The sequence below is a fragment of the Nicotiana tabacum genome, chromosome 23 (genome assembly GCF_000715075.1).
Source record: "Nicotiana tabacum cultivar K326 chromosome 23, ASM71507v2, whole genome shotgun sequence".
NCBI lineage: Eukaryota > Viridiplantae > Streptophyta > Magnoliopsida > Solanales > Solanaceae > Nicotiana > Nicotiana tabacum.
In genome coordinates this window covers 112,940,381-113,012,469 of record NC_134102.1, presented here as the reverse complement: position 1 = coordinate 113,012,469, position 72,089 = coordinate 112,940,381, and the positions used below count along the sequence as shown (strand labels likewise).

General features: G+C 38.5%; 3 protein-coding genes and 1 non-coding gene across 6 annotated transcripts in view; 2 read left to right on the top strand and 2 right to left on the bottom strand.

The window, feature by feature from the left end:
* Positions 1-1,706, top strand: part of LOC107816677 (endoplasmin homolog) — a 5,781-nt gene extending 4,075 nt beyond the window's left edge. Inside the window, exons 11-15 of the mRNA XM_016642409.2 lie at positions 1-83; positions 168-309; positions 406-556; positions 750-1,154; positions 1,246-1,706. The exon at positions 1-83 is cut by the window's left edge and continues 83 nt beyond it. Of these exons, the coding sequence (XP_016497895.1) occupies positions 1-83; positions 168-309; positions 406-556; positions 750-1,154; positions 1,246-1,485 (1,021 nt within the window). The 3' untranslated portion in view covers positions 1,486-1,706. The remainder of the gene's footprint in view (positions 84-167; positions 310-405; positions 557-749; positions 1,155-1,245) is intronic.
* Positions 1,707-3,622: 1,916 nt separating this feature from the next.
* LOC142177334 (uncharacterized) lies at positions 3,623-5,643 on the bottom strand. The gene is made up of 4 exons (XM_075245809.1): positions 5,360-5,643; positions 4,661-5,270; positions 4,008-4,270; positions 3,623-3,917 (listed from the first exon to the last, which is right to left on the bottom strand). Exons 1-4 carry the CDS (start codon positions 5,641-5,643, stop codon positions 3,623-3,625), a joined length of 1,452 nt encoding a protein of 483 aa, XP_075101910.1.
* Positions 5,644-22,589: 16,946 nt separating this feature from the next.
* Positions 22,590-22,695, top strand: LOC142177862 (small nucleolar RNA Z279/snoR105/snoR108). The gene has a single exon (XR_012706407.1). It is a non-coding gene; the product is annotated as a small nucleolar RNA Z279/snoR105/snoR108 (small nucleolar RNA).
* A 1,276-nt stretch (positions 22,696-23,971) lies between these two features.
* Positions 23,972-32,473, bottom strand: LOC107816675 (protein PSK SIMULATOR 2). 3 transcript variants are annotated; one of them, XM_016642404.2, is made up of 13 exons: positions 32,141-32,473; positions 31,223-31,549; positions 29,024-29,340; positions 28,559-28,651; positions 28,377-28,467; positions 27,856-27,949; positions 26,970-27,067; positions 26,605-26,674; positions 25,298-25,401; positions 25,103-25,216; positions 24,850-24,926; positions 24,680-24,724; positions 23,972-24,566 (listed from the first exon to the last, which is right to left on the bottom strand). In XM_016642404.2, exons 2-13 carry the CDS (start codon positions 31,484-31,486, stop codon positions 24,110-24,112), a joined length of 1,824 nt encoding a protein of 607 aa, XP_016497890.1. In that variant the 5' UTR covers positions 31,487-31,549; positions 32,141-32,473; the 3' UTR covers positions 23,972-24,109. The 3 variants fall into 3 exon arrangements, with proteins under 3 accessions (XP_016497890.1, XP_016497892.1, XP_016497891.1); XM_016642406.2 differs by having other exon boundaries at positions 23,972-24,563; XM_016642405.2 differs by having other exon boundaries at positions 31,223-31,501; positions 32,141-32,360.
* Positions 32,474-72,089: the final 39,616 nt, after the last annotated feature.

Sequence of the window (72,089 nt, the reverse complement as noted above, 5' to 3'; positions counted from 1 at the left end):
GAAACTCATCCGCAAGGCCCTTGACATGATACGCAAGATTGCTGATGAGGATCCTGATGAATCTAACGACAAGGATAAGAAAGGTTAGTTTATATCTCTGAACAATCCATTGCCTAAGAGATTGAATTTCTCATTTCCTCTTTTCTGAGTTTCTCATGACGTTACAGATGTTGAAGAATCCAGTGCAGACAACGAGAAGAAAGGTCAATACACAAAGTTTTGGAATGAATTTGGAAAGTCAGTAAAACTTGGTATCATAGAAGATGCAACTAACAGAAATCGCTTGGCTAAGCTCCTCCGATTTGAGACGTATGCCCTGTGTCTTAAGAGTAATTCTTTGATGAGATTGTTAAGTCAAATCAGGGTGACTGATCCCTTGTCGTCTTAATATTTTCTCGTTTACAGCTCAAAATCAGATGGTAAACTAACTTCCCTAGATCAGTACATCTCAAGGATGAAGGCTGGACAGAAGGATATCTTCTATATAACTGGAGCTAGCAAAGAGCAGTTGGAGAAATCACCATTCCTTGAGAGGCTAACTAAGAAAAATTATGAGGTATGAGTCTTTCTTAAGATTGCATGGGAAAGCTGCATAACAAAATAGTAGTTTATTTTAACAGAAAGTATTAGTCATCTTTTCTTGCATTGTGAGTTTGACTATGTTCCTTGTCTTTGATATTTAAATTCTCTTATAAATGCATTTATCATGTCTGCTCTAAAGATTCATTTGCTAAGTTTCCCTTGTTTAGGTAATTTTCTTCACGGATCCCGTAGATGAATACCTGATGCAGTACCTTATGGACTATGAAGACAATAAGTTCCAAAATGTATCCAAAGAGGGCCTGAAACTGGGCAAGGATTCAAAAGCCAAAGAGCTCAAGGAGTCATTTAAGGAGCTAACCAAATGGTGGAAGGGTGCTCTTGCTAGTGACAATGTAGACGATGTCAAGATTAGCAACCGTTTGGCCGACACCCCTTGTGTAGTTGTGACATCGAAATATGGTTGGAGTGCCAATATGGAAAGAATCATGCAGTCACAAACTCTGTCGGATGCAAGCAAGCAGGCGTATATGCGGGGTAAAAGGGTGCTTGAGATCAACCCTAGGCACCCAATTATCAAGGAGCTTCGGGATAGAGTAATCAAGGACCCTGAGGTACACTTGATTTTATCTCTACACATGTGATCAAACGATAAATGTTATAGAAATGGCTAACTGTTACTAATTTCATTAACTTGGTTCACAGGATGAGAGCGTGAAGCAAACGGCTCAGCTGATGTACCAGACAGCATTACTGGAGAGTGGTTTCCTGCTCAATGACCCAAAGGATTTTGCCTCCCGCATCTACAGCTCAGTTAAGAGCAGTTTAAATGTCAGCCCTGATGCAACAGTCGAGGAAGAAGAGGATATTGAGGAACCTGAAGCTGAAACTGATGACAAGGAAGCTGCTGCCAAAGATGATTCTGATGCGAAGGACGAATTATAGATTAGTCTTGACGAATGCCCTTTCTCTGGAGAAAACTACGTAGAAGTCACATGCTATATACAAAGCGCATGTGGATAATTTAGGTTTCAGATTGTTAGTCCATAGGTTAATGTTAAAAGTACCAGGATTTTTGTCTGTCTTGCATTTTCACGGATTTGTGTATGAGAACGTTGCTGTGTTTTCTGCAACATAATATAATTTGCGATCCTCTTTTTTTCTTCCTTTTTACCTCAAATCTCCAATATGCACCATCTAGGTTTCAAGCCTAGTCCACGGAGGAGCTCTTTGTTGGTTTTTAGCTTTGAATGCTACCTAAAATCACAATTATTGTAGGTCTACTAAAAGTTTCATAGCGTATTAGTTTTTTTTTTTTTGATAAGAGGGGAAACTCGCGGTCGCTACAATCTTTGACACAGCTTCTGCTTTTCGGGTGAGCACTCTGTGGTGAGCATACTTTGTGCGCACTGGGTAAACCTCCCCCTGTGTAATAGCCTACAAACCACACAGGGGATGTAAACTGCACTAGGCAAGCCCTGTGCGACAGGTTCAACTCAGAAGATATTGAGGGGGGATTAGATCCCAAGTCATCTGTATGGATAACCACCCTCCAAACCAACTGGGCAAACCCGAAGAGTTGCGTATTAGTTATTTTGAACTGCAATAAAAAAGTATTTTTGAATCCCTCGAAATCATCAGTGAGTTTTATCTTAGAAGTGTCATATTATACAATTATTATGACCAAAGTTAATATATTTAACGTTAAGCGCGATGATTGGCAATATGACAATTGAATATTGTTAAAAGGGGAAATGGAGCTGGGTTAGAGAGTGAGAGCTTGAGTCGGTTACAAAGAGAAAGAGAGAGAAAATCTCAATTTCATTTCTTCAATCTTAATTACAATGTGTATATATATGCCTATTTATACAACTCACTAGCTAGCTAACTTAACTATCTTCTAACATAGTCCTTAGCTAACTAATTATGTAACTAACTAAGTACTACTCTATATCCATTAAGTACAACTATCACAACTACTAATATTTTCTACACTCCCCCTCAAGTGGGGTGATGAAATACATTGATCATCCCCAACTTGCATAACATTTCACTGTGCAGTTGTTTCCCAAAACCTTAGATAGAATGTCTGTAACTTGCTCTTTGCTGGCAACATGTTCTGTCTTGACCCCTGATGCAGTTTTTCCCGAATGAAATGACAGTCTATCTCTATGTGTTTGATACGCTCATGGTACATGGGATGCGATGTTATTTGAAGAGTTGCCTTGTTATCACAAAATAACTCCATTGGTAGATCAATCTCCATTCCCAGTTCCTCCAACAGCCCATGCAACCAAACCAGCTCTACTACTGTGGTTGCCATACTCCTATACTCAGCCTCACCTGAGCTTCTTGATACTGTGCTCTGCTTCTTGGACCTCCAGGAAATTAGTGATTCTCCCAGCTTTATGCAAAACCCAGTGACAGACTTTCTAGACACCATACAAGATACCCAATCAACATCACAAAAGGCAGTGATCTTCCTGGACTTGTTATTGCTCATCAGAAGTCCTAGGCCTGGCTGGCTTTTCACATATTTAACCACCCTTAATGCAGCTTCATAGTGTGACTCTTTTAGAGCATGCACAAACTGACTCAATGTTTGGACTGCAAAGGATATGTCTGGTCGTGTGATTGCCAGGTAGAGTAGTCTTCCCATCAACCTCTGATAAGGTCTTCTATCTTCCATCTCTTTATCAGTGTCAAGTTCAAACAATTTGTTATACTCCAAACTAGTGAACTTCTGATTCTGCTCCAAAGGGGTTATAGCTGGCTTTCCTCCCCCTAAGCCATATTCTGATATCAACTCTAGAGCATATTTTCTCTGGTTCATGAGTATGCCTTTGGATGACTTGGCAAACTCTTCCCAAGAAATACTTCAACTCACCCGAGTCTTTCATTTTGAAGTTGTTATTAAGGATGTGCTTGGCCTCTTGTATCAGCTTGATGTCACTACCAGTAATAAGCAAGTCATCAACATACACTAATATTATGACAATGTGTGTATCCTACCTTTTAGTAAATAGGGAATAATCTAACTTGCTTTGAGTAAAATCTGAATTGATAAGAGCAGTGGTAAGCTTCAAATTCCATTGCCTACTTGCTTGTTTGAGGCCATATAGTGATTTGAGGAGCTTGCAAACCTTATTCTCCCCTGGCTACCAAATCCCTGTGGCAAGGACATGTAGACTTCCTCAAACAAGTATCCCTGAAGGAAGGCATTGTAGACATCCATCTGGTAGAGTGGCCAATTATGCTGAGCAGCCAAAGACACAACACATCTGACAGTCACAATCTTCACTACAGGAGAGAAGGTGCTATGGTAATCCAGACCCTCATGTTGGGTAAGGTCTTTGGCCACTAATCTGGCCTTATACCTTTCAACACTACCATTTGCCTTATACTTCACCTTATACACCCACTTACATCCAATGGGTATTTTACCTGTAGGCAAATCGACCACTTACCATGTATGATTGTCAGTGAGGGCCTCAATCTCAAGCTTCATAGCCTGAATCCAGAACTTTAGAGGTGCATTAGCTTGAAACCTGAGTGCCATTGCCATCTCAAGCAAGTGCCTGTATTTCCTCTCAGCTACCCCATTCTGTTGAGGGGTATGAACATATGAACTTTGATGCACCACTCCAAGAGAAGTAAAAAGAGTGTTACATTGAGAATTGCAAAGTTCAAGTCTATTGTCTGATCTAATGGTCTTGATAGAAGCAGAAAACTGAATTTTAATCAAGGCAAAGAAATTTCTGAGTAAAACAATGACATCACTTTTCATTCTCATCAAATAAACCCAAGTCATTCTAGAATAGTCATCAACAATAGTAAGAAAATATCTATAACCGTTGTAAGTATATTGTCTATATGGACCCCACACATCCATATGTACAAGTTCAAAAGGAGAGACAACTTTAGAAGTACTAGTAGGAAATGGAAACCTAGTTTGTCTTACCAAAGGACAAATTGTACAAGACAAAGACTCTTTATTGAACAAATGACTTTGTAAGAAAGGAAGTTTTTGAAGAACAGCAGCTGGTGCATGACCAAATCTCTAGTGCCACACTGAGAATTGATGAGATTGAGCAGAAGAGAAGCAATGTTGTGAAGATACAGGGAAGACTGAAGTACATGGAACATGTGCTTTGACAGGTGATAGCTTCTTGGTAGGTTGAAGTAAGTATAGACCATCCTTCTCCTTACCAATCCCCTTCACCTTGCTAGTGCAAAGATCTTGGAAGATGCAGAAATCAGGATAAAAACCCACACAACATTGCAGTTGTTTGGTCAGTTTTGAGATAGACAAAAGATTATATTTGAAAAGAGGAACATAGAGGACATTTGTTAGTTCATCATTAAACAGTGAAACTGAACCAACATGTGTAACAGAGGTCACATGACCATTTGGTAAATGAATTTTGTTGGCATTAGGTGTAATTAGTTCAAGATTTAGCAAAATATTCAAGCTAGAAACCATATGATTTGTTGCCCCTGTGTCAACCACCCATGGAATGAATTCAGTGCCTTCAGATAAACTAACATTAGAGCAATTAGATATATCTGCCATATTAGCAACTTCTTCCTGTGAGGGTACTGTCTTGTTGATCAGCTGTAGGATCTGTTGATGTTGTTCAGGAGTGAAAGTAGGCATTGGCATGTAATGAGTAGATGGATGAGCAGGACTATTGGAGCATGATGTATCTGAGTGCCCCAAGTAATTGGCACTGTTGACTGAGATCCTTTGTTATTAGTTCCAAACTGTTATGGCCTCTCAAAACTTTTCTTCCTGTTAGCCTTAAAATTAGGTGGATACCCAACCAATTTGTAGCAATTCTCCCTTTTATGTCCTTTCATATTGCAATAATCACAGTATAATCCGTTTGGTTTCTTAAACATGTTGTTCTGCATAGCAGCAAGAGCTGTAGGATCATTCAAATCCAGGTTTGGTAATGGCTGAGCACACGGTGTTATCATATTTGACTTCATTCGTTGGCTTTCATCTTGCATGAGCATATTGTAGGCTTTGTTCAATGATGGACTTGGAACTGTCATCAAAATCTGGCTGCGTGACTGTGCATAGGTCTCATTTAAGCCCATTAAAAATTGCATTAACTTCTGTTATTCCATATGATTTCATAAGCCTTGTCACTCCCAAGCAGTGGAACTAATGAAAGGTATTTATCCCAAATGTTACGCATCTTAGAGAAGTACTCAGATATAATAGAAGTTCCCTGTGTCATTGTGTAGATTTCCATATGTAGCTGATAAACTCGTGTAAGATTTCTTTTATCAAAACGCTCTTTCAAGTCCATCCAAACCTTATGAGCATTAGATGAATACATCAATCCATTTCCTAGTTCCCTTGATACTGAATTGGTGATCCATGATAGGACAAAAGTATTGCACCTATCCCATTCATGTACTAGGTCTCCTCTATAATGTTCCTTACGACAGCTACCATCAATAAACCCTAGTTTATTTTTTGCTAACAATGCAACCTTCGTAGAATTACTCCATGCAGTGTAATTTTCTATACCAGTTAACTGTTGAGGGATTAGGATACAACCTAGAGTATCAGATGGATGTAGATACAGAGGATTACTTGGGTGAATGTCGGTGAATCGTTCGATCGAATCTCCAGCTGTAGGTGCTGAATCTTCAGTGTTAGTCGAAATTTGTGCAAAGCGATTTGCAATTGCAGCTACAAAGAGCTTAAGATTCCATAAATTGAACTAACTTTTGGGTCAGAAAAGAAAAAAACACCAAAAAAAAATTGTGAAGAAAGAAAAAACTTTGAACAACACAACAATGGCAGAAATTAGGGTTTGCTGTGCTCCGAAAATCATTCTCTGCTCACCGATTGTTCTCAATTGCTCATTCTTCAGCTCAAAATTCCACCGATCGGTGGCTCTGATACCATGTTAAAAGGGAAAATAGAGTTGGGTTAGAGAGTGAGAGTTTGAGTCGGTTACAGAGAGAAGGAGAGAAAAAATCTCAATTTCATTTCTTCAATCTTAATTACAATGTGTATATACATGCCTATTTATACAACTCACTAACTAGCTAACTTAACTATCTTCTAACATAGTCCTTAGCTAATTAATTATGTAACTAACTAAGTACTACTCTATATCTATTAAGTAATCTGTAGCTTTTTACAGATTTGTTTGTAGTTTTATGTCCTTTTTACATGCGATTGTATTTTACACATAAGAGACCCGAAAATAACATATAAAACATCTTTGCATGGTAATTTTTATTTTTTTAAATTGTAAGTAGGCACAAGAGACAATTTCCTCAACTGATTCTTTTAATGTTTACAATGATATTTCAAAAGAAAAAACCAAGACACTATTCTTTCTTCTTGATTATGTGAGCACTGCGATAAACTCTTAATTACACACAATATAATTGTATACGGTTAAAATCGAGCCCACCCAATTTTTTTATTTGACCGGGACCAGGGAGCTGCATCGAAGGTCGGCCCCGTAGTGGATCAGACCAAGGTACGAGGAAAAAGTACCAAGTTCGGGATTCGAAGTACTTGTCGAGATCGAGGCCAGCAACGATCGAGACCGAATAAGAAAGGCATCGATCAAGATCAAAGATAACATAATAACAGAAAGACGAAATATCCGTGACTAGTCGAAGATCATGGCGAAAATCTCGGAACAAATCAAATTAGGAACGGTTAATTAGCTAATCATGTAATTTTCTTCTGTAATTAGAGTTATACCATAAGTAGAATTCCTCTACTATATAAAGGAGAGTATTAACCATTTGTAAGGACACATTGTTCTCGCATAAAAAAGCCAATATAACGCGCTTATACTTTCTTGTTCATCAACTTGCTTTATTTATAACTGTTTTGGTATCAATCGGTTCGAGGGGACCCTAGCTCGAGGGTTGAATCCTGTTTCAAAACTGGTTCGCTTTAATTTATAGTTCATTTATGTTATTAATCTTCATATTTATCAATTGGTATTGAGTAAAGTCACGTGTCCTTAGAACCACATTATATGGTCAATTGTTATCCAATTTTAAGGATAAACAGTTTGGCGCCCGCTTTGGGGCTAAGGATAATAGTGATTGCTTAATACTGATTCCGATAACACAAACTGCTTTACACTTGTTCTCATAAGAATCTTTATTTTTAGGATAAACATGTCAAACTCACAAGCAGCGCCTACAAACGGTGACAACGACCTTGGATTTCACGGAAAAATGACAATATAGTCGCCCCAGGAATCGAGGAGCCTCAGGCTGACCTCAAGGGAGTACCAATTGCAAATCCCGTCGATGTCAGTTCACATGTCGCCCTAAATGCAAATTTGGGCGTTGATCCCGAAGGTAGCATATGCAGGGAAGTTCGATCAGGTGGTCGAGGTACGCAGGGCAGAGAAGATGGTGGAGTTAGCCTCCAATTGATATTAGAAATATTATAAGCTCAACAAGCCGTTATGGCACAACTAAAAAATCAGCACCGAACACCGAGTAGGATCAAACCAGAAGTCGTCCATAGGACCGAGCCTGTGCCGGAAAGGTCGAACACCAACGAATCGAGGACTGACCCGCCATAATAAAAATGCTCGAAGAGCTCACTAAATAGTTTGAATCGGGAGAAAAGAAAATCGAGGCAAATGACAAGAAAGTAAAGACATACAACTCCCGGGTTGACCAAATACCGGGGGCACTGCCGATTCTAAAGGGCATGGATTCAAATAAATTCGTACAGAAGCCTTTCCCTCCAAGTGCGGCTCTGAAACCCAATCCGAAAAAATTTTGAATGCCAGAAATTCCCAAGTATAATGGGACCACCGACCCTAATGAGCATGTCACTTCTTATACATGCGCAATAAAAGGGAATGACTTGGAAGATGATGAGATTGAATCTGTTTTACTGAAGAAATTTGGAGAAACCTTGTCGAAAGGAGCAATGATATGGTACCACAATTTGCCGCCTAATTCTATCGATTCCTTTGCCATGCTTGCAGACTCCTTCATAAAGGCACATGCCGGAGTAATAAAGGTTACAACTAGGAAGTCGGACCTCTTCAAGGTGAAACAAAAAGACAACGAAATGTTGAGGGAATTCGCATCTCGGTTCCAGATGGAACGCATGGAACTACCACCAGTCACAGACGATTAAGCTGTTCAAGCCTTTACTCAGGGTTTGAACGAACGAAGTTCGGTGGCATCACGACAACTAAAGCAGAATTTAATTGAATATCCAGTGGTAACTTGGGCCGATGTACATAATCGGTACCAGTCAAAGATCAGGGTCGAGGATGATCACTTGGGGACCCCTTCCGGTTCCGTTTATCCAAACAGGCAATTCGGCAGAACTCAAAAGGATATCGACAGAGAACCCCGGTCGAACAGAGATCGGTATTAACCATACAACGTAGATCGTAGAAACAGCAGCCCAGGACGCAATCCCATCCAAAATAATCAAAGAAACGATCATTGACAGAGCTCTCGATGGCTCATGAGCAAAAGTGGCTTCGATAAACATGCTGATCCCACAGAAGCACCACAGTTATCAGATGTGTTAGCCATTGGGAGAATCAAAGTTACTAGATGGCCAGACCCCTACAAACCGATCCATCCCAAAGAAACCCCAATCAAATATGCAAATACCATGGTACACATGGTCATAGAACCGAAGATTGCAGACAACTAAGGGAGGAGGTGGCACGTCTATTCAACGAGGGTTACCTTCGAGAATTCTTGAGCGACCGAGCTAAGAACCATTTCAAAGATAGGGATGCGAATAGGAAAAATGAGCAGGAAGAACCACAACACGTGATTCACATGATCGTTAGTGGGGTCGATATTCCATAAGGGCCCGTGTTCAAATGCACTAAAGTATCAATCACCAGGGAAAAACGAACTCGAGACTATGTGCCAGAAGGCACTTTATCATTCAATGATGAGGAAGCAGAAGGGATCTCAGAACCCCACAATGATGCTTTAGTAATCTCTATCCTTATGAATAGAATTCAGATTAAATGTGTTTTAATTAATCCAGGAAGCTCGGCCAATATTATTCGATCGAGGGTCGTGGAGCAGCTCGGCCTACAAGATCAGATTGTACCCGCAGCTCAGATTCTCAATGGCTTCAACATGGGGAGTGAAACAACTAAAGGCGAAATCATCCTACCAGTAAGTGTAACCGGAACTATTCAAAAAACAAAGTTCCATATGATCGAGGGCGATATGAGATACAACACACTGCTCGGAAGACCCTGGATTCAAAACATGAGGGCGGTCCCCTCAACCCTTCACCAAATACTGAAGTTCCCAACACCGGATGGAGTAAAAATGGGGTATGGAGAACAATATGCTGCCAAAGAGATGTTCGCGGTCGACGAAGTAATACCAGTATCAGTGCTTTCGTCAACAAAGGGATCGGAGTCCAAAGGAAAATAGGAAGCTAAATAGCAACCACAACCACCAGCCTCGACTCAGTCGGAGAAGCAGGGAACGGACGAGGACGTTGACTATTGGATCCCTCGATCCTTCATAATCCCCGTGGATTCTGACGCCACCAAATCGACGTTGAAGAGCTAGAGCAAGTCATACTGATCGAGCATTTACCCGATCGAAAGGTATACCTGGGTACGGGGTTAACCCCCGAGCTCAGGGAAAAACTCATTAAATTTTTTATCAATAATATGGATTATTTTGCTTGGTCCTACCTATATATGATAGGGATCCCACCATAGATCACTACACATTGACTGCCCGGTAAAACAAAAGAGAAGGCCCCAGTTCGAGGTAAAACATGCATTCATCAAGGACGAGGTAGCCAAACTTCTCAAAATAGGATCCATTTGGGAAGTAAAATATCCCGAATGGTTAGAAAACGTAGTCGTAGTCCCTAAAAAGGGAAATAAACTTAGAATGTGCGTAGACTATAAAGATTTAAACAAAGCATGTCCTAAAGACTCTTTTCCTCTGCCGAATATCGATCGTATGATCGATGCCACGGCCGGCCACGAGATCCTTAGTTTTCTCGATGCCTACTCCGGGTACAATCAAATACAAATGAACCCGGAGGATCAGGAAAAGACTTCGTTCATCACTAAGTACGACACCTATTGTTATAATGTAATGCCGTTTGGACTAAAATATACCGGTGCCACTTATCAACGCTTAGTAAATCGAATGTTCGAAGAACAAATAGGTAAATCAATGGAGGTTTATATTGACGATATGCTAGTTAAGTCCCTACGACCAGAGGACCATTTGACACATTTGTAGGAGACCTTCGATATACTAAGGAAACACTACATGAAACTCAACCCGGAGAAATGTGCATTCGGGGTCGGCTCAGGCAAGTTCCTCGGCTTTATGGTATCAAATCGGGGGATCGAAATCAACCCCAATAAGATCAAGACAATCGAAGACATCACAGTAGTGGACAATGTTAAGGCCGTACGAAGATTAACAGGGCGCATAGCCTCCCTAGGCCGATTCATCTCGAAGTCTTCAGATAAAAGTCACAGGTTCTTCTCACTGCTCAAAAAGAAGAACAATTTTGCATGGACCCCGGAATGCCAACAAGCATTGGAAGAATTAAAGCGGTACCTTTCGAGCCCGCCACTGCTTCATACTCCGAAAACGGACGAGAAACTCTACTTGTGCTTAGCAGTCTCGGAAATCGCGGTAAGTGGGGTCCTAGTTCGAGAAGAGCAAGGTACGCAATTTTCTGTTTACTATGTTAGTCGAACTTTAGGTGAGGCCGAGACCCGGTACCCATACTTAGAAAAATTAGCACTTGCTGATGTTTGGCTATAATTTCATATTTTTAATGCATTACTTACCTTACATTTTGGTGCTTTAATGCTAAACTATACTATATTCGTGCTTAATTGAGTCTATTTTATGTGTAGGTACATTGAAGACAAAATTAGGAGCAAAGTAAAATTTTTATATGTATTATATACACTACAAGAATGGAGCTATGATTATTTGATTATTGGATATACAAGAATTAAAGTTTAATACTACAAAGGAAATCAAAACAATGAAAGGGAAACTGAAAAAGAACCAAACGCAAGAAATGAGAATGAGAAAAGAGTTGGAAAAGTTAGGCAGCCAACATTGAAACGAAGATAAGCAGTTGGGCGACGCGAGAAATTTAGCTCGCGGTGGAGCTAGCGACGCACGGGCTAAGGCGAGGTGGACCAGGCATTTTGCCTCGCGAGGCGAGGTCCGTGGCGAGCATGTTCCGGATTTTTAAAGCCTATTCGTCTCCTATTTGATTTTGGACTTGGTTATTTCGTTTAGGTCTCTTTCCTACACATATAAATAGTCATTAAACACCATTCTTAGAGGAGTTTTGCGACTGGAGGCATGAACATCACGTGGACAACTTTTGGAGGAGAAAATCATCGAGTTCTTCATCCATTTATCTTTTCTTTGTAATTTGTTTATGCAAAATACTTGGAAAATTGTTACTACGAACATGAGTGGCTAAAACCCATAGTTCTGGGTTGTGATTTAGCCATGAATATTGTTATTTTACGTTGACTTAACCTTGATTACAATTCACTAATATATGGTTATTTCTTTAATTCTGTGATTAATTGCTTAATTGTCTGGCCAGCAGTTAGGTCCTATTTATTATCTATGTTATGCTTGGGAAAGCCATGTTTAAATTAGTGAAGAATTGAAGAGAGCACGATCTTAACTCTTAGGGGGGCGAATTTGTGGTTAAGATAGGAATATACCTAGTCACCGTGCTTAATTAAATATCGTAATCTTAATGCGTTCTTGATAGATTGATTCCATAGGAATATAGGCGTTAATCTATTTTGTATAGGCGAGTAGTACTTCGGGAGAAGGCTACGAGTACAATTGTTCGATTAACTAGCAACCATGAGTGAATTGTATGAAAGTGAATGTTAATTAGAACATTATAGGAATGGTGAATCGATCACAACCCTGAAATATTTGTCTCTACTGAATACACCACAATTATTTTGCTACTTGATAATTTAGTTACTACTTAGAATTATAGTTTAGTATAATCACATTCTTGAACTCGATTTTGGCTTGACTGAATAACAATCTTGGTGAATTTAGTGGGTAGTTGATACAAGTCTCTATGGGTTCGACACTCGACTTATCATTTTATTACTTGTATGACCATGTATACTTGCGTGTGCGTTTGGGAGTAACACTTGCCCTAATAAGTGCCTCTAGGAAATTAAAACCATATTTTCAGTGTCACCTGATCTGTGTGGTGACTACTTATCCCCCTCGCAATATTTTGCTTAAGCCCGAACTTTCGGGTCGATTGGCCAAATGGGCCGTCGATATTAGTGGGTACAATATCGAGTATCGACCCCGAACGTCCATCAAGTGTCAAATCTTAGCGGACTTCGTGGCCGACTTTACGCCAGCCCTCGTACCCGAGGTCAAAAAGGAACTATTATTAAGCTCGGGTACATCATCGGGGGTGTAGACCCTCTTCACAGACGGCACTTCGAACATGAAGGGTCCGGGCTTGGCATCGTTTTGAAACCGCCCACGGGTAATACAATTAGACAAGCTATCAAAACTTTCAAGCTAACTAATAATGAGGCCGAGTATGTACCATGATTGCAGGTCTCGAGATAGCTAAAGGTTTGGGAGCAGAGGTCATCGAGGCCAAATGTGACTCCCTACTTGTGGTAAACCAAGTTAACAGAACCTTCGAGGTTCGAGAAGATCGAATGCAGAGGTACTTAGACAAATTACAGGTGACTCTACATCGGTTTAAAGAATGGACCCTACAGCATGTGCCTCGAGAATAAAACAGCGAGGCTGATGCCCTTGCAAATTTGGGGTCATCAGTCGAAGACGACGAGATTAGCTCGGGGACTGTCGTACAACTTTCAAGGTCAGTAATCGAAGAAGGCCACGCCAAAATCAAATCCATAAGTCTGACCAGGGATTGGAGGAATAAATATATCGAGTACCTAAATAACGGGAAGCTTCCATCGGATCCTAAGGAATCGAGGACTCTACGTACGAAGGACGCACGATTCACATTGGCCGAAGATGGAACACTATATAGAAGGATGTTTGATGGACCAGTGGCAATATGTTTGGGACCAGGAGATACTGACTACGTCCTGCGAGAAATCCACGAGGGCACCTGCAGAAATCATTCTAGTGCCGAATCATTGGTTCACAAGGTCATCAGAGCAGGATACTATTGAGCCGATATGGAAAAGGATACAAAAGAGTTTGTTCGAAAGTGCGACAAATGTCAAAGGTATGCGCCGATGATTCACCAACCCGGAGAGCAACTCCACTCAGTCTTATCCCCATGGCCATTCATGAAATGGGGAATGGATATCGTCGGCCCTCTACCATCGGCCCCAGGTAAAGCTAAATTTATTTTGTTTATGACTGACTATTTCTCTAAGTGGGTTGAAGCATAGGCTTTTGAGAAAATTAGAGAGAAAGAAGTCGTAGACTTCATCTGGGACCACATTATATGCTGATTCAGGATACTTGCCGAGATCGTATGCGATAATGGAAAGCAATTCGTCGGCAGCAAAGTAACAAAGTTTCTCGAAGATCACAAAATAAAAAGGATCCTGTCAACGCCATATCATCATAGTGGGAACGGACAGGCCGAATCGACAAACAAGACCATCATTCAAAATCTATAGAAAAGATTGAACGATGCTAAGGGAAAATAGAGAGAAATATTGCCCGAAGTCCATTGGGCGTATCGAACAACACCAAAATCCAGTAAGGGGGCAACACCATTCTCTTTAGTATATGGCGCCAAAGCTCTGATCCCGGTTGAAGTCAGGGAACCCAGCGTCAGGTTATATGCAACGGAAGAGTCAAATCACGAGGCTATGAATACAAGCCTTGAATTGCTAGATAAAAAATGGGAAGCCGCCCTCGTTCGAATGGCCGCACAGAAACAACGGATCGAAAGGTACTACAATCGAAGAGCCAATCTTTGACACTTTAAAATCAGGGACTTGGTTCTGAGGAAGGTCACCCTCAATACTCGAGACCCAAACGAAGAAAAACTTGGCCCGAACTGGGAGGAACCGTATCAGGTCCTGGATATCATCGGAAAGGGATCCTACAAACTTAGCACGATGAGCGACGAACAATTACCAAACAATTGGAACATATCACTACTCAAACGATATTACTGCTAAGGTACGACCTTCTCCACTTTCATTTATATTTTATACTAACCATTTGCAGGTGTTTAATCGAAGACATCAAAGGATTCTTCAAACACAAAGTCCTTAGGTCTGAAAGTACACGTTGCACTCTTTTTCCCTTAGACCCGTTTTTGTCCCAAATGGGTTTTTCCGGCGAGGTTTTTAACGAGGCAAACATTGTTCGTGCTAAACTTAGAGCAATTCAACAGTATTCGAGGCTCTTTTATAATCAACCTCGAATACTGGGGGGCATCACCCTCGGATAGTTACAAGAAAAATACTTCGTGCCGACAGGGTCTCGATAGGTAAATTTTGTAAGGGTCAAACGGTCGAACGAACCTTGCCCATGTAGATTACTCGAGCCCTAATGGAAAATATTTACGCATGTTAATCTATTGAAAAAAAGTATTTTTCCTTGCCAGATATTTCATTCCTTAGAGAAATTTTTACTTTACAATGTCGTGCTTGTGATCTATTGTGAAAACTGGCTTAAGGGCCGGTCTCAACTAAAGTTCAAACAATTGACCCCGCTCTCGGGGACTACCATCCAAAAAATTGACATGATCGAATTACTAAAATCTCAAGATCGTAAGACCTTAAAAAGGCAACCCTCGATTTTATAGGCCACGGCCACCCCACTCGGGGACTGATACTTCGAACAAGCTAAAGGCTACGGCCAAATTAACACGGTTCGGAGATGTCCGATTTTCGTTATAAAACAGGCCTTCGAATATTTTCATAAACCGGTTAAAAAGGCTACCCTCGGCTAAATTACTAAGGGTCTCGATAATATCGACCCTCGATAATCCTAATGGGTACAAAATCATTCAAACTCTCAAACAAATTCTTTATTTTATGCTAAGGCATTACGAAACAAAGGGTCTCGATAATATCTACCCTTGAAAACCCTAAATGGGTACGGAATCGTTCGATCTATCATTTCATGCTAAGGTACAACAGATTTTATATGATTAAACAATAAACTTTACAAGCCGAAAGGGGGGAGAAAGCCATTCTTTTTACTATGGTTGTATCGGCCTAATTCAATAGCCTAAAGGGCCATTTTATTTCTAAGTTCGAGAAATCATCCTCACTCAATTAAAACCTAAGGGTCACTCTACTCCGAGTTCGAGCAAGTACTCACTTGATTAAGACTACACTAGTCCGGCTTCGGTCTAGTTGCCTATAGTCTCAAACTTATGAGCAAAATCTCCATAAGGCATAGAGGCATGAATGAAATAGAATTTTCACGGGGGTAGGAAATAGAATAAAGACAAGTCAAAAAGAAAAAAATCTTTTATATATATATACGAAGATATTTACAAGGACCGATCAGGGTCCCGCACAAAATATCAAAAAAGAAAAAACCTAAGATTCCTAATTTTCCTCAGGGGCATCTTCTTCTCCATCGAGGTCCTCCCCATTCTCGGACCCGCTCTTGCTGCCATCATCATTATCATCATCGGAAGAGGCCAACGCTCTAGCATCGGCTTCATGCTCTCTAGCCTTTATTATCTCATCGGTAAGATCAAAACCTCGAGCGTGGATCTCCTCGAGGGTTTCCCTCCGATATTGGCATTTGGCGAGTTCAGCAATCCAATGTGCTCGAGTTTGAGCGGTCTCGGCTGCCTCTCTCGCTTGGACTTGAGCGGCTTCAGCATCGCCCCGGTATACGGCCACGATCGCCTCTACCTCGGCCTTTGCCTTTTCGGCTTAAGAGTTAGCCTTTGCAAGTTCGGAAGCCAACCGAGCCTCGAGATCCTCTATTTTTTTTTGCCTGAGCTGAGCTCTTCTCCTTCATGCCTCGGAGCTGACTTTCGACCGACGACAATTGGGCTCGAGCAGCCTCTTTTTCAGCAGCAAAGCGGTCCATACTTTCTTTCCACCCCAAGGTCTTCGCCTTCATCATGTCGACATCCTCGCGAAATTACTCGATCCTCTCGACCTTCTGCTGTAGCTGTGATATTGAAATATTAGCCACTGTTCCCGAATCGAGCTCTTGAGATTTTAAGATTTTCATTACCTGCTCGATTAGGTCGGTCTGATCTTTGTGAGCTGTGGCCAACTCGGCTTGGAGGTCCTTGATCTTTTTTTCTTTTTGCCCACCGAGAAGGTTGAGGGCATTCCTCTCCTCGGTAAGCTTTTGAATGTCGGCCTCGTACCGACTCAGCTCAGCTTGAGACCGAAAAAATGCTTCCCAATGAAGTGCTGAGGCCTACGCAGAAAGAGAAAAAGAAGTTAGACACGAAAAGAAAAATGAACACAAGGGTAATACCAACAAAGGGAGTTAAGGCTTACCCGATTCAGAGCTTGTTGCGCTTCGTTGAAAAGGCTCGATGTCTTGCCCGAGTCCTTCCTCGAGACCTCCAAGTCATTCAGGCCGATAGCATCTTCGACCCCCGTAAAGTAATCACGGATGGGGTCCTCCCTTCCTTGGGCTCCTTCGATGGAGGGGGTCTTCAAGGCCCGAGCCTCTTGAATCATCCCCTCAGAAAACGAGGGGAGCAGCGGGGAGCCTCCAATTTCTATTGCCCCAAGTAGATCACTTGGTGCGTTCTCTCCATCTCGAGGGGCCTCGAGACCAGTCCCTACAGCCGTACCCACCGTTGGCTTATTATGGTGGGAGGCATCTTCAATCCTCGATAACTCGGGGACTTCGCCCAAGTCTCTTCCCGAGACCCCCTCATCTCGAGATGGAGTCTCTGCAGCCTTCACCGATTCAGTGGCCTTTGGGGCCTCGGTGCTCATTTCCACTCGGGCCACCAGCCCGGAGTCGTCTTCTTCCTCTTCTTCGTCTTTCTCCCTTAGACGCCGGACAGAGTCTTCGGTCAGAAGGATGACGTTTTTCTTTGGCTTACGAGCCTTCTTCTTCTTAGGTTCTGGATCCTCGGAGGTTGAGGTCTTTTTCCTCTTTTTTTCCTTAGCCGGTTTCGATGTCAGGATCGAAGTCTCCTCCTCACCAGATAGGGGCCTCATGACCGCATCCTTGCCCAGGCCTGTACACGAGAAAATTGAATAAGTAGAATAAATGCATCTTAATCGAATCATCAAATATACAAAAAAAATGGGCTTACCATGAGTCTTGGCCTCCCATCGGCCCTTTGATAAATAGCGCCATGAGCACTCGGCGTATGTAGAGGTCAAGGCCAGGTTCCGAACCCAACTCTTGAGGTCGGGAATCACATGGGGCATTCAAGTGACCGCTACATCATGGAAAAAGACATCGATGAGAAAAGACAAAGGAACAATAATACATGGAAGCTAACAGTGAGACAGTACTTACGATTCATGTTCCATTTCTTCGGAAATGGAATCTTCTCGGCTGGGACTAGGTCAGAAGTCCTCACTCGAACGAACTAGCCCATCTAGCCTCGATCCTTGTCCTTGTCTATGCTCGATAACAACACTTTGGTCGCCCGACATGGAGTTTTATTAACCTGCCTCGATAGAGGCGGGGGCTATACAATATAATAAGGTGATAGAGGGTGAAAGGGAGCCCCTCGATTTTGCTCACGAAGAATCGGAGCAGAATAACAATTCGCCAAAAGGAAGGATGGATTTGGCCTAGGGTAATTCGATATTGATGGCAAAAATTAACGATGACAGGGTTGAGGGGGCCCAGTGTGAAAGGGTAAGTGTAAACACTTAGAAAACCTTCCACATGGGTGGTGATGTCTTCTTCGGGGGTCGGGATCACCACCTCTTTGCCCTCCCAGTTGCAGTCTTTCTTTACCTGCTTAAGGTATCCCTCAGTTATCGAGCATATATACCTTGACACTGGCTCGCATCGATCAGGAATTGACGAGGCTTTATCTATCTTGAAATCGGAGTTTAGTGCGCACCCCCCAAGAATGCATTCCTCAAGACGGGGTTCCACCGACGTTTTCCCGTTGGCCGGTTGGGAAGATGAAGCAGGTTCTTTTTGTGGTACCATTTTTGATGTTTTTGCCATTTTGTGTAAGTTTAAAGGAGAGGAAGATAATAGGACTTAGCGTTTGAGAAAGAATTAACAGCAAAACCTAAAGATTTGTAAAAGGGAAGAACTTAAGAGATGTAAAAGTTTTGGAGATTAGAAGGAAGTGAAAGTAATGTTTGAATCAATGAGGAAGGGGTCTATTTATTGGATTCACGGCGACGATTCAAAGGCACTAGTGACCGACCACCAACTGACACTCATTAATGACTTGGGGAGCTGTACCGACGGGACGTTTCGGTCACTTCCGTCGCTTACGTCACGACAGTGACATCATGGCAGGCTGAGGTAAAAATCAAAGACTCAATTCGTTTCTTGTCATTACACTCTAAAAAATGAGGGGACTATCTGTATACGATTAAAACCGAGCCCACCCAATTTTTCTATCTGACCGGGACGAGGGAGCTGCATCGACGGTCAGCCCCATAGTGGATCAGATCAAGGTACGAGGACAAAGTACCAAGTTCGGGATTCAAGGTACCTGTCGAGATCAAGGCCAGCAGCGATCGAGACCGAATAAGGCAGGCATCGAGCAAGATCGAAGATAACATAATAACGGAAAGGCGAAATATCCGTGACTGGTCGAAGATCATGGCGGAAATCTCGGAACAGATCAAATTAGGAACGGTTAATTAGCTAATCATGGGATTTTTTTTCTGTAATTAGAGTTATACCATAAGTAAAATTCCTCTACTATATAAAGGAGAGTATTAACCATTTGTAAGGACACATTGTTCTCGCATAAAAAAGCCAATATAACACTTTCTCTTTAGCTTATACTTTCTTGTTCATCAGCTTGCTTTATTTTTAACTGTTTTGGTATTAATCAGTTCGAGGGGACCATAACTCGAGGGTTGAATCCCGTTTCAACACTGGTTCGCTTTACTTTATAGTTCATTTATGTTATTAATCTTCATATTTATTAATTGGTATTGAGTGAAATTACGTGTCCTTAGAACCACATTATAAGTTCAATTGTTATCCAATTTTAAGGGTAAACAATAATGTAATTGAAACACTTCTGATATAGGCAAAGTTTCAGAGATGATAAACTATACCACAAAGCGTGAATTCTAGTTTAATGTCTTTTCGATATCTTCATGTCTTATATGAGCAAATGTTACTGCTGCATTGAAATTGCGTACGTGAATAAATGAGTGACAACGGAAATGCTAAAGATGTGAAGATGGAACCTGAAATACTGACGGGTCATTTAACCTATGCAATAAGAGTGCCGAAATCAACAAAAAGGGCTATATAAGGGGGACATTGGTGTTTAGATCATTATAAATGTTCTTTTAGATAAATAGTCTTTTCAAGGAAAGACCGGTAAAATATAACACAAGGAATCATAGAATAAAAACATAATATCTTTCTAAGATTATTTTCTTCTATTCAAACTATAACCGCTCATAGAATTCATTTCCTTTGCAAAAGGGCAAAGAAACAAAAGGGCTGAAAATCACCCTTTGTAAAATGAATTGATATTATTCTACACTATAAATGAATAGATCTTAAACAACGTATCAGATATGAAAAAGATGCTTCTTTATATATTGTAAGTATACTAGTTTCTCGGCACGTGCGTTGCACGTATATGCCAAGTCAAGTAATATATACTTTTGTTAAATAATATCAATATTATTAAAATAAGTTTTTGATAAATAATAATACATAAAAGAATAAAATATAAGTTTTTGCGCGCGTATAACTTATATGAATCATCGTAAAGTGACTTGTTTTGTCGAAGTAAAGAGAGGCGAAAGCCAAATTAAATTTTTTTGTTAATTCAAAGCGAGGTGGGGCGGGTCATAAATGAGGGTGGTTTTTATTTTATTTTATTAAATAGGTGTTGACCAAGATGATAGCAATGAAATTTGAATCCAAAATCACTTGTCATGTTGAATTGTAATAATATCTCATGTACAAACTTAAACAATTAGAAAGTACACTTTTAATTTTTGTAATTACTCCATATATTATTTTATCAACACTATAAACTCACCTCTATATATGGAGCATGGAGGTCTCCCATTATTTATGGAGAGGCGCACATGCAAACAATAGTAGTAATGTTTGTTATGGAAATAGCAAGGAGTTCAAATTGGTTTTAGATTTGCAACTTAAGATGTAGCAGTTCTTCAAACCAACAAATGATGTGAAGTATTACATCTCTTGGCGGACTAAGATTTTTCATAAGGAGATTCAAAAATTACATGGTACAACTATAGTTAAGGCGATACCATGGATTATTTTAGGCTTTTTTGTCTCTTTTTTAAGTAGTTGGACAAAAAAACATTAATGCATGATATCATTAAAATAATACGAACAATAAATTTCAAGTTTCAACACTTAAATCGAAAAGTACATTAAAAATTAAAATTTTTAATTGTATAAATTATAACCGCACAAATAATGTAACAAATTTAAACGTTAACAAAGAATTGTACATTTTGATAAATTTTACTTTGAAATTTTTGCTCTAATTTGTTAACTTCAAATATTTTAAACTTTAACATACTTAAAAAATACCGAATAATCTCTTTTGCAGGACAAACAAAAGCAAATTTGTAACATAAATATTAAGCTAACTTTAAGCAAAAAGAAAAGAGAGCTAGGAAGTAAATAAAACTAACAAAGTGTAATAGGAAAAAAAAAGTTATACAATAGTCTTATAATTATAATATAACATATATAAGAAATTTAAATATAAACTAAGTTAAACTATCCTAAAATAATAAATGTAAGTCAACAATATTTTGCCAAAAAATCACAAATTTCTTTGAAAGTATATAAGTTATTAATGATTTATCTAGTAAACCACATACGTGCAATGGGCTTATTGTTTTTATTTGCTCAACAACAAAAAATCAATAGGACGCTTCTACATTTAATAGTAAACATTAAAAAACTCATAAACTATTACATAAGTCCAGAAAAGAAACATGATGAACTAACTACTCATGAAGTATATGGGAGAAGTGTCAAGCCAGGTTTATATGGAATCGATAGGGAAATCTTTGAGAAAGCATAAGGCAGTATATCTCGGGATAATTTTGTAAAAAATGGAGAAAACTTGAGCAGACATAGGCTCTCGCAATAACTTCACAGGATGTTTGAATCCACTCGATCATTATTCCACGATTTTCGCATTTATCAAGCAGATTCATTAGCAATATTTGTCTCATGATTATTCTTATAGCGAAGCGGATATAATTGAACCCGCTCCCTTCAACGCTGGCCCTCTCCTCCTTCAACGGAGTAAATCATGCAAGAGAAATGTGTGTAAGAATGGTTGAATATAATGTTTACCCACACTTTGATTTCTTCTAGAATAGAAACTCGACGCATAGAAAAGATGGAAAAACTCGTCAAGTAATTTAAGAAGAACGGTGAATTAGCAAAGGTGACAGAAATATGTATTTGGTTAAAAGCCTAATAATTCTGTTATTTCATTTTACACTTTAACAGCAAGAGACACGACAAAATTTCTTTTTTCCTTCAAGGCAACGGTTGAGTAAGGTTTTTCCAAGCCACCGGTTAAAACTAATTGGAAAAAACCTTTAGTTGTTAATGAGAACAAACACAACTTTTTAGAAAAGTCATTTAAATCAAATCATTTTTTTCTTTTATTTAAATATTATTTTTAATATACAGTATTAGGGTATTTAGCAAAAAATATAAGAGGGGTATTTATATAATTTGACTTTTAAGTTTTGGTTCCCATTATAGAATATCTCTTCTCGTACTGTATATAAGTTTAATTAATCATAATGTGTCCCACATCGATAAACAGACAAAACTGTAGGTGATGTGGTTAGCATAAAGGAGTGAGGTTAGAGGCTTTGAAAATTATGATCCTTCAGGCAAGTTTTAATGGGATATGATGAGTGGTCAAAACTCGCATTTAAATATGCGAGATGGGTGTCCAGCCCAGCCTGGTTACGACAAACCATAGGCACTCTCTTTTACCTATCTGATCCCTATTCTTCAACAAAATATTGCCCCCTCCCTCCCTCCTCCACCCCAAAAAACTTATTTATGTGTTAGTTGGTATTATATTGTTAATTTTGTTTTCAAAATGTACATTTGTTACCTTTTCTTTTTCTTTCCAGTTTAACTATAGGGTACACTTTAAATTTGACATCTTAATCAATACTTATCTAGGGGTGTTAAATTATGTATCTTATACATAATTAAAATTATATTTTTTAGAATTTGTATGTTATTTTATTATACCTAACTAAAATTAGACTTTTTGAAACTGTCTCTTTCATGTTAGTTTTTTTTTGGATAGGACTTAGCAAAATTCTCTAAATATTTTTACTATTTAAAGAGTGTTGGAATAAGAAAACATGAAATATGAGAGTATCTATCAACTATTCTATAGCATAAAATAAACTAAACAAAGACAAGAAAATATAAATCACACGAGTGGAAAGATATTAACTAAGTTGGGCCTCAAGAATAAAGTAGAAGATTAAATATTTAAAAAGATAAATCTAAATCATACGAAAGAAAGCATATTCGATACATTGGAAATAATATGGTTTCAATAGGAGTAATATAATAGGTTTGGAAATTAGAATACGTGTTGACTAGTATCCGTTTTTATAATTTCAAGGCCCAAGAAAAATCTTAATGTATTTTTTTTTAAACTTAATATATAAATATATTTTTTGCATGTAAATTTATTCGATATGGTTCAGTATTTTTTTAGTTTATTTTTATAAACTTAAAAACCTACCTTAATTATCGATATGATTATAGATTTAAATAAAAACCTATAATTTTATTAAAAGAAACTAAAAATCAATCTGGTACGGTACGGTTAGTCAATTTTTAAATATCAATTGACACACCTAATACTATCTCCTCTGCTTCAGTTTTACTTGTTTACTATATTATATTTTTACTTTTACTTGTCAATTTTAATATTATATTTTTTTTTTTATATTCACTAGTATATAAAGGACAAAAATATTACTACTATCTAAGTTTTTTCCTCCAAAAGTGGACAATTAAAATTGAACGGAGAGAGTATTTCATTTCATTAATTTATATAATAGCATGGAAAGCAGTATCGGCTTAACACTAGGAAAAAACCCTGTTTTTTTCATTAAACGAACTACATGTAGAGAGAGCTTCAGCTTAGCACAGAAAACAGAAGAAATTTACTACCCCAAAACCTAGTTACACCACTAGCTCTCATCCTTAAACAGCCATCTTTACTAGCCATGAGTGGTTGAACAAGGAAATATAATCTTAGAAATCATAAAGATTTATATTAAATTATTGCCATTTGCCACCCTTATACGAGACTGTACAAGAGATTGAGTTAAGTAACCAAGAATCAACAAAATAATGAACCCTTTAACTTGAGATCTTGTTTAGCAGCTCAAAATGTTGGTTCTAATCCATCTAATACATCCAAAACATTAGCCTTTGCATGTTTTAACCCTGTCTGTGGAGAAGTACCAGCGCTTCTACTTCGAGCCAAGACCTGTTTCGTTCGCTTCTTGGGCATCACTAGTTCCTGGCTTTTGCTTATTCCAGGAACCAACATTCCCCTCTTCATTACCTCCTCCAATAAGTTCCTATCTTCCAAAGAGAGCTGCACGTTAGATGTTTTCGTGTCATTGTTCATCATCTCAGTATGCAAAACCAGTCCTTTGCGCGGTGATCTTTCAGGTAAAGCCTTAGGTTCATCATCTCTTCTCAGGCTGGTGATGCGATGAAGCAACGTGACTAGTTCAATGATATGCTGGTCCATCTTTCGTTTGTCTGCATGATAGAGAGTCTGCAACCGAATTATGTTCTTGTGTGTAGGAGTCTTCTTGCCAGAATTGTTTCTGCTGGGAAGAAACAACCACTATTATGTTACTGAAGAATGGTGTCAAAATGAACAGAAAAAATTTGTTTGGGAGTGGGGATAAGGGGTTTTATAACACAAATAAATGCAACTGACCCAGTATTAGCCCACTCTCCAACCCAGCCGAAACCTTGATGTGCTCTGTTATCCGGTTGACAGCAAAGATGCAAAAGAATCAGTATCAAAACATGAGAAAACTAGGAGAAAACAAAAGGCACAGTTTACACTTGGTTTCAACAGATAAAACACGAACACCAAACACGTACCGTATAGTATATGTAGCTACTGGGACAAGCCACTGGAGAGTTTTTCCTATTTCTGCTTTGAGTTGAGGAATTGTGAGCTGCAACAAGGACAATGAGAAGGACCTATTTTACATACATATACCACTTTATGCAGAATTAAAAAAAATTACGATATCCGCCTCTGATGAGAGCAAAAGGGAGGAGGCAGGAAAAATGAAATATAAGATATAATGGATGAAAATAGAAACATAAGAAGAAAAATCTGGATACAAACCTCTTCCTTGGTGACTGCCTGCAATCGAGAACGAAGGGCTGTCTTTACGGTGGGGGGCAATCCATTATATAACGAATCCCTCATGTTATGAGGAACGGAAGTGGGGCGTAATGCCTGATATAATATCAAATCCCATTGTAACAAATACTATTTGCATTATAGTCCTAGGAGACTAATTGAGCAGAAAATACTTACAATGTTATCTATTTGAGTAATTAGGTTAGCATAGTGTAGAGCAAGACCGGCTTCTCCCAATCTTTCTGGTTTCCTAGTAGGCTCCTTGCCAAAAGATGCCAACCCTACAAAAAGCATAGACATTTTATTTCATAAAAACATCTATACTGCAGGAAAGTAGAGAATAAATGTGCATATGTGCTAGTTATATAAACGATATAAGAGTAAGAAACAAACAAAATGTCAACGCACTAAACAATTGAAAACATGACACATTGAACATTTAAGAGAAGGAAAAGCTTCAAAAATACACTACTACTGGGTATCTTATGCTCTTGCAAGCAGTAACCTGAAAACACCATTTCGATCAGTTCTCAAGGTTGAAGATAATCATTTGCATACCTTTTCTTGTTCCTCTTCTTTTTGCCTGTTCTTTTTTTGTTTAATTCAACTCACTTCTGCCTATGGCCTATAAGAATTGATGTATTTGAGGTTTCAGGTAGGACAAATATATATATCATTATTTAGGGAAATGCGTAAACGATCTGACAAATTCTTGCTTTGGTTGTAACTTTTAGCAAGATATGATGTTTATAGCTAGAAATGATGTAAAAAAGATATTTTTTCTTAGATAACTGAACAGACGTAAAAAATCTTAACGCGGCAGAGTTATAAATCCAGCTAAATTATTATTAGCAGGATTTTAACCTAAATATAGTTTCATTAGTAAGAGACGAATTTAGGACCTCTGGTACAGGACAAAGTAAGATATCCTTAGCTTGGGAAACTTCAGTAATACCAATGCAATCAGACTTAAATCTGGAGTTGTTTGTGACAGAGATTATTCTGAAGTACTCATTGAATTTAGAGAACAATTCAAGCAGTAGGATTCTCTGGCTTCAGGTTGAAAAGAAAGCATGGCTCTTCTTACTGGATATAAAGAAACAATTCAAGCAAAAAGGAGTCTTTGACTTCACGTTGAAAAGAGAGGCATGCACTCCAATCTACATATACTAAGTTCGTGTTAGTTGGTTCCAAATCCTTTCATGCTCACAAAATGAAACTAATCTTACTGTGATCATATTTTTCTTTGGGTTTATATTTTTTCTCAAGTCAATATATGGCTTTGGATGTTTAATTCTATATGGCTAGTCCAAACTTTAGGGGTTTAGAGTCTCAATTCCCAGATTAGCAAACACCAGTGACGGGTTTGACAGCAATAGATATATTAAGTACTCTATGACCACATCATGGGTGGCAAAAGCATGCAAATATTAATAAAAGCCACAACTGTGCAATGTTTACAAAATTACTGGACATTCTCATACCGTCATCCCCAAATGCTTCTGAGATCTCTTGATGAATAAAAGTAACAACGTCAACAAGCTTCTCCACAACCTACAAGGATGAAACATGCGGCCCTTATAAAAAAAGGATGAAATATGGGTAAAAGTGAGTACTGTTAAGTCCATAACAGCATTTGAAAAGCTGAAGACACATTTCCATTTCAACTACTAAAGACATGACAAAAAGCTTGGTACCCGGAGGAGCTTAAACAATTTCTCAAGTAAATTTGAAACAGTTTCCCACTGACAATGATCCTTATGATTTTCATTAGACGAAGTCAATGAAGTCTAATCTCAACTGAAGCATACATTGAAAAGGAAGTCAAAATGATATTCGGTCAAAGTACCTCCTCCAGACTCTTGAACCAAAGAGACTTCTTTTTCATTATCCTCACAGTTTTTCTTTGATGTTTTAGCTCACTTTGTAACATCATGAGACCTTCTCCTACAAGTGAAGGAAAGCAAGTAATCTGTCAATTTTAAGATAATTCACCACATGGTATCAATTTAACAAACACAAACAAAAAAGCTAGGAGGTTATTAGAAGAAGCGAAACTTAGGAATATCCTTCTTGTCTTCCAATTGACTTAATGTAAAAAACAAATGAGAATATTAATGTCAACTTGGAGGAATCCTCGGGAATAAACATTGACACCTTACATCCAACTTAGTAAAACAGAATATCATTGAAACAAGTTAAATGACTTCCCAAAACTAGAGACGTATAATTTGGATACACGAATAACGATCCCATGCTTTTTTGCTTGCATCATATGGAACGTGAAAGTTCTTTGCAATTATACTGGATTGTCTTATTAAGTCAAAAATCAAAAATCTTCTAAAGAGGAGAATGTTACTGGATCATGAAATGACATGTCTCCATAATAAAATCATTTAATATTTTGCGTGCAATTTATTCTTAATTGATTCATTATTTAAAGTGTCATTTTACCTGACTATTTCTACTTTGACACAAAAGAGAAGTATTAGATACATAAATTTGGATCAAGGTGATGAAATCGAGTTGTATGCGCTCTCTGAATGATATATTGCTACTTGATATTGTAAATTTGACTTGTAAAATTTAATCTTCGATAGAAACTACGAGTTAAGTTTAACGACAACACAAAAGTCGATCATTTCTTCCACTAAATTTGCATTCAACGCTTCTCCCAGGAGCATTGTTAAGAAGTAAGACAATACCACAGAAAATAGAAGTAAAATTGTGTATACCTTTGGGAGGCACTTTTAAAAATTTGATTTCCTCAAGATTCCTTCGATGATCCTGTTCAAATCTATCCAGCGCATGCAGCTCATGATACAATTCCTGCAAAGAAATGAGAAGTCACATGATCAACACTGCATATAGAATAGATACTATACGTTAACCAAATCCTTGTAGAGAAAACATCACTTCAATTGCCCCAAAATCATGTTACAAAAAATGCCAACTGACCACATGATGGTCTATCATCATTTCATCAGGGACTAACATATATAAGTAAATAAACAAATAAGTTACATCAGCAAATATGTATTAGGTTAATCCACTAAGGCATTGAGCTGCTTATCTAGCACTGCTGTCAATAAAGCTGAAAATGAGCGCTGTCTATTAGAATATTGCGGCTCATGTTATTTTAAGGCCTATGGGAGGAAAATGTTGATAGAAAGAACAAAGAAAGAAAAAACTCCTTGTATTTTAAGAACAAAAACATATAGAAAGGTAAAGACATCTCAAAACAAAAGAAACATACAGAAGTATGCTGAGCCAGAGTTATCAGTTCCTGCATTGCCATTTCAGCCTGTGCTTTTGGCTGTTTATGAGTAACAGTGTCCATGTCTAACCTGTCAAATGGTTAAACCTTCTCATAAACATATTTACTGATATATAATTGCAACAGTTTCTGACTCCTTTAGTAAAAACATCTCAACTTACTTGGAAAAATATCGACCAAGATTGTGCCATTGTGGGTCTTTGCACATATCTCCAAATCTGATGACTTCACGAGAGAAAACAGCAAAATCCTCCCTGCGGAAATGCACATACATATTTTCACCAATGCTTTCAGTGCTCGGAGAATTACACCCAGAACTTTTCCACTATATTTTAATTCTAAAAGTTACATACTTCTATTGATGTATTTTCCGGTACCTTGAACTTTGAGCTGTCATAATTTTAGGTTGAAATAGTATAAGGAATATTTTCTTCATTAAGATGCTGTTATCAATTCAAAAACCTTAGTAGAGAGTATTTAATAAATTTTCTTTTGATTCAAAAATACTAGAGACACGCATGTGTATATGATTCATCTCTTTCAGGTCTTTATTATTTTTATATAATTCATTTCTTTCATTTTAGTTTTGTTACTGTTTCCTGAAGAGTGGATAGTTAATCACTAACCTTTTGTCATCAGCAGCTATAGTAAGCAGCTCTTTCATATTAGTAGAAACCAACTGTTGCACACCTTTTGAAGGAAGAACTTCCTTCTTTAAATACCGGACACTTTCTTCAGAAAGAGATTGCAATAAATTTGCACCTTTGGTGATAGTATTCGCAATTTCAAATGCAAGAATAGATATTTTGTTTTCTCGAGAAGCCGTGCCAGTCAAGAAGCCTCCAGAGTTCAAATTTATCATGCTGCTGCCAAGTGTATCTAAAACTTCTACCGCCTTTTCTAGGCCAACTGTACTGGCTTTTCCAAGAAAAGAGCTCGGGGCCTATTAAAAGAATAATTTTGTCTTGTTATCTTACTTTATTGCGTGCAAAATATACAAAGAGAGTTTCACATGAATAAGAAAGACAAAGCATTACCAGGAAAATGACAGTTGTTCAAACATTGGACTTGCTTCCAATGATATCAGTAAAAGAACAGAAAACAGGTGCCAAACGACCCACCCACATGGATATTTCCAAAGTCTTTGTTATATAGAACAAGACTCCCCGGGTACGAACAAACAGCCATAGAATTCAGACTTTTAGTTCTAGTGTCTGTTCGTCAGTCATACCGCTAATGAAAATAACACAATGGTCAACTTCTATTATTAAGTAAGTACATTAGTAATCTTAATTAGTAATCACACCTCTTTAGGGTGCGGCCCTTCCCAAGACTCTGTGTGCACGGGGGTTGCCCTTTTTATTAGTATTGTTAATTGCCTCACTTCAAATTTCATTTGTCAAAAGAACTTATCAGATGCTTAACCATTGATCTTGTTATCCTGTGTTTATGCCAGACAACTTTAGCCTAATGCTTTCCAATCAATCTCGTTCCACTAAACAATCCAAAATCAAGCTTTCGTAGATATGCATTGATATACTCACCCTTTACATATTATGAGCAGTTGAAAATTTTTGAGGATTAGCATAATAAATACAGGTTCCCTCTGTAACAGTTTAAACTTTTAATGAGGTGGTCATGATTAAACAGATACAAACAGACAGATGGGCTATGTCTGAATCCTGCCATCTCCTGTCATTAAAAATAGTTTCATGTGCTTGGCCAATTAAAATTATCAAACAAGTGAGAGGACATGTTGAGGAATAATATTAAAAATAAGAATGTCATTCACTGACAATTTAAGCGTCTAACAAGGCCACACAATTTCAACAACCGTGCATATGTATATTTCTTCTTTTATCCTTTTATGCCATGATATCTTTCTCTTTGATGATGTTCCTCTAGCATTACAATCTATATTTCTTCCTTTTTCCTTTAATGCCAATATATCCTATGAAGCTATCTTAAATTTTTGCAACTACTGACAAATCTGCTGTGTTCTGCCAAAAGAATCGCAACAATGAATGTTGTGAATATGACAGAATGTTTACAAAGGTGAGCAAACGCAGTCAGTTTTACCACAAGAAGTTGGATTATATCATCCATATATGAAGTGCTTTTCTCTTTGAATATGTTGAGAGAACTGTCCAACTTCCATTGTTCATCTGTTTCTTCTTACAGAGTATAGATCATAATCACTTCGACAAAATCTAACTGCTTTCAGTTACCAAGAGCAGTTTCAGTTGCCACCGTGGCGCAGAACATCTAAAGGCATCAGACCTGTTATTACCTCAAACTTCCAGAAACCTTAAAGGCTGTTATCCCTCTAGAATTCTGGGTGTGGAGGGATACCTAAGCTTAGTTAGTTAGACATGCTTAGGTTTCATTTATCAGCAGAATTAACCGGACAAATAGCTCCACCAACTAAGAAGGCTAAACCACTATCCATAACAAAAACCTCAGCCGCATTATTCACCTACTCGTGTAGTTCAATTCCTCTTTATCCAACCATTTGTTTCACTTCAGACTAATCTTGCCAGCTTTCTAACACCCCGTAAAGGGCAACATCACAAAAGGCAGAATCTTCGACTCAAAATTAAATAAATAAAAACCGTGACAACTAATTGCTTCCTTCAATCTAGTTTCGTGATATCAATCAAGTCAAGAAAGGGAAAAAGGGAATTTACGATCAAGCGTGCAAGATTAGGCCGCGATAATTAAAAAAAAAGGGAATGAAACAATCAGATAACCATTGCTTATACCAACTCCTAGAAAGCATCCAAATACATATACATTGATTAAGTTAACAGAAAAAATGGTGGTACCTTGTTAGCTCCTGTCCTAGTAGGTGGAGATGGCCTTAACTCCCGGGAAATAGACAAACACAACTCACCAGAATCATAGAGATTCGGCGTCTTACGAAAACCATCCTTATCAGGACATGAAGTAGAAGAAGAAGAAGAAGAAGACTCATTCTTTGGCTCTTCAAAACTCTTGATTGACTTGAGCTTTTCAGAAGAACCTGAGCTCCTCTCATGGTGAATTTCTGCTCTATTTCTCGCTGTTCCACCTGTACAAACACCTCCCATTTTTGCTCCTTAGAGCTAAGATGGGAGAAAAAAATCAAACTCCTTAAACCTGACCTCCTACACCTATCAGCAAGAAAGGGAAAAAAACATCATCAGCACACACACAAGTGGCAAAGCCAGAAATTGAAGTAAAAACATTTCCCATAATATATGCTATATACATCTAAAATTAATATTTTACTTATTTCCCGCAATATATGTAATTTTTCGTAATATTTCAACGAAGGATGGTCAATTCTCAATTGACCATCCTTAGCAAATGGTGGCTTCGCCCCTGACCACACACACAAAAAAAAAGATAAAAAAACATCAAAGTTACTCAATTTGATGAATTTAAAAATAAGTCAAAAAAGGGCATAAATCAATCTAACTGTCTTAAATTTCAAACAAGTTAGACGTCGATTACACGAATCGTGTTATTCATTCTACTCAATTTGGGTCCATTTTATTCCAAGAAACATAAAAGAGTAAACATCATTGCCCCAATCAAAAGCTCATAAAGAACTAAAAAGTACTCCAATCATATTTTCTTGGATTAAAACTACCACCAAGACTAAATTGTACTCCATTTTCAACTTATTCAACATAAAAGATCAAAAGAGAAACTCTTTTTCTTATTCAAGCATTAAAAGGATGAAAATAAAGGAAGCTTACCGAGAATAAGTTCAAAGAAATGTAAGAGAAGTAGAACAAAAACATCTGAAGCAGCTGAATTGAGGTAAAAAAGAAGTGTAGAATCATGAAGTATTTAAGCACTAGAGTGGAGTTATTTGGGTTTAAGAAATAAATGAAAAGGAATGAATGGATGAGTAAAGAATTAATGGAGCGTAATCCCAACAAGATGTAGTCAAGATTTCGAGGATTGTTGGGATATGACAGAAATGAATTGAGATTGCCAATATTTTTAGAGAAGATAAAGTTAAACAGTAAAAACATTTGACTTAAAGACTTTGCGTGCAGATTTACTTGACGCATGTACTTGTGAACGGTAACAGAATTGCTCTATTAATTACTTATTATGTTCAAATAAATACAAGTTAATCTGGAAATCACAGTTAAAATCCAGTTAAATGATTTGACCAAACCAATTAAGTCGGATTTTCAAATCTTAAAATCAAACCAATCTCAATTATTAAGTCGGTTTTTTATTGGTTCGATTTATATTTATTTTTTCGGTTTTTGTTTGATTTTTTAAATATGAAACATACACTACTAAATATATATTTTAGCAACTATATTCCAACATAACACTATCAAACTAATTACTCTTTGAGAAAATCTGTCATTTACCGAGATATATTATTGATAATTGAATTAAATAGCTTTTGAAATAAAATCATTTGATGCTTATTTTTGAAAATAACGCTCAACAACAACAACAACAACAACAACAACAACAACAACAACAACAACAACAACAACAACAACAACAACAACAACAATAATAATAATAATAATAATAATAATAAAAAGTTTGAATCGAATGAATAATGTTTAGTGTGAAATTGAACTTGCTTTATGATTACTTTAAAATAAATTTACATAGTTAAGATTTACACGAGTAGTCTACATCACAATTTCTAAGATTTGGAATAACTAGGATATATTCGAAATTTTTTAGTAAAAAATATATTTTGTTGTTATTATTACTCTTTCTTGCCCTTTTCATCTGTCACTTTGACCAACATTTTTCATCCATGATATATGTCATTTTAGAAGACTAAGAACGCATTAATTATTATTTGTCAGTTTCACCTTACTATTCAAAAAATATATAGTCATTATTGATTTAAAGAAGATGATAAAGATAATTTAGTCGAATACCCTTTATGGTTAATACTATTAAGTTAATTATTTTGCCAAAATCTTAAAAAAGAAAAAAAAACTAGAAAGATAACTTATTATTATTCCATCCGTTTCCGTTTTGTTGTCAACTTTTCCAAAAATAATTACTTAAAACACTTATCATTTTAAAAAATCAAGAAAGAGTTTAAAAAAAATTCAATTTCACCCTTAGCATTAACTATCCATTTTTCAAAAGATGTTGGTCAAATTCAAAATTTACTATGCAAGAACTACTTTGATCTATGCAACATTATTCTTTCATCTCTTAAGTGAGTTTAATAATCTAGATATTAGTTACACAGTAAGAGATGAAAAGTTAAATAGAGTTAGCTTATTTATTGAAAATAGATTAATGTGGTCAAAGATTAAAGAATTAATAAGGAAAGATTAGTCAAATAATTTTTCTTATTAGTAATATTTTCTTGAAGATGTGTAAAACTCTGACAACTAAATGGAAACAGAGAGAATAATTAATAGTGCTACGTACTACTAACACTTATTGTTATTATATACTAATAATTAAAAAAATGTTATTTGTGTATTTTATTGAATCGAATTAAATAATATTTAGCAGGTTTTGACCATAATATGCTACTAATTACTAACGTTCACCACCTTAACTACAAAGTCATCCATTAGCCATCCCCAACTGTCTATCTCCTAATTTGACACATTTTCAACTTTTCAAAAGAATTACCAGAAGTACAGATTATAACTGATTAAATAATTTTTTTTATTGTTTGACCAAAAAAAAAACTTTTCAAAATCTTGCTCTTAACCTTTCGTGTCTGCTCTCTCTTTGTTTTTGATTATCGTGTTTGGGGTTGATGATCAAGTTTTCGCGTCATTATTTTCTCCTTTCTTGTTGTAATTCGTTCTTTACACAAATCTTGAAATAATGATTTTACGACACAAATGACAATTATTTTAAAAAGTCACAACCATTTAGTTCAGACACAAGTTATGTAGAGATTGTAACACGAATTGAAAATATATAGATTATAATGTATGAATACTTCTTTTTGGATGTTTAGTTTATAATAGTATACACTATATAATTTAAAATATATATTCAAATTTAGAAAAAAACAAATTTTATTTAATATTATGAATATTAGTTTGGTCACTTTAATAATATTCTTATCCATGTATTATTAATACTTATATTTTTAATTTATAATTTTCACCATATAAAATAATATATAAACACTAGTAGAAATTCAGCAAAAACTGACCACGGTCGACCGGTCAATTTTGGTCGGTTTTCTTTGGCGCAAAAATGCGGGAAATAATTTTTGAGTCCGGCGAAATTTATTTTTCAAGAAACCGACCAACTTTGGTCGGTTTTTCATTTTAAATAAATTAAAATTAATATTAAAAAACCGACCGAAATCGGTCGGTTAATTCGGCCAGTAATTTTAAAAAATCGATCGAATTCGGTCGGTAATTTTATTTTTTAATAAAACTGACCAACTTTGGTCGGTTATTTTCGTGCGAAAATACAATTAAAGAGTATAAATGAAATAAAAAATAGTTTTAAAACAAAATGCACCAATGGTCTACTGGTAGAATAGTATCCTGCCACAGTACAGACCCCGGTTCGATTCCTAGATGGTGAATTTTTTAATTACATAATTAAAATACCGATCAACTTTGGTCGGTTTTTTCGGTAATTTTTTTTTTTTGAATTTAATTGACCGACCAAAGTTGGTCGGTAATTTCCGACCAACTTTGGTCGATATGCCCTTCCGACCTTCAAAATACCGTCCACACATAAATGATCGCGTTTTGGACGATTATTGGCCATTACCGACCCACTTTGATCGGTTATTTTGGATGATTTTGCCCAGATTTTTAGTAATGAAATTCCAACATAACTTATAATATATTATTGCTTTAGTAATCAAATTCTAGTTCTATGCAAATATTAAATTTCCTACCTAGACCAACAAACGACCCCCCAGGCTCAAAAGTTCAAAGTTACCCATCAACTCTTGAGTATGGTTTAAAATTACCCTTAAATTTGAGCTCTATTAGAGATCAATGACAAAAATGAGATTTTGAATTAACGAACAATAAGATTTCTCAATTTTGAATAATATTGGGTCAAATTTGACACTTCTCTTTTCTTATATAACAAAAAGTTACATATAAAAAACTATAAAAAAATATCCTCTATCAAAGTTGTTTTACGATAAAAATATTTAAATATGTACCAAATATTTATATTTAAAGAACTTAACTCTTCAATAATTGTTGTGTCATATAAAATAAAAGAATTTCATTATCAAAACAGAACCTTTTATTTTCGAATGACATTTGTTCTTTTTCCTTGCCTAAACATGTTTGTTTCTTTTTGAGAACAAAAACGGTATTGACAAAATATAATACCAATTCTTTGACAACAATTTTGGAAACAATTACAAGTAAAACCCAAAAGCACCCAGGAATACACAAAGTAAAAGTTATTGGAAACTAAGACTAGTATAATATCAAATTTTCACGTGAAAATTGAAGATTTCGCGAGTGAAACTATTATTTACCCAAAAAATTCTTCAACTATTTCCAGACAGTTACTCATTATTTGCAATACTGACAACAAATCAATATTACAACAAATATTGAAATCGAGTATTCTTTTTAATAATAACATCCCATGTGGTTAAATGTATTTATTATTATTGTTGGCATCGCATTGAGACTGATCGACTCAAAGGGCATAATCAAATTCATGACGAGCACGACTTGTTTGTGTTCAGGCTAAAATTATCATAATTATATGAGGATCAAGTTGACATTAAGGAAGCCTTCGAAGACTGTTATGTATCGTCAACAAGATATAATGGTTTGGCTTCAAAAGATCGATGTCACGAGAAAACAACACATTATCGACGAGGTCGAGGCGGCTCAACAGAGGACGGAGACGAGGATGTGCACTCCCTTTAATAAAACAGTAATAACTAGTTTCGTGGTTATGGTTCCCCGGAGAATATTTCTCCCATTTGTACTATTTAGGGTTTTGTGACCCATGTACTCTTATAAATAGAAAGATATGTATTTATAGAGGAAATTGGACATTCATTGTAAAAAAACAATACATTGACATTCTCTGAAGATTCTTCTTTTATCATATACATACAAAGTTCACCTTTTTTCTCATATATTTATCTATCTTTTCTCCCCCGATCCAGGAAGGATCCGAATATTCAAAGACATATCATTATCTATCCTTGTCAGAAGAATTATACAAGAATATCACCCTTTTCTGGTGACCTCCATCTATTTATTTACTTAAACTAGTATACTTTTCCACGCTTCGTGCGGTCATACAATTTTTTCTTAAAATTATGAAAATCATTGATTCAATGGAAGAAAAAAAAATTGGCGTAGATAAGTAAATCGACATTAAGCCTTACATTATAATATTTTTTTCTATCAACGAAATAAAAATTTACAATATTAATGCACAAAAAGTAGAACCAAAATGCTAATAACAATAAAAATTGTATATTTATTAAAAAGTAAGAAAGAAGTATGGAGAAAAAAAAAACAAAAGGGGAATAAAAACATAACCACGGGTTTTGTAAGCCTCGAGCGTCCCTCCGGGAACATCAACTTAATACAAATGTAAAGAAAATTAAAATCCCAAAAATTTCAATCCTAAAGCACAAAGTACTGAAATTAAGAAAATAATAAAAATTGCTTGCTAATTAACAAAACAAAAAGGAAAAAATAAAGACATACCATAAACATAGTCATACTCTTACTAATGACTAAAGCAATGATTTTAAAGCCCGTAATGTTTCTTCAAAATTCTTACGATTTTAAACACGTAAGGGCATTGAATAAAACGTCAAAGAGAAATTTCCCATGAGTGCATGGCTGAAAAGGAAAAAGAAAAAAAAAATACGATATGGTTGTTAGAGTAGCCGTAAAACAAAATTATAGAAAGTCAAAATCCCAAAAAATTAACAGCCTCGTATGCACAAAGTAACGAATGAAAAGTAAAATTTTATTACATATTAGCCAAATAGGCTCAAAAAATGAGATGTTAATATATCTAATTACTAATAAGCAATTACACGTGAAGGGAAGATGTTTGAAACGTACAATAAGGTTTAAGAAGGTGATTTTTGGAGTTTTTTTAATCGAAATGTTTAAAGAGTATAATAAAAGTGGCAATCAAAGAGAATCCATTATTGAGCTAATTTACTTAAATAAAAATAACACCATTTGTTTTAACATACTCTCCGCTACAAATATCATAGAAAAATTAATTTGACATCTTAAATAATGTGCTCAACCATATGATATAACATTGCATTAGATGGAAGCAATTATTTGGTTGGTTTTAGACTTTTAGTCTACATGCCTATGTGCCAATTAATAATTCCTAGTATCGTTTTATAATGTGCTGTGTGCACATACAAGTGAGTCAATCTCAAGGGAAACAATCAATAATATAATATTAGACATTGGAACCAAAGAAGATACTCTCTTCAACCATCTCTTAACTTGTAATCATGTAATCTAAGACATACTTTATTATAATTATGCTACTTCAAGAAAAATAGTTGCTCTATTACTACCACTTTCAAATCCACAACTTACCATGTACTGAGAAAAAGTAATCATTCAAAAGAATAGAAAGAGAAAATAAATTCAAGTAGCGAGCCTAGAAGCAAAGGGTCCGAAAAAAAAAGAAAGAGAAATATTTCTAACAAAAAAATTCAAACACGATATAATTTGTAGGTAGTGACATCTTCAGTTTATCATCATATTTATTTTCTCAAGTTTTATATTTTAATTAAAGTTGTCTTCAAACAACTCTTGTGCAAAATAAACTTATAATCTAAAAGTTTAATATGCTTTTATAAACACGTATTTTCACTATTGAACAATATACTATCAGTATGAATAATCTCGTTTAACATCTTAATTACCCACCACACAAAAGAGTACTATAAGAATTGGAAATATCATAATCTGAACTAAAATTTTGTTTATAAAGAAATCATTGTCCATACCATTATGCTATTATTTTTGATGCTAGGACATAAACATCGAGCACACCATGTCTCATGGTTGTATTCTTCCAAATTCCCTCACGCTGAAACCTTGTAAAATATGGAAGTACAAATAGGTGTGAGAATGAGTGACTTAATGATACCAATTAATGTTAGCGCAGCAAGTGCGAAAGGGTTAACGGGCGAAAGTGGAAAAGGTGTAATTTAGAGGACTAAAAATGTGTCTTTTGGAATAGGTGTGAGTACGGGGATTAATAAGGTGCCTTTTGGAATTTTTAGTAGAACACAATAAATTATAAAATGAAAGAAAAGGCAAAAATTTGAGAAAAAAGAAAAATAGCATTCCTTGCTTGATAGATAGATATGCCACATCACCTTCTTCCTTTCCTCAATTTTATATATATATATATATATATATATATATATATATATATATATATATATATATATATATATATATATTATTTATTTTATCTTTCATATTCTTGAATCATTTACTATATCATTATTGTCGTCATTTATTACCACTCAATAGCACACGTGGGATCTTACTACAAAAATATTTGGTCTATCTTTTGGATATTAATGTTGGCTAATTAAGATTAACCCAACTTTATTATAAAATTTGATTGTATAAACCAAGATCTAAATTTTGGGTCATATAGCTTGGCACCGTCTGTGGGGAGCTTCTCAACCAATTTTTTAGTTTCCATCAGATCCATAACTCACGTGACTTGTTAATCTAACAACCACAAAGTTTATCTTTTTTCTCTGTGCGTACAAAAATTTCCATGATAGGTAACCAAGGAAACGGAACGAAGGCAACAAATAATATTCCCCTCAACCTCATGAGTGCCATCAACGAAGGCTATGACACCCGAGATGAGGAAGTGACACCCATGGCCTCTCCCAGACGAGAGAGGTCGCCTGCACCTTTCTGCAGCACGACAAAACCAAATAGGAATGGGGCCTCCACGTCCACGGGAGACAGGGCGCCACCCGCTATGAAAAAGCTCCTCAAATCATGGCTAACTGATACTCTAGTCAGTATGATCGGTAAACAAGCCCCATGCACGATCGTAAAAATCACGAGAATCCATGCAACACAACGCAGGAACGAACAGGACGACCAACCAAACCCTCTGACTTCAGGTAAAACTCACACTATTACTAACAGTGCAGGTGACAGTGTCCTCGTCGCCGTGCTGAAAAGAATGAAAGAAATGAAAAACGAGAATAGAGCGCTCAAGGACCAAATGAAAGAGCATCAGGAACGGGTAGAAAAAATACTAGGTGCCCCCAAATTATTACCAAAAAGAGACGTCGGTGGGTTTGTGGAACAGCCGTATAGGGAAAAAGCGTCTCCACATGCCATACCAAAGACCTTCAAGATTTCCCCATATCTCAGAATTTATGACGGAACGACCGATCCTGAAGATCATGTAACCCACTACGTCACCGCCGTAAAAGGCAACGACCTCACCAAAGAGCAGTCATCCTCCATCTTACAGAAAATGTTTGGTGAGAATCTCACTGGATGGGCACTGATGTGGATTCACAGCTGCCAGTTTATTCCATAAAACATTCGAAGAGCCGGCAAGTTCGAGGGTGAATGATATCTTCGCCATAAACAAGAAAGTTGAAACAAGGGTGAATGATATCTTTGCCATCAAACAATCCCCATGAGAGGGATTGGGGGACTTCCTCGCCCGATTGAACAGGGTGAGGATGACCTTACCAAACGTCTCCGAAGGGATGGTTATGGCAGCTTTTCAGAATGGGTTAAGCAGAGAGGGTTCAAGGGCGACTAGAAAGTTACTGAGTCGATTAATGAAGTACCCCACCGGCCACCTGGGATGAAATCCATAATGCTTACTGTGCTAAGGTCAGAGCAGACGACGATGACCACAATGGACCAACTCGACGACCCACCTCGGTACAATCCGAGCCCAGGAAAGAATGCAGGGACAACATAAAGAGAGATCATTCAGTATCGCGGCCAAGCAAGTAACGACACCAACCATATGCCAGAACGCCTGTTCCCCCCATTTGTTATGAAGACAACCTATCTAGGCCGATATTAGGCGCTCACCGGAATGATCGAGGTATGCCCCCTACTATCTTCTCACAACTTTTGTGTATCACCTACAGAGGTGGTCTAAATTTTTGAGAAGCTCGGAACAAAGGTAAAATGGCCACCAAAGATGAGATCCGACCCAAGCACAGGAAATCTGACTCCCTCTGTGAGTTCCACCAAGAACGTGAACACAAAATATAAGATTTCATCGATGTAAGACTAGAAGTAGAAAACATGTTGCATCAAGGGTATCTTAAAGAACTACTCAGTGACCAAGGAACGAACACTTTAGCAAGGGGTCGAGAACGTCCAGGCCCACCAAAGCCGCCTTCGCCAGCTCGTACCATCGACATGATTATTGGTGAAAGTGACGACACCTCTATCAATGGCATCAAATTCACCGCCACCCACAAGCTTAAAAGATCGATCACCCATGAACGGTATGATGAACTCGAAGAAAGTATCATCTTCGATAAGTCAGATGCCGACGATTTGACTTTCCTTCATAATGATGCACTTGTCATTACTTTACGAATTTTAGATACTGATGTTAAGAGAATTATGGTAGAGCAGAAATGGGGTGTGCATCATCCATCCCTGAGTCCTTGCATAGATGAGACTCGGGGATAAGATAGTGTCGCGCTGTATCACACTAACCAATTTTAATAATGCAGTTGAACGAACTTTGGGCGAGATCACACTCCCCTTCCTTGCCGGTGGGGTGACGTGGAGACGACATTATATATTATGGACCAGGACACCGCATACAACGCAATCGTGGGAAGACCATGGATATACCCTATGAGAGTCGTCCCCTCCAACTTATTCCAAGTGATCAAATTCCCAAAGCCCTGGGGAATATTCAGCATACAAAGCGAATAATGTACGTCCCGGGAATGCTATCGAATTACCATGGACGACACGAAAACTCAACAAAGGAAAGAAAAGGAAAAATAAGCATAGCAATAAGTAGGGTCGAGGTCGCCGCAAGTCAAAGCCAAAGAAGTCATTATAGACTCAGAGATGGTCAAAGCCGCAAGATCAACCATAGAAGACCTCGACCCCATCCAGCTAGATCATAGCGACCTCAGCAAAAAGGCCTATATCGGTTGCAAACTCCGAGACCTAGGTAAATATAGTCAATTCTTAGTTAACTAACGCGGATTTATTTGCCTTTAGTCATGCAGATATGCCAGGTATCGCCAAGGAAATTACCACGCACATGCTGAATGTCGACCCCTTCTACCCCCAGTAAGACAGGTCTGACGAAAGTTCAGCCCCACAATCAATGAGGCCGTCCATGTAGAAGTAGAAAAGTTATTGACAAATGACTATATCAGGGAATCGAAGTACCCTAAATGGATTGCCAATGTGGTGATGGTTACGAAGAAAAACGAAAAATGAAGGATGTGTGCGGACTTCTCAAACTTGAACAAAGCATGCTCAAAGGATTCATTCCCGTTGCCACACATCGACCAACTCATTGACGCAACGGCATGACACGAGTTGTTAATTTTTCTGGACGCCTACCCACGTTACAACCAAATACTCATGGAGGAAGAATACCAAGAGAAGACTACGTTCATCACCCGCATGGGAACGTATTGTTATAGAGTCATGCCATTCGGGTTAAAGAATGCAGGGGATACCTATCAAAGGTTGGTCACAAAAATGTTCAAGGATCAACTCGGCAAAACCATGGAGGTGTATATCGATGACCTGTTGGTCAAGTCCGTGAAAGAAGAGGATTATATCGACCACCTAAAGGAAGCCTTTGATATACTAAGAAAGTACGGAATAAAACTAAACCCTGAGAAATGCGCATTTGGCGTAGCCTCAGGGAAATTTTTGGGCTTCTTGGTATCACAGCGAGGGATTGAGGTCAACCCAGATCAAATTAAGGCTATCGATGAGATACCAGAACAATTAACCACTAAGAAACAAGTCAAGATACTGATAGTCGAATTGTCGCCCTGTCCAGATTCATTTCGTGCTTTTCTGATAGGTGTCACAAGTTTTTCAGCATACTCAAAAAAGATAACGGCCTCGAGTGGACGCCTAAGTGCGTACAAACGTTACAAGAACTTAAGGAGCACCTATCGTCACCACCCTTGCCCTTAAAGCCCGAGCCCGGGGAGCGCCTCCTTATTTACCTCGCTTTCTCGGAAGTAGCGGTAAGTGCAGTCTTGGTTCAAGAAAATAAAAGTACACAATCTCCTATTTATTATATTAGTAAAACACTTGTCGATACCGAGACGAGGTACCCTCACCTCGAGAAACTAGCACTTGCCCTGGTCGTAGCTTCACGAAAGCTTAGGCCATACTTTCAGTGCCACCCAATCTCGGTCATCACCACTTTCCTTTTGAGAAGAATATTTCACAAACCTGAGCTGTCGGGGAGGTTGGCTAAGTGGGCCATTGAATTAAGTGAGCACGACATCACTTATCAGCCTCGCACAACAATAAAGTCGCAAGTGCTCGTCGACTTCATCGCAGTCTTTAGCGCAAAAGTAATGCCTGAGGCTGAAAAAGAAGTCGCTCAAGCTTCTCTTCAAACATAGGACCTTTGGGTATTATACACCGATGGTGCATCTAATTCTTTCGAGTGCAGACTGGGACTCTTGCTCAAGGTTCCCACCGATAAAATAATTTGCCAATCCATAAGGTGCCCAGATATGACTAACAATGAGGCCGAGTATGAGTCCGTAATTGCAGGGTTGAGACTAGTACTCAAGTATAGGGAGAAGAAATTTTCGTATCAAAAAGCAGAGGTTGCAGAAGTATCAAACCGAGATATGCAGATAGCTGCCCAATTTCGACGAATGCAAGCTTGACCAAATCCCACGAACTTAGAACATCGAAGCAGACAGCCTCGCCAAATTGGTCGTCGCTACTAGAAGCATAACACCCGGGGACAAGAGTATATTTCATCTCCTCTGCTCGGCATTAGACCACATCGAGGTAAGATCTGTAAATTTAATTTGGGACTGAAGCAATTGTATTATTAACTATTTGCAGGACGATGCCCTCCCAAGCGACAAAAAGGAAGCTAAAAAGCTAAGAATGCAAGTCGCTAGATACAGCCTCCTTCACAACGATTTGTATAAAAGAACGTACGGCGGCCCCTTGGCAAAATGCTTAGGTCCAAACCAAACCCAACGCGTTCTTGGGGAAGTCCATGAAGGTCATTGTGACGCTCATTCTGGTGACCGAGCACTTGTCAGGTGCCTCATACGGGCGGGGTATTATTGGCCAACCATGAAGAAAGATGCCTAAGAATTTTTGAAGAAATGCGAGCAGAGTCAAAGATACGCCCCAATAATCCACCAAACAGGCGATGTCACGACCCCAATTTTCCTCCATAGGATGTCGTGACGGCACTTAGTCTCTACGCCTAGGTAAGCCTAGCAAATATAAATAACTTGTCAGAAACAATTATCGAAACTAAAACAAAGTTGAATAAATAATATAATTTTCGATAAAAAAACATAATCTCAACAACACACTCCCCAAAATCGGTGGAATGGAGTCATAAGCTCGACAGAGTATAACTAGAGTAATTACTACATCACTGTCCGAAAGAAAATACAACAGTAAATGAGAATAAGGAAAGGTGACTCCGAGACCTGTGAATGCCGAGCAGACATACCTTGAAGTCTCCGATAAAGGCAACTAGCAGGTAATCTCTAACGACCGACATGAGCAGACGTAGCTGGATCTGCACAAAAATGTGCAGAACCGTAGAATGAGTACACCACAATGGTACCTAGTAAGTATCAAGCCTAGCCTCAGTAGAGTAGTGACGAGACCAGGTCAAGACACCTACTAGAATATAAATAAGCAGTATGGAAATGTAATAAGTATAAATAATGGAAAGCAAGAAATACCTGATACGAAATAAGATAATAACCTGAACAAATATCGGAAACTAAACATGGGAATACATAAAAGAAGTATCTAAAGAAAACCCAAATGATCATACATAGACAGAAACTGCAAGAATAAATAAGAATGAAACAACAAGGAATGTTCCCACCAAAACTCTTTGCAACATGAAATAAATAGCAAGAATCACAACGAGGTACCACCTCGTGTATAATGAAATCATAACCGAGGTACCGCCTCGTATAATTAGGAATCACAATCGAGATACCACCTCGTATTCAAATTTCTCAATTTCTATCACAATCTTTCCGTATACCGCGGAGTGAGCCTTACATTTGAAATAGGTTTTGAAAACAATTTTCCCAAAATATCTACAAGAACTTTAGCCCGCGCGCCATAGTACCCTGGCGCAGCTGCTCAAACTCCACGCGCCATGCATCACGAAGGGTCTGAGGAACAAACTCCCTCAAGAATAACTCTAAAAACCGAGTCTAAGTGAGTAAAGCTACCTCGGTTGGGCAACTCTCCTCATACACTCGCCACCACTGATATGCCGCTTCGGGCAGCTAGAAGGTAGTAAAAGCAACGCCACTCATCTCCACAATACCTATAGTGCGGAGAACACGGTGGCACTCCTTAAGAAGTCCATGTGCATCCTCTAAAGCTAAACCACTGAAAGTAGGAGGGTGATACTTCTTGAACCTCTCGAGCCTAAGCTCCTCCTCCTCAGATGTTGCTGCCCTAACCACAGGCTGAACCTGAGTAACAGGCTGTACCAGTATAACCTCAGGGACCTGATCAACTTGGACCCACTACTATGGGGTACGGGTCGCGAGAGTTTGTGCTCATCCCCCAGCCTGAGATGTGACTGGCGCAATTGGAATCAACTCGCCTGAGCTAAGGTACCGAACATGTTCAAGAACTGTGCGAGGGTCTTCTGAAGTGTTAGGGTGGTAACAGGCACTTCGGGTGCCTGTCCCCCCGACTGGAGCTACTGATGGCTCCTCTGTCGTAGCTCGGGCAGGTGCTCTGGTTGTACCACGTGCCCCTCCTTGGACTTTGCCCTGGCCCCGACCTCTCGTGGTTCTAGCAGGGGCGCGACTGTCTACTCATCAGATCCAACAGTGCGTGTCCTCACCATCTATGAAAGAATATAAAGTCAAAGATTCAGTTTTTGAAGTCAACCAAATCGTACGATAAGGAATCAAAGAAGTGATGTTTTCCTAATAGTTCTGTAGCCTCTCGAAGATAAGTACAGACGTCTCCGTACTGATACGCAAGACTCTACTAAACTTGCTTATGACTCGTAACACCTATGAACCTAGGGCTCTGATACCAACTTGTCACGACCCTAATTTCCCTCCGTAGGATATCGTGGCGACACCTAGTCTCTACGACTAGGTAAGCCTAGCAAATAATAATAACTTGGCATAAACAATTATCAAAATACTAAAACAAAGCTGAATAACTGATATAACTTTCCGATAAAAAACATAATCTCAACAACACACTCCCCAAAATCGGTGGAACAGAGTCATAAGCTCGACAGAGTATAACTAGAGTAATTACTACATCACTGTCCGAAAGAAAATACAACAGTAAATGAGAATAAGGATAGGTGACTCTGAGACCTGCGAATGCCGCGCATGCATACCTTGAAGTCTCCAATAAAGGCAACTAGCAGGTAATCTCTAACGACCGGCATGAGCAAACGTAGCTGGATCTGCACAAATATGTGCAGAACTGTAGAATGAGTACACCACAATGGTACCTAGTAAGTATCAAGCCTAGCCTCAGTAGAGTAGTGACGAGGCCAGGTCAAGACACCTACTAGGATATAAATAAGCAGTATGGAAATGTAATAAGGAGAAATAATGGAAAGCAAGAAATAACTGATACGAAATAAGAAAATAACCTGAACAAATACCGAAAACTAAACATGGGACTACATAAAAGAAGCATCTGAAGAAAACTCAAATGATCATATACGGACAAAAATTGCTAGAACAAATAAGAATGAAACAACAAAGAATGTTCTCACTAAAACTCTTTGCAACATGAAATAAATAGCAAGAATCACAATGAGGTGCCGCCTCGTGTATAATAAAATCACAACAGAGGTACCGCCTCGTATAATTAGGAATCACAACCGAGGTACCGCCTCGTATAATTAGGAATCACAACCGAGGTACCGCCTCATATTCAAATTTCTCAATTTCTATCACAATCTTTCTTTATACCGCCGCGTGAGCCTTACATTTGAAATAGGTTTTGAAAATAATTTTTTCTAAATAGCTACAAGCACTTTAGCCTGTCTTATGACGTCGTGTGGATTCACGTAGTTCCCATACAAGCAACACGTATATAACTCCCACTTTATACTGTCGCATGCACATCAACCCCAAGCCTTATACCGCCGCATACGCGTCAATATCACGTTACAATAACAACTCCTACTACAAGTAACCATTAATCACAATTTGCCAACAATCCACAATATCAATGTTTCCACAATAATAGCCCACAACTCCACCACAATGGGTACAAGAATATCAACAACAACAATGAATGTAAAATGCTCAAAAGGAAGATATTTCAACAATAACAATCTTGCCTCAACATGATAACGTCTTTTACCACTTCAACACCAATAACTCAACAATGAGAGACAATGCATAACCACGATGTTAAATAAGAATAACTCACAATGGAAGAGATAACGTGTGATCACGCCCAACTATGCCTTATAAAAAGGACTTAGCGGTTGTTGAAAATATATTCCGGTTAACAAGTCCGGATTCGAATCCCACAGGGTATTAACCTATTAAACACATCTACTAGACTCACACCAATTCACGCAATCAATCTTCAGAAACATTTAAGTAGCAAATTTGATGTTTACTAACTAAATATCACGTAATGAAAATGCAATAATTAATAACTAACTACGAACGAGTTGTAGACAACAATTGGGATGATCTAAGGTTATGATTTCCCCTATTGTCGGAATCCTTTCCGTTACATTTTCTATAAATTTGCCTAAGTCTTCTCTACCGATCATGAATGCTCTGAGTGTTATAATTTTCTCCCGAGTAACTACCACAATTTACTAGACATATTCTCCCGAATTACGCTAACTGGCATTAAGTACGGCTCACTCGGATCGCACCAAGGTTTCGTTATCCTTAATCTCACCTTTAAACCCTTCGTATTGATCCCTCATATACGTTAGGAGTAATGTTGTTCAATAATTACCTAAATATGCACTCTCTTTCGAGTAATACATACTAACTAGACACAGTCGATTGAGGGCCCTTCAATCAACAATAATAATAATATAGTTAAACAAATAGAGAAAATACTACGGAAAATCTATATTAACGTAACATGAAAATCATCTTCCAATAGGTTCCATCAAAACCCTAGATTAGGAGTTTAGCTACCCATACTCATAATAACAATATCCCAGATGTTTTGCATAATTAAATTACCAAGTAAAGATGAAAGGATGTAGAAATCAATGATTCTAACTCCCAACGGCTGTGTCACGAGCTATCCTTGCCTCTGATTGCAAAAACTTCTTCAAAAGTGGCATTTTATGTCTATTTATATGTGTAGGAAAAGACCTAAACGACATAGGCCAAGTCCTAGTCAAACCAGGAGACGAAATAAGCCTTCAAAGTTCGGAGTATGCGTGCCTCAGACCTCGCCTCGCGAGGCTTCACGCGAGCAGTACCTCGCGCCAGACCTGGCGTCGCTAGCCTTAACGCGAGGTGGACCTCGCCTACCCTGCTCCCACACGAGCTATTAAGCTTGCTTCTCTAGCTTTCTCATTTATCCGCTGCTCACTTCTTTCTTTCTTCTTTTCAACTATTTTCGAGCACGCTTTAGACTTTAATTATTCCTTTTGCTCTACTTTCATCTCCAATTCACCTACATATAAAACAGACTCCATTACGCACAAATAAAATGTAGTTTATCATTAAAGCATACAAAATGCAAGGCAAATAATATACTAAAATATAGAATTATAGCCACACATCAATACCCCATACTTAAACATTGCTCGTCCTCGAGAAATCAAACTACACTTATAGACACAACCTTTTTAAGCAATTCCCTTAACTCATCACACCAAGAATCTTTAAAATAGTCTAAGCACAAAGGTGTAACATCCTTACCTCAAGATTTGACTCATAAATACCATGCCTTATTCACAATTAACTTACTTACTCTAACATGGAGGTCAATGACATTTACTTTCCTTTTTGACTCACGTGCCCTCACCCAACAAAGAGCTTAGTTCCACACATAATGAATTTTAAGAACGTAGGAACTCAATATAGGAAAAATTCATCCGCTCTCAGAAATAACATTCATATGCCACAAATGATGCACCATAGGCTTGCCCGTAGTGTAAGACTCTACTAATCGAGCTCATTCAGTCTAGGATCAAGTAGGACTTTAATTGGTTGTATTGTAGGCTGCGGGTCGGGTAGGATACAATTGGATATGAGTGAATACACCTCCCTTAATCACTTTAATACATATACTTTAATACTACATCCCATACTTATGTTAAACCAGAATTCCACCTGCACTTTAATTTATTTTAGCCCATACTTCTTTAAGCACAAGTATATCACTAGCCACCACCAGCAAGAATTATTTTTCATACAATACAGCTATATATTTTTTTTCTTTCTTTTTCTTTCAATCCAAGTGACTTTTATTGACATATTTATTTTTCTTTCAAACGGTGCACCTTTCTCCTTATTTCATTTGTTCCACTCAAACGCCAAATCACCACCCCCGCACTTTAACTTTTACATAATTCATCCCAATTCAAGTGCTCATGAGAGGTGACAAGGTTTAAATATATGGTCGATTCAAACAAAGGGGTACGATATGTAATGTGGTTACCAAAGAAACAGGGTTATAGGCTCAAAGGAGTTAACTACGTTATATGACATTCAAGCGGGTAAACTCTATATATCTGGCTCAACAAAGAAACGCATATATCACTTCCCAGACTGAACAAGACTACCATTTTGCTTTGCACACGCGCGGGGCAAGTTCTAGACATCAAATAAAATGCACTGACTAAATACAAACCTCACACAGACATGGCACATAACTTACTCAGGATTGGTTTTATCACGACACTCCAGTCAGGGCAATCAAGCAAATTTAAGAATATACGATTTAATGTACTTATACTAGAGTAAAAAACTAAGCCTAAGCGTCACAATCAGAGTAATAACTGTTCTCAAGGCATAACAAAGTTAAGAGATATCGCTGCAATTCAATTCATAACCAGTGATTTCTACTCCTAAAAATTAAAACTAACTACACCCGGTTCAAATAAAACTCTTGGAAAAGAACCGCGGCTCAAAGAAAAACCAAGGGGGAATTACTACACTACCTACAAGAAAATCTCTTTTTTTAGACTTAATTCCCTCAAGAAAACTGTCTAAGAGATCCATCGTTGGGAAGAGTCCAATTTTTAGAGAAAACGCTAAGACGACCTAACTAAATTTTTTTTAACTAAAACAAGACTAATATTTACAAGATACCACCCCACACTTATTTCTCATGCAATGTCCTCAATACATACACAAAATGACAAAACAAGAAAAAAATGAGTAGGGTGTAGGAAAACTCCCTGATCAAGCCATGTCATCGCCATCCTCCTCTAAGGATGCCCACTCCTCCTCTTGTGCTTCCTCCTTCTCCTCCTCCTCATCATCATCGTCATCTGACTGCTCCAGCTCGGCCTCAGACTGCTCAGATCTGTTGACATCCTCATCATCTGGGAGTCTGTATCCATCACCAAGCCCAACCAGCTACTGAGCATGAGCATTGAGCGGGAACCCTTGGTCCAATATGGCCCTCTCCTCTATAGTGGTCGACCGTCCCCCGATCCGAAGTTGCAGGTCCATCATCTAATATAAGTGGGCCATAAAACTGTCATCGCGAGCATTGCGCTCGGCACCTGTCAGTGATGGCATCGTAGTCTCCTCCTTCACCCGGATACTGGTAATGTCTATTAGTCTTAGAGGCTAATCAATGATGTGATGGAACACTGGCTCCTCCTCAACCTCTTCGTCTCTCAAGAACTGAGTTAACATATTTGCAAATGGCATTCGATCGATCCTCTTACTAGTTCTTACTACAGACATCTGGTAGCGGATCAAATGACCCACATTCACCATCTGACCCGTCATGAAGAAATATAGCACACATGTCCTCTCACGGCTATTAATCAGTTTCAGCCATACTTGAGCCTCTGCCCTCATCTTCTTCTTGGGAATTTCCTGTGTCGATTTGTTTTCTTATCCTGAACCCAAGCTGCCATTGAATTGACACCACAAAGAGTGTGTCTCAGCCCTCGATATGTAGGACGAGCGATGAAGTAGTCCAATGTCTACTGAGGCACATCCGGAGCACCTAAGAAATTACATATTGTCATGGCTGAAAAATTTATCAACCGTCCACTAATCGACACCAGTTGTTCAGGATCCTTTGGATCAAACCCGGCATAGAATTCCCGAACCAGATTAAGATTTATATCCCATGTATTTTTGAACACATAACTCAACCCCAACTCCTTGATGCCTCTCCAAATCGCTTGGTACTTGGCTTGCAGGCGACGCTTATGAATAGCAGTTTCTGGTGGTACATGTTTTGGCCTGCAACGCATGTACCAATCCTTAGTGTGTGGGGGTATGCTTTTGAGTCCAAACTCCTGTTGTCCTTGAGATCGTGTACGAGTGGTTGCGATAGCTGCCACTGCTTGCAGTCCTTCACTTAGACTAGAAGTAGCTTCCCTTTCTTTTCTCTTCTTCGAGGGAGGTACGGAGGTAGCCTTAGCTTTAGATGGAGCAGTGGATGTGGCTTTGCCTCTACTGGTATCTTTTCTTGGAGGCATATTCGCACCTACACAAGTGAGCATGAATCAGTTTAAGCTACATTGCAACATGTCACAACATGATCTTGCACCCCACACTCAAGAGTTTAACACATGATTATCAATAATTTTCGAGGTTACTCAGACTTCACCTCATTGTTTCTTTGTATGAGAATCAAGCAATGGCACATGGGTGCTTCCTCCAATTTCGAAGCATCAGGCTACCAGTGAGCCACCCCACACTTAAGATTTTAAAGTGGTGCATGACTACATAGCACTAGTATGATAATCCCAGAGACTCGGGCTCTAATGGGGACAAAGAATGCCTTTGAGGCATTATAACAAACACTTAGCAAGCACTAGTGCCACGAGAGTGCTTGTAGGGGTGAGGGATTGCCTCACCCTCCCTAATCGGCTTGGGAGTTCCGTACTACCACTTGTTCACACAATAGCAACAACATTTCTATGGGGTTCATGTGGTTGGGACCCACAAACACATGGTTACAATGAAGAACAACCCCAAATATTTGTGTCCAATGTCATGCATTCACCCAACTCGAAATTGCCAAAGAGTGGAGATAGAAACCATACCTTAGATGATTAAGAGAAGGGATTTGCCTTTGAATTGTTGTTGCTAGTGAAGGAAATAGCAGAAGATTGCTTGTCTTCAATGGAGTTGTGAGGGGGAGGTTTTGGCAGTGTTCTGCGTGAGTGTGTGTTTTGTGAGCAGTGGGGTTTGTGTGGGAGGAGAAGAGGAAAATTGGGATGTGCAGTGTGTTTTCTTTTAGGCGTGGGTCTTTTAAGTTGGATTTTTAAGAGGGGGAATTAAAGGAAAACAAAACAAAAAGAAAATCAAAGCAAAAATAACTAACCTGGCGACGCGAGCTCTCAGGCGAGTGACATACCTGGCGAGGCGAACTCATAGGCATACGACGCGAGGGATTCTGCGAGATGTGTCTCGCTATAACCCATGCGAGGCGAGCTCCTTAGCAAGCTCAATACCTAGCACCGCATGGCTTAATGCCTGGCCCAGCTTGCTGGAGACCAGGCAACACGAGATACTACATACGACTTTCCGAAATCACCTGCAAACATGTTAGTTCCTAAAAATGAAAAGAAAAATTCTAACTACACTAAAAATCAACTATGAATTGGGTTGCCTCCCAACGAGCGCCTTAGTTAACATCACGGCATGACGAATACAACTTTATAATGGGTTACCTCCCATGAAGTGCCTGATTTAACATCCCCGCAAGGCGCAGGTAATCGCACTTAAGGCTCGCTCAACATTGGTGGCTCGAGCAAATGAGTCACCGACACTACTTTCGCGTCATCCATGTCCAAATAATATTTTAACCTATGCCCATTAACTCTGAACGTGCGAGAGTCATTTTATGCACCAATCTCTACGGCTCCGGTAGGTGAATCTCTACCACACGAAATGGTCCCTGACCATCTTGACTTCAATTTGCCCGGAAACAACCTCAATCTCGAATTGAATAATAATACCATGTCTCCCGGCTTAAAATTTCGCTCAAGAATATTTTTGTCGTGCACCAGTTTCATTCTTTCCTTGTATAACCTTGTACTCTCAAAAGCATGGTACCGAAACTCGTCAAGTTCATGCTACTCTGTGACTCTACTAGTTCCACCGGCCTCCACATCCAGATTTAATTATCGCAATTCCCAGGAGGCTTTATGCTCTAACTCCACCGGCAAGTGACATGCCTTTCCAAACACCAATTTATACGGCGACATTCCAATCGGAGTTTTGAATGCAGTGCGGTAAGCCCATAACGTATCATCCAATTTTCTTGCCCAATCAGTCCGACTAGCATTTACAGTTTTGTTCAAAACACTCTTGATTTCTCTGTTTGACACCTCGACTTGCCCACTTGTTTGTAGGTGATATGGAGTGGAAACTTTGTGGAGAACGCTATATTTCTCCAATAGCTTTTCAAAGGCTCGGTTGTAGAAGTGGGTACCCCCATCACTGATGATAGATTTTGGAGTGCCAAATCGGGTGAAGATGTTCTTTCTCAGGAAACCAATAACTGCCTTCGCATCATTTGTAGTAAGTGCGACGGCTTCTACCCATTTTGAGACATAGTCCACCGCTACAAGTATATACTTGTTATTGTAGATAACAAATGGTCCCATAAATTCGATTCCCCACACATCAAACACTTTTACCTCTTGGATCGGTTTCATGGACATCTCATGTCGATAGGAAATATTCCCCGTTCGTTGGCACTCATCATAATTTTTCACCCAGAAGTGTGCATCTTTAAACATCGTCGGCCAATAAAAACCTGACTCCAACACTTTAGACGTTGTCCTTACACCCCCAAAATGTCCTCCATACGGTGAAGCATGACATGCCTGCAAAATAGAAGATTGATCTATCTCGAGAATACATCTCCGGATCATGTTATCAAGACAAATCCTAAACAGATATGGTTCATCCCAGAAATACATGTGACAATCACGAAAAAACTTTTTCTTTTGCACAGAAGACAAGTCATAAGGAACAATACTGCTTGCCAGGTAATTTGCAATATTTGCATACCATGGTGTAGCATCGAGGCTCGTCGCTAAGAGTTGTTCATCCGGGAAAGTCTCCACAATCTCTTCCACCTCAACCTTCTTTTCGTCTCCTTCCAGCCTAGACAAGTGATCAACCACTTGGTTCTCCGTTCCCTTTCGGTCACGAATTTCCAAGTCAAATTTTTGCAGCAGTAGCACCCATCGAATCAGGCGCGACTTTGACTCCTTCTTCTCAATTCGGTACCTGAGAGCAGCATGGTTAGTATAAACAATTACTTTCGAGCCAATCAGGTATGACTTGAATTTGTCAAATGCGAACACCACTTCTAGCATCTCCTTCTCGGTCACTGTGTAATTTAGTTGGGAACCACTCAAAGTTCTACTTGCGTAGTATATTGGATGCATGACTTTATCTTTTCGCTGCCCAAGAACTGCTCCCACATCATAGTCTCTCGCATCACACATCGGCTCAAATGGTTGCCCCCAGTCGGGTGCAACTATGATAGGTGCTGTTACTGGCCTCTTCTTCAATTGCTCAAAAGCTACCCTGCAGTCATCAGAAAACAGAAAAGGGGGATCTTTTCCAAGCAATTTACACAAGGGGTTAGCAATTTTGGAGAAGTCTTTTATAAACTGTCTATAGAAACCGGCGTGGCCAAGAAAACTTCTTATTGCTTTGACAGAAGTGGGTGGTGGAAACTTTTATATCACATCAACCTTTGCACGATCCACCTCAATGCCCTTACTCGACACTAGGTGCCCCAAGACTATACCTTCCTATACCATGAAATGGCACTTTTCCCAGTTGAGCACCAAATTAGTCTCCACACATCTTTTCAGTACTCTTTTCAAATTCTTTAGGCAATCATCGAATGAGTCTCCTACCACTGATAAATCATCCATAAATACCTCCATTATATCCTCTACCATATCTGTGAAGATGGCCATCATGCACCTTTGAAATGTGACAGGTGTATTGCATAGGCCGAACGACATTCTCTGGAAAGCGTAGACGCCATATAGACAGGTGAATGCCATTTTTTCTCTATCTTCCGGAGCAATGAAGATCTGATTATACCCCGAGTATCCATCTCGAAAGCAAAAGTGGGACCTCCCGGCCAGTCTATCTAGCATTTAATCAATGAACAGCAAGGGAAAGTGGTCTTTTCGGGTGGCCTTGTTTAATCTTCTGTAGTCCATACAAATTCGTCATCCCGTGACTGTTCTTGTTGATATCAACTCATTGTTATCGTTTTGCACTACAGTCATCCCACCTTTCTTTGGCACACATTGGACTGGGCTGATCCAGTTGCTATCGGAGATGGAAAAAATGATCCCCGCATCTAACCACTTTATCACCTCCTTTTTCACAACTTCCTTCATGTTGGGGTTCGGCCTTCTTTGATGTTCTCTGGAAGGTTTGTGGCCATCTTCCAGTAGAATATTATGCATACAGAAGGCCGGGTTGATACCCTTAATGTCTGCAATGGTCCAACTAATTGCAGTTTTGCACTCAATCAATACCTGCAAAAGCTAATCTTTCTGCACATCTAACAAACTCGATGAGATAATAACAGGTAAAGTTAAGTTAGGTCCCAAGAAAGCATACATGAGATGGGGTGGTAGTGGTTTTAGTTCCAACTTTGGTGGCTCTTCTCTCGATGGCTTAGCTAGAGGAGTTTTCCTTTCTTCTAAGTGCAAAGGCTCAAATTCGAGCTCTCTTTTCCAAAACCCTTGGCCTTCAAGAGCCAGTACCCACTCCACCAAGATCTCTCCATTTGCTTCATCTAAGTTCATGAGACAGGTTGCTAGAGGGTCTTTAGCGTCCAAGGTCTCATCTTCCTCCTACAAAATTACATCCACACTCTCTATTAGAGAGCAGTTAGCAAATTCACTTGGTCACCGCATAGATTTCTGCATATTGAATGTTATCTCTTCATCATTTAGTCTCATTTTTAGCTCTCCAGTTTCACAATCAATTAAATCTCTCCCAGTGGCCAAGAATGGTCTTCCCAAAATTATGGGAATCTCCTCGTCAACCCGGCAGTCCAGAATGACAAAATCTGTTGGGAACACAAACTTCCCAACCTGTATTAATATATCATCAAGGATACCTGATGGCCTCTTCAGTGTCCGGTCGGCTAGCTGTAGTAGCATGGATGTGGGTCTTGCTCTTCCAATGCCTAAACTTTTATAGATAGACAAGGGCATCAAGTTTATGCTTGCCCCCAAATAGCACAATGCTTTAGCAAAAGCATAGCTGCCTATCGTGCATGGGATTGTGAAACTCCCTGGGTCTAACAACTTCTCAGCTATGGGTCTCGTCACGACTGCGCTATAGGTCTGGGTCAATGTAACAATGGACAGGTCTTGGAAGTTGAATTTGCGAGACATTGAATCTTTCATCATTTTGGCATACCCATGCATCTCCCACAAAGCGTCAATCAGTGGAATGTTCACTTGGATTTGTTTCAATATCTCCATAAATTTCTTATACTGCCCATCCTTCTGATATTTGGCCAATCTCTGTGGGAATGGTTCTGCAGGTCGCATCCGTCCTGTGATTTGAGTTTTATCTTGCTCAGGAACTGCTTCTACTGTTGTTTCTTGTGCTACCTCAGTCTCATTCGCAACCTCTTTTTCTTTGCTTGTGCTCTCTTGTGCATATTGTACCGTCACCTCAGTTAACCCTGTTGAATTATCTATCTCAATTGGTACTGGCACAAGTGTTTCCGTAGGTCGGCTTTCGCGAGCAATTTCTTGCTCCAGATCTAGGTCTCTACCATTTCTTAGACTCACTGCCATAAGCAGTTTTGGGCCCTGCTCTTTTGGATTGACTTGTGTATTTGCAGGTAACATCCCTTGGGGACGATTATTTAGAGCCATCAAAGTCTGTCCTAATTGAATCTCAATGCCCTTTTATCGTTGATTCATGTGAGTCCACTCTCTCTTGCATTTTTCCATTAGACCCAATCAGTTGTCGCAGCTTTCCTTTAAGTTTAACAAACCCATCATCTTGTCTCACTATCTGTTGTTGTTGAGGCTGTGATACGCTAGCTGCTGATTTTGCTGGTTGTAACCCTGTTGCCGTTGGTAAGGCACAACTTGACCCTGTGGTCGCATAGCTCCAAGATTGTTGCTGTTATTGTACTGTTGTTGTGCTGGCCTATATTGTTGATTCTGCTGCCCCCAATTCTGACCACCTTGCCTCTGTCCCCCATAGTTGGCCACATAGTTCATATCTTCCTGATAGTGCTGGTTGTCACCTTCCGCACTCCACGAACATACATATGGTTGGTTAATGCATGGTATACATAAGCCCCCGTTAGTTGTGTCAACTATGTGTACCTGCTGCTTCTGGACTGATTCATCGATCTTTTTTGGTGATGATACTCATCTGCGTCATTAGAGTGGCCATATTTTCAGCTATGGAGTTGTTTGGGTCCAAAGCCACTGAATGCACTATAGGAGTGATCTTAGAGTCTCTTGTCATCCATCCTGAGTTTTGGCCCATTTTTTCAAGTAGGATCTTGCATTCTCTGAATGTTTTGCTAAAAAATGCTCCATCTGTTGAAGCATCAACATTGGCCTTTAAGCCGTCTTCCAGTCCCATGTAAACCCTCTGCCCCAACATCTGATCTGGAATGCCATTATGTGAACATTTAACCAGCATACCCTTGAACCTCTCCCACATTTCTTGTAGTGTTTCTGTTGGTCTCTGCCTGAAGCTCAATATATCATCAATTTATTTGGCAGTCTTATTGGGTGGGTAGAACTTGTTCAAAAATTGCTTGACTAATTCCTCCCAAGTAGTGATGGAGCTTATGGGGAGTGAATTAAGCCAAGTCTGAGCTTCTTCTGTCACCAAGAATGGAAACAATAACAGCTTTATTGCTTCCGGTGTCACATTAGGTTTCCTTTGTATGATACATATCGACAGGAAATTCTTCAGATGCTACTGAGGATCTTCAATGTATGACCCTGAGAACAGTCCCTTGTTCTGCAACAAATGTAGCATGTTATTTGTGATTTGAAATGACTCTGCTTGTATATGAGGGACTGCAATTGCAGTTGCCAGATATTCAGCGGTGGGTTGTGCCTAGTCATACAATGCTTCTTCTGGCACAAGAGGCACCACACCCTGATTGTTCAGGTCATTCTCAGTGTTTCTGTTGTTTGGATTTTCTACTCCGTCATCCATGTCTTGTTCGATTTGTTCTGTTAAGTTTTGTTCTTGTTTGCCATTCTTGTTTGCATGATTCAATGCCTTGAAAACTTTCTCAGGATCTGATTATGCTTCGAATAATTCACCAGTTCTTGAGGAGTTTCTAGGCATGCACATGTAGCACCCAAGACTACAAACGTTAGAATTTCAATGTATTTGGTTTAAAATGAAGAAAATTGACTACACTAAGAATTCTAGCAATTCTTTTAGCTGCAATTAATAACACCGTTAGCTCCCCGACAACGGCGCCAAAATTTGATCACGCCCAACTATGCCTTGTAAAAAGGACTTAGCGGTCGTTGCAAATATATTCCGGTTAATAAGTCCGGAGTCGAATCCCACAGGGAATTAACCTATTAACCACATCTACTAGACCCGCACCAATTCACACAATCAATCTTCAGAAATATTTAAGTAACAAATTTGATGTTTACTAACTAAATATCACGTAATGAAAATGCAATAATTAATAACTAACTAAGAACGGGTTGTAGACAAGAATTGGGATGATCTAAGGTTATGATTTCCCCTACTGTCGGAATCCTTTCCGATACATTTTCTATGAATTTTCCTAAGTTTTCTCTAACGATCATGAATGCTCTGAGTGTTGTAATTCTCTCCCTAGTAACAACCATAATTTACTAGATATATTCTCCCGAATTACGCTAGCTGGCCTTAAGTATGGCTCACTCAGATCGCACCAAGGTTTCGTTATCCCTAATCCCACCTTTAAACCATTCGTATTGATCCCTCATATACATTAGGAGTGATGTTGTTCAAAAATTACCTAAATATGCACTCTCTCCCTAGTAATACATACTAAATAGGCACAGTCGATTGAGGGCCCTTCAATCAACAACAATAATAATATAGTTGAACAAATAAAGAAAATACAACGGCAAATCTATATTAACGTAACAGGAAAATCATCCTCCAATAGGTTTCATCAAAACCCTAGATTAGGAATTTAGCTACTCATACTCATAGTAACAATATCCCAAATGTTTTGCATAATTAAATTACAAAGTGAAGATGAAAGGATGTAGAAAGCAATGATTCTAACTCCCAATGACTGTGTCACGAGCTATCCTTGCCTCTGGTTGTAAAAACTTCTTCAAAAGTGGTGTTTTATGTCTATTTATATGTGTAGGAAAAGAGCTAAGCGACATAGGCCAAGTCCTAGTCAAACCAAGAGACGAAATAAGCCTTCAAAGTTCGGAGTGTGCGCGCCTCAGACCTCGCCTCGCAAGGCTTCACGCGAGCAGGACCTCGCGCCAGACCTGGCGTCGCCAGCCTTAACGCGAGGTGGACCTCGCCTCCTGCCTCGCCTAGCATGCTCCCACGCGAGTTATTAAGCTTGCTTCGCCAACTTTCTCATTTATCCGCTGCTCACTTCTTTCTTTCTTCTTTTCAACTGTTTTCGAGCACGCTTTAGACTTTAATTATTCCTTTTGCTTTACTTTCATCTCCAATTTACCTACACATAAAATAGACTTCATTACGCGCAAATAAAGTGTAGTTTATCATTAAAGCATACAAAATACAAGGCAAATAATGTACTAAAATATAGAATTATAGCCACACATCAACGTGCAGCAATAACTTCAAATAGTGGGAGTCAACAATGAAAAAGATAACATGACCAATAACTTCAAGTAATGGTAATCAACAATGAAAGAGGCAGCATGAACAATAACTTCAGTTAATGATAATTAACAATGAAGAGATATCATATAATAATAAAAGAGGCAACAAGTTCAACTAAAGCATGAGAGCAAATTATTAATTAGGAGGTAGAACAAGTATTAACGAAATCATTTAAGGCATGTAAAGATAGACTAACACAAGTAAGAATAGATTGACTAAGAGAATTAGAACATGATACGACATTTAACTAAAGCATAAAAATAGTCTAAGTAGCCTAAGCCGGTCAAATACCACGTACAACCCGTGTACCCACTCGTCACCTTGCGTACACGGATTTCATTTAGTAAAATTGAATCAAACCATACCAATCCTAAGGAATAGTTCCCCCACACGAAGTTAGGCAAGACACTTATCTCAACTAGGCCAATTCAACACTCGAAAATATCTTTTCCATTAAAACCCGCCTCCACACGGCTCAAATCTAACCAAAATCAATCTAATATCATCAAAACAATGCTAGGGAATTTAATTGCAATAGATAAAGCTAAAGTCTTTACACTTTTCCCAAAAAGTCAACAAAAGTCAACTCGGGACTTGCACGGTCAAACCTCGGGTCCAATGGTAGATTCCGTCTACCCATGGCCCCACGAGTTAATATATGTTATTAGTTTCAAAATCCGAGTCCAAATCGACTCTCAAATCTCAATTTCTTATTTTTCAAAAACTTCACAAAGTTTCACTAATTTTCACTTTGATTCACATGATTTTGATGTTACAATATTAGATATGTTGATTGAATATGATTAGAAATGGATTAGAACCACTTACTCAAGGTTTGTAGGTGAAAATCCCCTCTCCAAATCGCCTCCTACCGAGTCTATGGTTCAAAAATGAGAGAATGGGTTCAAAAATCCCGTCTCTCAGCCCTTTAACCAGATGCAGATGTCGCATTTGCGACACAGGATTCATATTTGTGAACACTCGCAATTGCGGACCAGGACTCGCATTTGCGAACACTGACAACCTTAGTCAACATCGCAATTGCGATGATAGCTTCACAATTGCGAACTGGTGGGCATCGCAAAAGCGAACAATTGTTCGCAAATGCAAACCTAGGTGAAGTTTGACAGTCTTGACAATTGCGACATTAGATCCCCCATTGTCGCCTTCGCAATTGCGATGTTGGTGCTCTCAATTGCGATACCTGAGCACCAGCAACACTAACAGTCCAATTTCAGTCCAAAACCATTCTGAAACATGTCCGGAACTCATCCGAGCACTCGGGGCTCCAAACCAAACATCCACACAAGTCTAAAAATACCATACAAACTCGCTTGCACGATCAAAACACAAAAATAATATCTAAAACTATGAATTGAACTAAAAAACGCATGAAATACAAGGAAATTTTCACGAACTTCTAGAATTAAAACTAAACGTCTGAATCCTATCAAATTAACTCCAAATGACACCAAATTTTGCTGACAAGTTATAAATACCATAACGGACCTATTCCAAGTTCCAAAATCAAATTCTGAGCTAGATAGCTAAAAGTCAACCTACAGTCAAACTTTTCAACTTCAAATTTTCAAATTTCAGCCAATCAACACAAATTAACCTATGGACTTCCAAAATCAATTCTGAGCATACACTCAGTTCCAGGGTCATTTTCACAAAAGTCAAAGTTTGGTAAACATTTTCTAATTTGAACTTCTAAGTCAAGGATCAAGGGTCCAAATTAATCCAAAAGCTTCCCGGAATAAAACGAACCAACCCCGCAAGTCATAAAATCATAAAAACACATGCGTGATGCAATAAATAGGGTAATAGGGCACAATTAAACAAAACGACCGATCGGGTCATTACAGGCGAACACCTCTACTTTGCCACCTCTCCAAGTTCATTTATTAAATGGGGAATGGACATCATGGGACTACTTCCGCAAGGACGAGGTAACATAAAATTCCTTTTAGTTTTAACTGACTAATTCTCTAAGTGGGTAGAAGCAGGGGCATTCTCCCAAGTTCGTGAGCAAGAGGTAATCGCCTTCATATGAAAAAATATCATATGTAGATTTGGCCTACCTAAAGAGATAAGTTGTGACAACGGTCCCAGTTCACGGGGAGGAAAACCATCAAGTTCTTCGAGAAGTGTCACATTAAAAGGATACTTTCAACTCCTTACCACCCGACAGGCAACGGACAGGCAGAAGCCTCCAACAAATCTATCTTAAGCATCATGAAGAAGAAGCTCGAAGAGGCCAAGGGACTATGGCCTAAAATACTCCCAGAAGTATTATGGGCGCATAGAAAAACCCCGAAGACAAGCATAGGGGAGACGCCTTATTCTCTAGTCTACAGAACGGAAGCAGTTATACCAGTCAAATTCGGAGAACTCAGCCTGAGGTACTCCCATGAAAGCGACACTGACAATGATGAGAATACGAGACAAGACCTCGATGAGGTCGAAGAGCGATGAGACATGGCATAAATAAGGATGGTCACACAGAAACAACAAGCAGAATGCTACTACAACAAAAAGGCAAAGGTTCGATTGCTCAAGATCGAGGACTACGTGCTCAAAGCCAAGATCCAAGAAAACAGGGAGCCACGAGAAGGCAAGTTGGAAACCAACTGGGACGGACCACACAAAATCATAGGCAAAGTAGACAAGCGTTCGTTCCAATTGGAAACTATGGAAGGGAAGCTCTATCAAACAATTGGAATATCAACCATCTCAAGTACTTTAACATTTGAAAAACAAAAATGCCCTATAAGTCGTACTCTTTTTTCCCTCACTTGAGTTTTTTACCAATAGGGCTTTTTTAAGGAGGTTTTTAATGAGGCGACGAGAAGGACACTTCGAGTTGGCATACACGAGAGCAGATATATTTTTCATTGCCCGACTCCTCAAGAGTTTCCAAGTCGAATAATGAAGGGACTAGATATACTGAGACTGGGACTGGAATGCCAGCCAACTCCCAAAACTTATAATTTTCTCCAAAAGTTGCCTAAGGGTGAAATGATGTAATTGAAACAACTATGTTGAAATAATAAAAATGCATGCCTGATCTAAACTGCTCTCCAAAACGGTACGTTCGATCAACTTGAACAACACTTATCAGCCCACGGCCACAACCTAGTAAAAGGTAAGTTCGACTAGTTCGAACAACTCCTATTGGCCCACGGCCACGACTTAATCAAATGTACGTTCGACGAGTTCGAACAACACCTATTGGGCTTGGCCATAACTTAATCAAAGGTACATTCGACCACTTCGAACAACACCGATCGGCCCTCGGCCAGGACTTAATCAAAGGTACGCTTGACCAGTTCGAACAACACCTATCGGCCCTTGGTCATGACTCAATCAAAGGTACATTCGACCAATTCGAACAATACCTATCGGCCCTCGGCCACAATTCGATGAAAGAAAAATTTCTACCTAACTCAACGATATGTTCATCCCATTCGAACAACACATATCGGACCTCGGCCTAAACTCGAGTAGAAGGTAATAATGAAGAAAATACAGGAACATAACACAAGTACAAAAACAATGCACAAAGACAAAAAGGTATAAAACTAAAACAAATTATTGTATTTCATAAGAAGATTTTACAAAGTCGTTCAAAGACGCCAACAAAAGATACAATACAAAAGTTGAGCAAAAAATGTTAACACTCAAGGTAGTCACCACCCCGATCTCCACCATCCTCTCCTTATCCGCCTCGACCATAAGTGGAGTCCTACTAAGCATTATCTGCAAGATGGTCCATACCCCCTTCATCATCTTCCTCGAAATCGGGTTGAGGCGTGGCAGGATCATAATCATAGTCAAGTCGGGCCTCGCGAGCTTTAACTCGAGCCTCCTCGAGGGCTGTCTCAGAGATAGAGCCGGTCTTGTTCAATTCACGGATCACGTCCAATCGGGCTTCAGCGTGGATCCAGTTCTCGTACCTATCTCGGGAAATGTCAGGAAACTTAGAGGCGTGAGACACAGAGGGCCACTCGAGCAATCGGGCATTTTTGGCCTCAAGAACTGCAACTCGCTCTAGAAGCTTGGAGTTCTCCTTACCAACTCTCCAATCCTCTCCTCGAGCCTGGTTTCCTTAGCCATGGCCGCCCAAAGAATGTTATTTTGTCCAGAATAGAGAGTTCTATTCGCCAATTCCAAAATATCAGCCCCCCTACGAGCCTCCGTTCGGGAGGACTCCACCTCCTCAAGCATTCACTTCTTCTCAGCAACTTCCCTCCTAAGAGAGTTGATCTGGAGTTGGTATCCATCCAACTGACTTTACAGTTGAACTACTTGACTTTGGAGGTCACTACACTGGGCCTCCACTCCTTTGCTCATTTTAAGATCCTCTTCCTTCCTCCTCAACGCCCCCTCGAGAATGTTGAACCTCTCTACGGCCACCATCAACTCCTCATCTTTCTTCTTCAACTCCTCCCTCAAGGCCGGTATGCCGCCCTCCCCGCAAAGCCATCTTTGAGCGTCCTGGTACTTCCTGCAGAACTCCTGGTATTTACCCTTCAGCTCTGTTAAATCTCTTTCCATTTCATCTCCCTCCATATGCTTTCAATTTCTAGAATGATAGTATGCAAATCAAAGGGGAAAAAAATTCAAAGCTTAGAAGAGAGTCAAAATAAAAGAAAAAGAACAAGGGACGACTACACTTACCCTGAGACGAGGCCGACAATGCTCTTCGATAGGGTGTCATCGTCAGTTCTTTGAGGGTCACTTGTTCGGCTTCGGAGCAAAGAGGACCAAGAGCGTTGACCACGTCCTTGGTAATTTTCAGCAGATCACGATCCATGAGAATCGTGATAGTTCTTTAATCCCCCTCCATCCTTACCTTGATCTGAGTATTCCCCTCGTCGATCATCTTAATCCTCGGGGTCCATGTCAAAATCCGATTCATCGCTCTCTTCGACGGCACCCTTGCCTTTGTCCCCATCAGCAGGGGAAGCATCCCTTGCCTACCTAGAAGAAGAGGCTTCCTCTTGCCCTAAAGGCGCAGAGCTATCACCGAATGCCCCCTTCGCAACCTTCTCATCCTCGGGCACGAAAGCATACTCACATTGGTCTCTTCTAACTGAGGTCTCCCATACCTTGTACTCATCCTCTAATGAGTCGACGGCCGAGGGAAAACCACCTCCTACGTCCATAGCCTTCCTTTTGCGGGGCCTCGGGTCCGTGTCATGTGGAGAGACCTCATCATCCTCGACAGGGAGGAGCGAGCGCAGCAACCGAGACGGGGGAAGAAGCAGAAGGCGTAGCAACCCTTCTCCTCCTGAATGAGGGCACATACACCCTATTCCTTCTTGCAGCCCCCCTGACGGAACCCAGAAGAAGCAAAAAAATGGTATATGCAAAAACGAGCACTATGCCGACTAGAAGAAGGAAATTACCTGTCGAGGAGAGGGCCATTTTGAACCTTTGAAAGAAGCTCGGCCAATCACGAATCCCCACAGTATAGGGGATAACTTGTTTGATCCAATCGGCGAGGTACGTCACCAACTGAAGAGGTCGACCAGTGGCTGCAGAAAAAAAAAGAGGGTTATTTGACAAGCTCGGAATGAACAAGAATTTGAAAAGGTAAAAATAAAAGCACGAGTACTTATGGGTGTGGTTCCAGGCCTCAGGAAATCTTGTAGCATCGGCCATGACGGCCTCAGTCTTGATAAAGAAATAGTCGAGCCAGAATTGCCGACTACCTTTATCATTCATCTTCACTACCAAATATTTGCCCCTACGATGTCGAAGGTTAAACATTGTTCCTTGGTAAAAGTTGGGCGCGAACATATGCACCAAGTGTCACACCGTGACCTCGACCCTGGCCAGTTCGGCAAACTTCGATAGCATTTTAATCACTTTGTACACGTAGGAGGCGAGCTGAGCAGGGTAAACATTATAATGGCGGTAAACTCCTCCACCAGCGGGTGGAGGGGGAACGAATAGCCAATGGCGAATGAGTAGGCATAAAGAGCACAGTACCTAGGACTGTAGACGTGTACTTCGTCGTTATTAGCAGGATTTTTTCTCATATCTTTATCTATCTTTTCTCCCCCGATCTAAGGAGGATCCGAATATTCAAAGGCTTATAATTATCTATCCTTTTCAGAAGGATTATACAATATTCTCACCTTTTTTGGGTGACCTCCGTCCATTTATTTACTTAAATGTCATTTATTATTATTAACTGTTCCCTTCCATATTCTTGAATCATTTACTATATCATTATTGTCGTCATTTATTGCCACTCAATAGCATACGTGGGATCTTACTACAAAAATATTTGGTCTATCTTTTGGACATTAATGTTGGCTAAGATTAACCCTACTTTATTATAAAATTTGATTGTATCAACCTATATCTAAATTTTGGGTCATACAGTTTGAAATTTAGTATTACAATAAGATATAAGGACATAATTGTCAGTTTGACTTGCAAGAAAAACATTTATCTTTATTTCTCTTTGGTTTTTCATACGTTAATCGGTATCTGTATTGGGGTTCGATGAAATTCGGACTCGCACCGAAAAGTCTTGTATTTGGGGTAAAGTACTCCCTAACAAAGATGACTGCATACCCAAAGCTCGCACCCAAAACTTCCTATTAAGGATGAAGGAGTAATTACAAATCCATTACTAAACATTCATCAATCGGACTCTGGGAAGGTCCCATTAAGATTGTTGTTTTGTACCTCTGAATGGAAATGTTCAGTTCAGACACTTACTTACCTCAAGCACAAATTAGTATTCTCCACTAATTGAGAAATTAATTGTCTGCTGCTTCTCCTCAAGTACCTCAACTTACTTACCTCAAGTACAAATTACTACAACTCCACTTTAGAAGAATGTAAGGACAATTTGTCTGTTGCTTCTGTTCATGGGATCAACACTTGAAAGATTGTCTTGGTTGGACTTTTCCGGGGGGGGGGGGGGGGACCAAATAAAAGTTTCAACAACCACGTACAGGTGATGATTCGTTGCTACACTTGATCTCTTCGATTAGAAAATTGAAGATTAATGCCGGTATTAACATAAACAATTATATGACATAATCTTTTGTACTTCAAGAAAAGATAGTTTCATGCTATGTTTCGAATCATGGCATTGAAGTTGATCAATTGCCATAGAAGTGCTTATCATTTGGTTGACTTTTCTTAAGGGGAGAATGAATCATAATTTCAACAACCATACTTGGTTTGTCTAATGGTACGGTATTATTAGTACCGTACCGGTACCGGACCGTATTGTTCCGGTGATTCGTATTTATTTTTGTTATACTTATATTGCTACTTGTTGTAAATTTAATCATTAAAAATGGCTCCTAAAATGGTTTTTAAAAAAGTGTGTAATAGATCTACTAAGAATAATGCTAGGGAGGGGGTCCTCGTTTTGAAACAAATCTTAACTAGTTCAATTTTAGGAGTAACATATATGAAACGTATAATTCTGCTTTTTCAGGTTTTCCTAAAACAACTGTTAAAAATAATATTTGCTACGAAGATTTGCTGAAATATTTGAAGAGAAGAAACTTTGGCCTTCTAGAAATAATTTAAGAAGACAACGATGCCTGTAGTGAAATACTATCTACCGGTGACATGAGGGACACAGAAGAACAAGTGCTATCAATTTCAAGCGAAGAACCAATAGAAATTATTGAAAATCTCCGTAAATTGAAAGAAAAATATTTTATTTTATTTTTATAAGTATTGAAATAAAAGTATTGAATTTTTTATCCATTAAAGCTTGTTTATATTTAAATTAAAAAAATTTAAAATTATCGTTAAGTACCCATAAAGTACCGGTACCGCACCCTTAGGACCGGTAGGGGTACTGATAGGGTATCCAATTAAATAGCCATAACATGCACCCTTAAATACCGTTAAGAAAAATACCCTTAAGGAACCCTCCCCTTACACTTACCCTCCCCGTACTCTTAACTCTTAATGTCTCAGTACTCTCCCCTTAAACAACCATAAATCATACACCATTGAAAGGCATCTATGACCATTCACACCTTTGAAATTTAATTAAAGTTTTTTAAAAATCTCTCTTGTGGAAGAATGTATTGTTTTTTAAATAAGAAATTAGCCCGCAATGTTTAGTGTCTTTTTCTTTTTGGATCATATATTGAATCTGACGAATTTAAAGTGCGGCAAAGGGCCAAATATATCCTTGTACTATGAGAAAAGGTTTTAAATATACCTTTCGTTATACTTTGGGTCCAAATATACCCCTGCCGTAATACTATTGGTTCAAATATACCCCTCTTATATTAAGTTTGTTCAAGGTGGATGTCTAATCCTACGTGGCACTGACATTTGATGGGGTGGATGCCACATGGCATGCCACCTCAACGCCCCTAATCCATATATCACTAAAATTTGAAATACAATATTGTTTATGGTAGCGGTAATGGTGGCAATAGTGATTGGGGGAAGAAAATTTTAGTGGTGAAAAAAAATAAGAAAGGTAAAATGGGTTAGGGGCGCTGAGGTGGCAAGCCATGTGACACTCGCCTCATCAAATGTCAGTGTCACATAGGACTGGATGTTCACTTTGGACAAACTTAACGGAAAAAGTGTATATTTGAACCAATAATATAACGATATGGTTATATTTGAACTCAAAATTTGAACCAATAGTATATGTATTTGGACTCAAAATATAACGAGGGGTACATTTAAACCTTTTCTGATAGTATAAGGGTATATTTGGCTCTTCTCCGTTTAAAGTATCTTTTAAGTTGTCCCTTAAACAATCTTTGTTCCGACATTATCCGTTGATTGTTGTGATCGCCTTTTCCTCAACTAATGTTTGGTTTTAAAAACTTCTGAAATTATGTTGATTTCTTAACCAATATGTATTTAGATAGAAATGAGGTAAGATAAGGGCATTTCAATATAGCTTTGGAAAATCTACAATTAATGGAGATAAACTAATTTTATCCAAAGACCAACCCTGAAACTCATTCTTCCATATCTAAGCACATATCAAACACACAAATATCATGCGATTAAAAAGAGAATAAATAAAAATTGCCAAACACCTTGATCTTACCAAAATAAAATTTCACGGAGGAATACTAAATTTTTCTAAACTATGCTAGCTAACACTATCTTATCAGGTACATTGACTATATTAAAGATTTATTATTTTTAAACCCACATTTAAATCTACCGTATTAATTCCTCACTACGTCAGAAGCAGTGGCGGACCCAAGTGGTTGCTAGCGGGTTCAACTGAACCCGCTTCACAAAAAAATAATATTGTGTATATGTATAAATTAGGATTAAAGTTGTATAAATTTTACATAAATATTTTATTTGAACCCACTTGACAACTACTATTTTACTACTAAATTTATATACTTTTAAGATTGAACCCGCTTGCACAAAATATTGGGTCCGCCACTGGTCAGAAGGAACATTGATCAACAACCACCTAAATAAGTACCCTTTCCCAAGCAATACATAATAAATAGGCACAATCAATTGTGAACTCTTCAATTAATTAAAACAAGCACATAGTTAAACAAGCAAAGAAATCCAAAGGATAAATTATATTAAAACGTAACAATAATTCATCCTGCAAAAGGTTTCATCAAAATCCTAGATAAGAAATTAGCTACTCATAATAATATGTAAAACTACAATACCAAAATCTATAACCACCAATAAAGAATAGGAAAAAGAAAGTGAAAAACTCTGTAAAAAATTATCCGTCTTGTTCCTTGTGTGATCTTGCCTTCATAAGTATTGTCTCCCCCTAAAGTAGTATCTCCCCCTAAAGTAGTGTCTCCCTCAAAAAGACATTTTAGAATGTATTTCTATCAATTAGGGTTTGTATATGGCAGATCGAATCAAATCATTCCGACCATAGACGCGAACTCGCTTTTAAATTTTTTTCATTTCGCAAAGCAATTCGTGCATTTGCTTCACTTTACTATTTTGTGCACTCAATTGTCTCCTTTTTCGCATCCGTTTTCATGCTATGCGCGAGAATGGACGAGCTCCCAATTCTTCCATCTTTTCCTTTTGCAGTAAATTCACATCTTTTGATAACTTATCATTAAAACTTATTCTTACATACAAGAAACATATAATAAGCATATATTATTTCAAAAATCATGTAATCTCATACGACACATGCGACAAATAAAATAAAAACACACTAAAAAATATGCACTTCTAATTATTTATCATCCAACTATATGTAGCAAAAAATGAGTGATAGCAACAATTCCTAGCCAGTGCGTGAAAGTATTAATGTGAAGGCGTCAGAATTTGAGAAGGTAGAATACTTAAAAGGGAAAAAGGTCAAATATATCCCTATACTTTGATATATTGTTCACATCTATCCTCTGTTATACTATTAAGCCACATATACCCTTACCGTTAGCCAAACTTTTTAAAAATATCCTCCACCTAACGGAAACTATCAAATTAAAAAAAGTCATTTAAAAAAAAAATACATTAATCCACAACCCGTTAAACCCATCATATAAAAATACGGAACCTAGTTTTCTGAGACGTCTCAACACATTATTCATTTTGAGAGAGTGTGAGAATGATGGTGGCGGTAAGATTAGTAAAAACTTATATTTTGGTTCTTAGTTGTTCATGGTGGCATTAGCATGTCATGTTATCACTTTCGGTTGTATTTTTGTGTGGTTATAATATGAAATCCCTTTGTCTAATGTAATGCACACTTGATAGTTGATTTGTATGTTGGTAACAACTGATATATACTTTAACAACACTTGTGTTTGGTTAATACATGAAGTTAGTGTGCTTATGTTGTTAAGGTTCTTTTCCAACTTGGTGGTGTACTTTCTTTTATTCTTGATGAATTCCTTAGACTGTAGCTTGATCTTAAATTGAATCTCCTCTAATTATTTTAAAAATTTTGCTCATTATAAGTTCAGTTGTTATTAAGAATTATGTGTATCACACCCCATAGCTTGGACTCTAACTTTGGTTCTAAAGGTGTGATTTGGCGATTGTTAGGATCGAGAACCCGGGTAGTGCAAAATTTAGCCAAACAATGGTATAATGACAATAACAAAGACAATGCAAGTTGATAATAATGGCAATTAAAAAGATAAAGAAGACACAAATTTAACGTGGTTCGGTCAAGGTGACCTACGTCCACAAGCGGAGAGGAGCAATTTTACTATACCAACAAGAGTACAAAAGAGAATACAAAATTAGAGTAAATACTCTAATTCCCAAATACCCCAAGAGAATAACCTCACAAGATCACTCTAAAGAAAGGGTTCACACAAGTATTTCCCAACACTCATTCTCTTACAAAATACTCTATAATAAAGGAGGAGAAAGAAAGATAAGAGTGAAAAGCTCTTGAATTGGTGTGTTCTCAAATGAGGAGAAACTCCTCTATTTATAGCAAGAAATCCTTGGCCTAATAGTGGATATTATGTCATGGCAAATGTCATGAAAACTTGGTCCACAAATTGTGTTATAATGGATATTATGTCATGGCAAATATCATAAAAACTTGGTCCACAAATTATGTTATAGTGAATATTATGTCGTGGCAAATATCATAAAAATTTGACCCCCACTTGAAAATAAGCCAAATTAATGGCCATATTACAAATCTCCATCTTGGCCTGATTTTGGCTTATATATAGTAAATTTGCTCTACCTTCTCCGCTAAAACCCCAATGGGCAAAATTATTCTTCATAAATGCCAATCAGTTTCAGGCAAAGCTTGAACTTAGACACTGGAAGAGGTTTTGTGAACATGTCAGCAGGATTGTCTCTAGTGTTGATCTTCTGAACAGAGACTTTTCCTTCAGAAATGATTTCTCAGATGAAATGATACTTTATATCAATGTGCTTCGTACTCTCATAATACATTTGATCTTTAGTCAAGTGAATGGTACTTTGACTATCATAGAAAATGGCAATACCACCTTGGTGTAAACTGAGTTCTGCAAATAGACCCTTCAACCATAAAGCTTATTTGATCGCCTCGGTCACTGCCATATATTCTGCTTCGGTAGTAGATAAAGCTATAACATATTGTAATGTAACTTTCCAACTAACAGTGCAACCACCGATGCAAAATACATAGCCTGTCAGTGATCTTCTTTTGTCAAGATCACCTGCATAATCTGAGTCTACAAAACCAACCAAAGTGTTAGTATTTCTCCCAAACTCCAAACATGTGTTTAAAGTACCTCGCAAGTATCTGAGAATCCATTTCACAGCATGCCAATGTGATTTACCAGGGCAAGCCATATACCGGCTTACCACGCTCACTGCTTGTGAAATGTCTGGACGTGTACAAACCATTGCATACATAATACTGCCGACTGCACTGGAATAAGGAACTTGTGCCATGTACCTCTCTTCTTCCTCTGACTGCGGGAACTGAGCAGCTGATAACTTAAAATGAG

Bases quoted from the DNA above. Each gene is read 5' to 3' on its own strand.
- LOC107816675 (XM_016642404.2), bottom strand. From the start codon at position 31,486: ATGGGAGGTGTTTGTACAGGTGGAACAGCGAGAAATAGAGCAGAAATT. The intron at 26,675-26,969 runs GTACTTTGACCG...TCATCCTTGTAG, and splicing joins GGTTCAAGAGTCTGGAGGAG to GTTGTGGAGAAGCTTGTTGA. The intron at 24,567-24,679 runs GTCAGTTGCATT...GTTTCTTCCCAG, and splicing joins GGAGAGTGGGCTAATACTGG to CAGAAACAATTCTGGCAAGA.
- LOC142177334 (XM_075245809.1), bottom strand. From the start codon at position 5,643: ATGGGCTTAAATGAGACCTATGCACAGTCACGCAGCCAGATTTTGATG. The intron at 4,271-4,660 runs GTATCTTCACAA...ATTAAAATTCAG, and splicing joins CATGTACTTCAGTCTTCCCT to TTTTCTGCTTCTATCAAGAC. The intron at 3,918-4,007 runs GTAAGTGGTCGA...TAGTGTTGAAAG, and splicing joins CTCACTGACAATCATACATG to GTATAAGGCCAGATTAGTGG.